The sequence below is a fragment of the Silene latifolia genome, chromosome X, assembly GCF_048544455.1.
Source record: "Silene latifolia isolate original U9 population chromosome X, ASM4854445v1, whole genome shotgun sequence".
Classification (NCBI taxonomy): Eukaryota; Viridiplantae; Streptophyta; class Magnoliopsida; order Caryophyllales; family Caryophyllaceae; genus Silene; species Silene latifolia.
The window spans coordinates 217,529,263-217,600,845 of NC_133537.1; the positions used below are offsets into that span (position 1 = coordinate 217,529,263).

At 36.8% G+C, this 71,583-nt stretch overlaps 2 protein-coding genes across 2 annotated transcripts; both read left to right on the forward strand.

Moving 5' to 3' along the window:
• The first annotated feature begins 15,490 nt into the window (after window positions 1-15,490).
• Window positions 15,491-29,743, forward strand: LOC141623802 (ubiquitin carboxyl-terminal hydrolase 6-like). Its single transcript, XM_074439953.1, has 18 exons — window positions 15,491-15,643; window positions 16,141-16,283; window positions 16,439-16,474; window positions 16,555-16,662; window positions 17,824-17,924; window positions 18,075-18,201; window positions 18,643-18,702; window positions 18,785-18,852; window positions 19,458-19,508; window positions 20,310-20,418; window positions 23,058-23,146; window positions 24,569-24,638; window positions 25,275-25,355; window positions 25,452-25,547; window positions 25,650-25,695; window positions 29,015-29,134; window positions 29,213-29,287; window positions 29,402-29,743. Exons 1-18 carry the CDS (start codon window positions 15,595-15,597, stop codon window positions 29,455-29,457), a joined length of 1,485 nt encoding a protein of 494 aa, XP_074296054.1. The 5' UTR covers window positions 15,491-15,594; the 3' UTR covers window positions 29,458-29,743.
• A 2,540-nt stretch (window positions 29,744-32,283) lies between these two features.
• LOC141619330 (uncharacterized) lies at window positions 32,284-33,976 on the forward strand. The gene is made up of 2 exons (XM_074436357.1): window positions 32,284-32,802; window positions 33,065-33,976. Exons 1-2 carry the CDS (start codon window positions 32,284-32,286, stop codon window positions 33,974-33,976), a joined length of 1,431 nt encoding a protein of 476 aa, XP_074292458.1.
• Window positions 33,977-71,583: the final 37,607 nt, after the last annotated feature.

Consider the following 71,583-nt stretch of genomic DNA (forward strand, 5'->3'; position numbering starts at 1 on the left):
AGGAGACTCTCTAGGAACTTCTCTAGACTCCGACTCTGACTCCGACTCTGACTCGAATTCATCGTCTTCTAGTTCTCCTTTGAACATCTCTCCTTCTCCAGTGGTGAGCTTGAAGAGTCTTCCTTGATTGTTTGTCCACTTGATCGATTTTCTCCATCCTTTCTGCTGATTGGTGTTGGTTTCTGTGTCAGTGTGGTAATGATCTCATCTATGATGCTTTCGGCGCTCTTGATTAAGGGAAGATCTTGGAGGTAGATATCTTCCTCGCTATCCGTCCATATCCCATTGATCACCTCTTCTTTTGGGGAGATAAGATGTGAGCAATCTAAGGTAGATTCATCACTTGTAATCATCAGAACTCCAAGAAGATTCTGAGTGTTGTTAGGCTTACCTCCAGGTGGTATTGGTAGGCGACCATCTTCAATCATATCTTGAAGTACATTTTTCAGTTTGTAGCATTTTTCTGTATCATGTCCCTTACCTCTATGGTATTCGCAATACAAATTCTCATCCCAGAACTTGGATTGCTTTTTTGGTTCGGGTGTAGGGCCTATGGGTTGAAGTTTACCCAGCTTCATCAACGTTTTCAGAGCGTTGGAATATGCGTCCCCTAGATTTGTGAATTTCCTTAGAGGGGTATTCTTCTTAGATGGCTCGAGAAGGTTAACTTCATCAGTTTTGCTAGTAGAGCCATAAGAACGACTTGTTGAGCCTTGATATCCACGACCTATCGTTTTGGACAAGAGCACTTTACGGATGTCATCTTCGATCCTCGTCCCTAGTACGGTTAAATCTTTGAAGGTCTTAATGTTTTGATACCTCAAATGATTTGCATAGATGAGTTTTAGGTTGTCCACGAATTTCTCCACGAGAGTAGTTTCATCCGGACGTTCAACAAGTTGAGTACTAGTCTTCCTCCACCGACTTAGGAAGTCGGTGAAAACTTCTTTGTCATTTTGGGTAAGAACCTCTAAAGTGCGCATGTTGACCTGGATTTCAGCATTATCCGCATATTGTTTAGCAAACTCGATTGCGGCATCATCCCAGGTAGCGATTTTCTTGTGCTCTAGTGAATAGAACCAATGTTTTGGGATGGTGTCAAGAGATTAAGGAAAGATCCTTAAGAACATCTCGGATTTAATGCCTTTGATAGACATGTAATCCTTGAAAGCACGGATATGGTTCAAAGGGTTTTCAGGCCCCTTGAATTTAGAGATATCCGTCATGTTGAAATTGGTTGGCAACTTGGAACTCACGGCCTCATATTTGCGATTGTTTTCCCTATAAATATCATCCCCTTTGAGATACATCAATTGCTCTTCCAAGTATTGGAGTCGTTTTTCAGCTGCAGTCATACCTATGGGAGGGTTTTCGTCCCCGAAGTTGTTCACAAATTCATCAAACACTTCACTTTCTCGAGGAGGCATCCTCGTTTCCACGGCATATATTCGGCCCTCAATGGTGTCAAGGCGATCATACATTTGGTCTTGAGTAACTTGGAGACGAGCTAGCGCGGCTAGGATTTGATCATTACAATTCTGGAGTTGGTTGAAGTTCACGTCGCTTGTTTCAAGCATCTTGGAAACTGAATAAGAGATCGACGACGAATCAAAACACGATCGACCATTCTAGCACACTTACTCGAAAAGAAATGTTTTGACTCGTGAAGTGGGAGTGTGCCACTTGAGTCAAGTGAGTTTTGAGGAAATGACAGAGTTTGAAAAATGTTGGTCCTAGTCAACTTTAGTGTAGTTGTAGGAGTGGACTCGAAGTGAGGTTTTGAAATGGGTTTTAAGGCCCGAATTTTGACTCGACAATTGGACAGAGTTTCGGCTGATTTTGCGCTAATATTAGGCCCAAGTTTCGAAATTTTTTACATTTTAAAGAAGGATTTTAAAAAAAATCGTCATGGTTTATTTTAGAAATGATGATCACATATGGTACAAACATTATACAAGCATTATAACGGGATGCTGAGTGCATTTAAAAGGGTTTTGGTTTAAAGGGTGGGCTGCCATACCGAACAATCAAACCCGAAGTCTGTGGAGAGGTTCGTACCAAACAAGAGTAAGGCCGATTCCTAGTCCATTTCCTCAAGTAGTGAAAGTCCTTGATACAAATAAGAGTAAGTACCATGGTATGGATGATGTCAATCGCTATCCATCCTTGGGCCCAAATAAGAATTAGGACCGTTTAGACGGGACGATTGGTCGAATGGGTTGGGTTGGGCCTAGGAAGGCTGAATAAACGATCTAGGAAGATCGAGTTATGAAAACCGACAATTGTCTTGTACAAACTATTCCTTAACCTTGTTCAAGTTTCACCCTTTTGGCTACACGTAAGTGTATTACTCCCCAGCGGAGTCGCCAAACTGTGGACGCGGGCCCACGGGGGCGCTTGGGAAACAAGCGTTTGCATTTGTGGAGTCGCCACCAATTTATTGTGGAAAATTGGAAATCGTTCGAATACCTCGTGCCATGTCAAGACACAAAGTAGTGACATGAACACTAAGAACTCGTTAAGCTTAGCATTCTATGTCTAGAATGACTCTCGTGGATGCCAATGAACACAGATGTTCACATAGATTGTAACACCCCCATACTCCGAGTGCCTTACCAGGACCACTCAGGTATGAAGACATCACCATCTCGGTCGCCCGAGGTATGATAATCAAATAGACAAAACAGAAACAACATTTATTGTAAATAGTTTAATGAATAAATACAATCCTCGAAACCAAACTGAAAGTGCAATACATTATTCCAAACTATCTGTTCTCAATTGAAATGTAAATAAATGCTAAACTACAAATGGAAGACTCTATCGTCATGTCGTGGCCATCCCGCTATCCCGGTACTCATCTCTATACCTGTTCAATATCCGCTCACCATCCCCGAATGGATCACCGCAGGTTTACAAAACAACACCGGGTCGATCTAATCACACAATCAATATAGATAACAACAATAAGACAAACAGACAATTGAATCACACACACACACCCACCAACTCCCATCATCTCAATCTTCGTCCACCGGACCACCCACCATGGGGGGACCGCACCGTTCCCACCTAAGCCCCGCTCATCGTACGAGCGATAACCCCGTCCATTAATGTGCACATCCCCTTTCGTGGCGGGTTCCACGAAGGGCGAAACTAGGGCGTGAGATCACTCCCGCAAGTGACCCCACTCAGTCGAGAACGCATCTCGAGAACCATCAACAAACACAACCACAATCACAATCACAATCACAATCATCATATCAAACAACTAACTACAAGACATCACCAATATCCCATTATGGGACTAATACATCGAGTAGAAATCCTACCGAAAGCACAACACGCAGACGGTATCTACATCAAAACGGCTCCTCTACGAATTCTCCTCCTATCATACAACACATAGATGCTACCATTCAAATACTACTCATAAAAACCCCCAATTCCTAAATTAGGGTTTCATCAATCTTATCAAAACATTATAGAAATTATATTAAAAGCTTACCCTCGACGCAAGGAATCCAACGACACGAACTACGATACGAACTGACCGTCTGAACTCCGGGAATTGTCAAGAACGTGATTAGGAAGAAGACTAGTTGCTTTCTCTCTTATACAGGTTTTAGGTTTTGTAAAAAGTGATTTAGAACAATTACGAATATGTTCAAATACCTTAATCGCGTAATTAACAAAACCCGAGAAAACTCCCCCGTAAAACCGGACACTCGATCGAGTACCCAAGGTACTCGATCGAGTACCCCCCTACTCGATCGAGTGCCCCAGCTACTCGATCGAGTGCCCAACAGGTCAGAAACTATTTTGCTTCGCCACTTACCCTTACTCGACAGAGTAAGGCCTACTCGATAGAGTACCCCCAAGACTATAAATACGGAGTATTACATAGATCTGGAGTAAGGAGTGAGGGTACGTATTAGGAAGCTCTTTTGATCGAACACCTAATCCCGCCCGCCTCGATAGCGGCCTCTCTAATGATTAGGAAAATTATCTATACTTGATATATTGTCAATTTATATGCATGCAATGCAACATCCATTAGATTAATCCTAACATGTAAGAATTAACTAAGTCGGTAAACACGTAAGTTTAACATGCATTTAATGTCGAGGTAGAGATTTAGGTTTATTACATGTGAAAACATACAAACAATATGATACAAGAAATACAATAAATATAATAATGAAAATTACAATAATTACATCGGATTAAATGATTTATGTCGAAAATACTTTTAAAACGGATAATTTGAGAAAGAATAAATAAATAATTTAACGAACAAGAATTAAGGTGATAATACGATTAATAGTTAGTTAATACGTAATTAATAAACTAGGCGCAACAGTTGCTGCGTCCGTTCCTTGGCTCAGTTCTGGCTGTGAAGCCGGATCCAAATTGTTAATGTTCGTTGGTGATTTTAATGATCGATTATGAATAATTGACTCGGATGAAAGTGATTAGCAGGTTATTTACATATGACTAAGGGTCATAAAAATAATAAACAGGGAATAAAACCGATTAGAACGAATATTTACAGGATTATAAGGTTAATTCATTACAAGCTAAACAAATTAATTAGACTAAACAGGTTATTAATGACGAATTAATGACGGCGACGATAAATTACAGATGAAAAATATATCAAGGACGAATTCCAGAGACTCAATATTGATGGATCGAATCTTTAAAACCCGAATTGACTTTAATGACGAAAACCCGCAAATATTGGATTATAAGGGATTTAAGTCGGGATTTAATGACGAATTAACAATGAATTATTTACATGTTAGAATTATTATGTTCAAATTATCGGATTGAAAGAAAGATGAACAATTGAAAACGAAACAAAACAATCGAATTATCAAAAGACGAAGGAAGAAGAAAGGAAGCAGGAACTGCGGCAGCCTCACGAAGAGGTGCGGCCCAGTCTTTGCGTCGCTTCAAGAGGCGCGCGATTCTTTGCGTCCTTTCTCGACGTCATCTTGATAAATCCGTAAAAGGGTTTTAATCACGGTTTTAGAAATCGGTTTTAAGAATACTTTCGACATAAACCTTACAATATGATTACAATAATAAAAAACAATAATTAAAAGATGGATTATACACCCTCAGACTTACATGTTTGACGAAACGAGATGAACTAAGTTAACGTTTAGTGATGCTCGACTCGAATGTAGACAAAAGTGCCCTCGTAAGAGGAAATTAAATAGATTGATTAAGTTGATTATGGTGGAGTTGGTCAAATTGGTAGGTCATGCAAAACGAGGCTGGTACTCAGAAAGATCCGAGCTTACGTGGTCGAATGTTCAAGCATGTAGACGCCAAAAAGTAAGAACGTGGTCTAGAATGCAAAGGGAGAAGAGAAGGGCGGACACTCGCGTGAGAAATATGTGAGACCGAAGGTCTCTATTTATACTAATCACACAGAGGAAATTAGGGTTTTCGGAGAAACTTTGAAAGTGAATCTCGAAAAGATATGAAAAGATACGAAAAATACGCAGAAAAGGACTTGGGAAGAGACGCAGCAGGCACTGCGTCTCTTGGAAGAGGCGCATCACCTGCTGCGTCCTTTTCCAAGTGGTTTCCTCCTGCGGAAGAAAGATTTTCGTGTTTTGGTTATGGAATAACGGGTTAATCTTATTTTCCTTAATATTTTGTATGAATATTACGGGAAATTATTTGCCAAAGATTAAAAGATTGCGAAAACATGGAATAGAAATATCCGGAACATTTCAGAACATTCTGACTGTCTCGGCACTATCGTCCCAACAGATCGGACTCCTACATCTCCTCCCATACAAAGCCTCAAACGGTGCCATACCAATACTGGTGTGATAGCTGTTGTTGTAAGAAAACTCTATCAAGTCCAACCTCTGCTCCCAGCTACCACCAAAATCCATCACACAAGCTCGCAACATATCCTCAAGAGTCTTGATTGTTCTCTCGATCTGCCCGTCAGTCGCGGGATGAAATCTCAGTACTCATCTTGATTTGTCCCCAACGATTCCTGCAACTCCTTCCAAAACCTCGATATAAACCTCGCATCTCTGTCAGACACTATGTCCTTAGGGACTCCATGTAACTTAAGCACGTTCTTTCGATAGGCCATAGCCAATTGTGCCTTAGTCCATGTATCTTTCATTGGAACAAAGTGAGTGACTTGGTCGACGATCCACTATCACCCAAATCATATTGTTACCTTGTTGACTCTTAGGTAAACCCACAATGAAATCCATGGAAATGGATTCCCACTTCCACTCGAGGCACCTCCAAAGACCAACCTTACCTTGTGGTCTTCTCTGTTCCCCTTTTTACTCTCGGCATGTCAAACAACGGGACACAAACTCAAATTGTCTCTTTCTTCATCCCAGGCCACCAAAACGTTTTCTTCAAATCTTTGTAAAGCTTATCTCCACCGGATGCACTCAATATGGTGTGCAATGTGCCTCTGTCATGATAATCTTTTTCAACTCCTCATCATTAGGAACACACCACCTACCATCAAACCTCAAACTACCATCTGTATGAATGGAAAACCGGGACACTGTCCCTTTCTCTACCCCAGCTCTCCACTCCACTATCTTAGGATCCAAAGCCTGCTTATCCCGAATATCATCATAAAACTCAAGTCAGTCTTGTCATATCACCCATGGCATCTCCTTTCTGCATCATATGTATCCCGAACCTCGCTACCTCATCTCTCACCTCATCAAAGATAGAGCACAAAAGAATGTACACTCTTCCTACTCAAAGCATCGCCTACAACATTGGCTTTCCTTCATGGTAGATGATTTCCATGTCATAATCGCCAATCAACTTCATCCACCTCCTCTGTCTCATGTTCAACTCCTTCTGCGTGAAGATGTACTTGAGACTCTTATGATCAGAAAATACCTTAAAGATTGCTCCATAAAGGTAATGTCTCCAAATCTTGAGAGCAAACACCACTGCACCCAACTCCAGATCATGAGTAGGGTAATTCTCCTCATAAGGCTTCAACTGCCTAGAAGCATAGGCAATCACTTTACCATTCTGCATCAACACACAACCTAGCCCATTCTTCGAAGCATCAGTATAAACCGCAAAATTCTCGCTCCCTTCAGGCAATGCGAGGACAGGAGCTGTGGTCAAACGCTCCTTTAAGGTTTGGAACGCCGTCTCACAACTCTCATCCCAACGAAACCTGTTCTCTTTCCTCATCAACGCTGTCATCGGTCTAGCTATCTTGGAGAAATCTTTCACGAACCGCCTGTAGTATCCAGCTAAACCCAAGAAACTCCTAACCTCAAGAACATTCTTCTGCTTCCCACTTTGTCACCGCCTCAATCTTCGCCGGATCCACAGCTACCCCATCTTTAGAGATTACATGCCCCAGAAAAGCAACTTTCTCCAACCAGAACTCACACTTGGACAGCTTAGCATACAACTTATGATCTCTCAAAGTCTGCAACACGATCCTCAGATGCTCCTCATGCTCCTCCTTAGTCTTAGAGTAGACTAAGATGTCATCGATAAACACCACCACGACTTGGTCCAAGAACTGTCTGAAGATCCTATTCATCAAATCCATAAACACTACCGGCGCATTAGACAACCCAAATGGCATCACCACATACTCATAATGGCCATACCTCGACGTGAAAGCTGTCTTCGGTATGTCCACATCTCTAATCTTCACCTGATGGTACCCCGACCTCAAATCAATCTTAGAAAAGACTGTTGCACCACTCAACTGATCAAACAGGTCATCTATCCTTGGCAAAGGATACTTGTTCTTTATCGTCACACGGTTCAGCTCCCGGTAATCTATGCACAACCTCAAACTCCCATCTTTCTTCTTCACGAAAAGAACTGGTGCTCCCCAAGGCGATACACTTGGTCTAATGTATCCCTTCTCTATCAAATCATCCAATCGCTTCCTAAGCTCCTCCATCTCCTTAGGACCCATACATACGCACGGTGCCTTAGAGATTGGCCCCGTCCCCGGCTTCAACTCAACGGTGAAATCTATCTCCCTCTTCTGGCAACCCGAATCTCCTCTGGAAAAACATCTGCAAACTCTCCCACCACCGGTATCTCGTCAATCGTCGGGCTCTCTATCCGGTCATCTCTCACATGGCACAAAATCGGAGGACATCCCTTCCTCGGATACGACTTCGGGGTGACAACAAATCAACTTAACTTTGGGTTTGACTAGAAACCCACGGTAAGACACACTAACACCCTTAGGACCTCTTAGGGACACTTTCTTTTGATGACAATCTATCTTAGCTTTATACTTTCCTAACCAATCCATCCCAACTATCATCTCAAAACCATTAAAAGGAAACTCTAGCAAGTCTACCGGGAAATTGACTTGCCCAACTATCAAAGATACATCTCTAAACAACCTCCCACACGATACAGACTCACCCGAAGGTATGAAAACTTGCTCCCTAACAGACTCATATACTCTCAAACCCAACTGTTTTACATGACTCGAAGACACAAACGATCGAGAAGCCCCGATCAAACAAAACAAACGTAGGAATACCATTAACAAGGAATGTCTGGTGATAACGTGCGCATCTTCCTCACCGCCTTCTTGTCCATCATGAACAACTTGCCATCGGTCTTCCGCCCACCTCCCTGGACGGTCTCGGGCGATGCGGTCGGCTTAGCACCCGACCCTTGATTGTTGTTGTTGTTGTTCGCCGTGTCTTCGATAAGAATTACCTCCGTTGCGGTTGCCTCCACTCTGGTAGCTCGACCTCCCGGTTTGGCCATGATCCAGTGGTCCATTGCTCGCAAAGCTCGTGCGGTCTCTGAAAGATCCCGGTGCACTCGTGCACTCATGTCTCTTGTGGCCTACGCCACCACAACCAAAGCAGTCACTCCCCGGCTATTGCTCACACTCCCACGGCCTCGCCCAAAGGAAGTTCCAAAGACTAAACCCGGACCCGAAGAAAATCCCTTAGATTGATTGTGGTTGCCTTTCTTGAAATTAGATTGACCACCACCCTCGCTCTCGACTTCCTCTTTTCTCCACCGACCTCTCCCGAGCCATCTCCACTAGTCTCTCAGCTCTCCCAGCCCTCTCATACGCTTCCTTTACATCGGTAAGGACTCCCACGGGTAACTTATCCATAATTTTCGTGGTTAGCCCTCTCTCAAACCTCAAAGCCGATTCTCCTCACTCAAACCCATATCCTCGGATATCTAGATTTCTCATTGAACTGCTGTAGTACTCAAACAGACATCTCACCGTCATCTTAAACTTATCGAACTCCTCTCTCAACTTACTCCTCACATGTTCTGCACGAACTCCTTCCTCACAGCCCTACAAAACTCCTCCCAAGGTATAGCAGGTAACCCTTGGTTGGTATATATCTCCTTGGCACTCACTTTCACGGAATCCCACCACTTGCCACCGCCTCCCTCGGATAGAATGCGGCTGATCCACTCTCATCTCATCGGACAAATGAACTAAATCTAGTATGTTCTCCATCTCCCTCAGCCAACTATCAAGATGGTTAGGCTCCTCAACTCCCTTGTACTCCTTCGGGTTAAACCTCGCAATATAGAGGCTGACTTTAGCATGGTCAACCTCCTTCTCCTTACTCTTATCCTTGTCCTCATTCACTCTCTTCAGGGGTCTCGATGAAGAGCGTCCTGGTGTTCCAACATCTTAACGATGTCATCCGTGGTCATAAGCTCTGCTCTCGCGTACAAAGCATTTCTCTTTGGCGGCATCTTGAAACTATACATATATATATAAGAAAAGGGTAGATATGAACAACGTACGAAACTTCAAAAACACGAAAACACGCTGCCCAGAACCTACTCGATCGAGTATCCAAACCCACTCGATCGAGTAACGGGCTACTCGATCGAGTGCCCCCATGTACTCGATCGAGTACCCAAACTCCAGAACCAAACAGACCTTCTGATCTCTAACCCACTCGATCGAGTATCTAGGCTACTCGATCGAGTGACCCCCTACTCGATCGAGTACCCCTTGTTACTCGATCGAGTGCCCCAAAACGCGATTCTGGACTCAAAATCGCCATAAACCTACCCGATCGAGTCAGCCTCACTCGATCAAGTACCACCAATACGTAAGAGCTACCCGCATATTACGTCACATACTAACATTGCTAACTTTATAAATCACATTATATCATAACATTCATGCTATTAATTGCCACGTTGTAAAACATTCCATCATGCTATCATTTCATCAACAATGTCTATATATATAACATCACTTTTCTTTCATCTCATCAACTTCCAATTCCAACATCCAACCATCAACACATTCCATCACATTGTTACGCAAGTTACTAAGCACACACATGACTCAACACACATTTCCCCCATGTGACCGGTTCAAAGTTGTAGGGCGATCCCCGCGACTTTAGGACGTCTCCCAAGCCTTTGCACTAGCTCCTACAACTTTTACCCCGGGTTCATTTTAATTGACTCCTATGTTCATTAAGTTCATTGGTTACGAGGTTTCGGGATCGTCGCTCGATACCATTTGTAACACACCCCATACTCCGAGTGCCTTACCAGACCACTCGGTATGAAGACATCACCATCTCGGTCGCCCGAGGTATGATAATCAAATAGACAAAACAGAAATAACATTTATTGTAAATAGTTTAATGAATAAATACAATCCTCAAAACCAAACCAAAGTGCAATACATTATTCCAAACTATCTGTTCTCAACTGAAATGTAAATAAATGCTAAACTACGGCGGAAGACTCTATCGTCATGTCGTGGCCATCCCGGCTATCCCGTACTCATCTCTATACCTGTTCAATATCCGCTCACCATCCCCGAATGGATCACCGCAGGTTTTACAAAACAACACCGGGTCAGTACTAATCACACAATCAATATAGATAACAACAATAAGACAAACAGACAACCAACCGTCACACACACACACCACCAACTCCCATCATCTCAATACTTGATATCCACCGGACCCGCCACTCGCCCGATGGGGACCGCAGCCTGCCGTTCCCACCTAAGCCCCGCTCATCGTACGAGCGATAACCCCGTCCATTAATGTGCACATCCCCTTTCGTGGCGGGTTCCACGAAGGGCGAAACTAGGGCGTGAGATCACTCCCACAAGTGACCCCACTCAACCGAGAACGCATCTCGAGAACCATCAACAAACACAACCACAATCACAATCACAATCACAATCATCATATCAAACAACTAACTACAAAGACATCACCAATATCCCATTATGGGACTAATACGAGTAGAAATCCTACCCGAAAGCACAACACGCAGACGGTATCTACAAACAGTATCAAAACGGCTCCTCTACGAATTCTCCTCCTATCATACAACACATAGATGCTACCATTCAAATACTACTCATAAAAACCCCCAATTCCTAAATTAGGGTTTCATCAATCTTATCAAAACATTATAGAAATTATATTAAAAGCTTACCCTCGACGCAAGGAATCCAACGACACGAACTACGATACGAACTGACCGTCTGAACTCCGGGAATTGTCAAGAACGCGATTAGGAAGAAGACTAGTTGCTTTCTCTCTTATACAGGTTTTAGGTTTTGTAAAAAGTGATTTAGAACAATTACGAATATGTTCAAATACCTTAATCGCGTAATTAACAAAACCCGAGAAAACTCCCCCGTAAAACCGGACACTCGATCGAGTACCCAAGGTACTCGATCGAGTACCCCCCTACTCGATCGAGTGCCCCAGCTACTCGATCGAGTGCCCAATAGGTCAGAAACTATTTTGCTTCGCCACTTACCCTTACTCGACGAGTAAGGCCTACTGATAGAGTACCCCAAGACTATAAATACGGAGTATTACATAGATCTGGAGTAAGGAGTGAGGGTACGTATTAGGAAGCTCTTTTGATCGAACACCTAATCCCGCCCGCCTCGATAGCGGCCTCTCTAATGATTAGGAAAATTATCTATACTTGATATATTGTCAATTTATATGCATGCAATGCAACATCCATTAGATTAATCCTAACATGTAAGAATTAACTAAGTCGGTAAACACGTAAGTTTAACATGCATTTAATGTCGAGGTAGAGATTTAGGTTTATTACATGTGAAAACATACAAACAATATGATACAAGAAATACAATAAATATAATAATGAAAATTACAATAATTACATCGGATTAAATGATTTATGTCGAAAATACTTTTAAAACGGATAATTTGAGAAAGAATAAATAAATAATTTAACGAACAAGAATTAAGGTGATAATACGATTAATAGTTAGTTAATACGTAATTAATAAACTAGGCGCAACAGTTGCTGCGTCCGTTCCTTGGCTCAGTTCTGGCTGTGAAGCCGGATCCAAATTGTTAATGTTCGTTGGTGATTTTAATGATCGATTATGAATAATTGACTCGGATGAAAGTGATTAGCAGGTTATTTACATATGACTAAGGGTCATAAAAATAATAAACAGGGAATAAAACCGATTAGAACGAATATTTACAGGATTATAAGGTTAATTCATTACAAGCTAAACAAATTAATTAGACTAAACAGGTTATTAATGACGAATTAATGACGGCGACGATAAATTACAGATGAAAAATATATCAAGGACGAATTCCAGAGACTCAATATTGATGGATCGAATCTTTAAAACCCGAATTGACTTTAATGACGAAAACCCGCAAATATTGGATTATAAGGGATTTAAGTCGGGATTTAATGACGAATTAACAATGAATTATTTACATGTTAGAATTATTATGTTCAAATTATCGGATTGAAAGAAAGATGAACAATTGAAAACGAAACAAAACAATCGAATTATCAAAAGACGAAGGAAGAAGAAAGGAAGCAGGAACTGCGGCAGCCTCACGAAGAGGTGCAGCAGGTGCTGCGTCGCTTCGAAGAGGCGCAGCAGTTGCTGCGTCCTTTCTCGACGTCTGTCTTCTGATAAATCCGTAAAAAGGGTTTTAATCACGGTTTTAGAAATCGGTTTTAAGAATACTTTCGACATAAACCTTACAATATGATTACAATAATAAAAAACAATAATTAAAAGATGGATTATACACCCTCAGACTTACATGTTTGACGAAACGAGATGAACTAAGTTAACGTTTAGTGATGCTCGACTCGAATGTAGACAAAAGTGCCCTCGTAAGAGGAAATTAAATAGATTGATTAAGTTGATTATGGTGGAGTTGGTCAAATTGGTAGGTCATGCAAAACGAGGCTGGTACTCAGAAAGATCCGAGCTTACGTGGTCGAATGTTCAAGCATGTAGACGCCAAAAAGTAAGAACGTGGTCTAGAATGCAAAGGGAGAAGAGAAGGGCGGACACTCGCGTGAGAAATATGTGAGACCGAAGGTCTCTATTTATACTAATCACACAGAAGAAATTAGGGTTTTCGGAGAAACTTTGAAAGTGAATCTCGAAAAGATATGAAAAGATACGAAAAATACGCAGAAAAGGACTTGGGAAGAGACGCAGCAGGCACTGCGTCTCTTGGAAGAGGCGCATCACCTGCTGCGTCCTTTTCCAAGTGGTTTCCTCCTGCGGAAGAAAGATTTTCGTGTTTTGGTTATGGAATAACGGATTAATCTTATTTTCCTTAATATTTTGTATGAATATTACGGGAAATTATTTGCCAAAGATTAAAAGATTGCGAAAACATGGAATAGAAATATCCGGAACATTTCAGAACATTCTGACTCGATTTAGAAAATGAAGACGGTTTTTTGACCCGGACTCCAAATGTACTCTAATTACTGTCAAAACGACCGTATCGGCACGTAAATGACAATTAAGAGGTAGACACAAGTGTTTAAGCGATCACTTGACGATAAACTTACGAACTGTCACAAATCGTTCCGCGTACCAAACATGCGGCCCAATCATCACCGGGTGGCTTGCGAGAGGTGCAGAAATGAGGTATCTACACGGTGGTGCGTACAACAATTAAAACAGGTAATTACATAATACAACTGTGTCTTCGGATGCTATACAACTGATATAAATAATACCAAAAAAAGTACCTTTTATGTTAAAGGGACTGATGATCCATCAACAATCAACTAAATCAACCAAAAAATTTATGTGTTTCGATTTTCAACATAGTTGGAGTTTTTTTTAGTTGATTTCTACTACCAAACCATGACAATGTAAACCAACGTTTAAATTCTTAGAACATTCAACATGCATACTGTTAAAGATGATCCTAATGGGAACCCCATGCATTTTATGTAATAAAATCACATATATTTTTTTATTGTACTGTTGTTTAGAGACTATTAATTTTATTGGAATTCAGTATTAATTTGATTTTACGAGAAGTATATAAAGAGCAAAACACTCTCTTATTAGCTGTAGATAGTCAGGTAAACTTATGCTATAAGAGATCTAACATTTTTTCCAAACACACTAAATATAGATAATTATGATACCTGTTGCTTTACATAACACCACTTAGTTTTACGTAGTTGTTATAGGTTAAAATTATTTTCAAAACTCATAAAGGTCTGTCTCAGTTATTAAGGGCGATTCATTTGGCGAGCTGCACTATTTTTATGGAGATAACTATTGTATTTAATTAAAACCAGTGATACTTATAACAATAATGGAAAAACTAATTACATACCCTTACTATGTTACTTGATGTTTCACAACGATAACTACTAAATGACAAAACTTCTATGCTAAAAGCACTAATAGTTCATTGATGATCAACATTCAACTACACCAACCACGAACTTTTGTTTATCTATGAATTAAACATAATTGAACTTCTTTTATCAATTATAGAATATATTTCTACAGATGATCATAATGGGAGCCCCGTGCATCGCACGAACTTTTCAACTAGTTATAGACTAATAAGGGAAGTGGAAAATCTTACTGAATTTGTCATTTTAGGAAATACTCCCTCCTATTCACCATTTTCTTCTCTATTTCCTTAAACGGATTATTTAGGTTTTATTCCCCTTTCCTTTTTTGAAAAACTTTTACTCTTATTTATTCATTCCTCTCTCCTATCACCAAACCCCACCCAACTCACAATTCCTTATTTAATTCTTATTTATTCATTCCTCTCTCCTATCACCAAATCCCACCAATTCCTCTCTCCTATCACTAAATGCCACCCAACTCACAATTCCTTATTTAATTCTTATTTATTTCATTCATCTCTCCTATCACCAAACCCACCTAACTCACAGAATTCATATTTTATTCCCCTCCTAAAATCTTGTGCCCACAGCAAAGGGGAACAAAATGGAGAATAGAAGGGAGTATGAAAGATGTTAGAGAATAGGAGGGAGTATATATGAACTGTTTTATCATCGTAAAAAAAAAAAAAAAAAAAAAAAAGGAGATAGATAGCTGGACCGGACGGACCGGGCACCCAAATGAAAATCCCTCTTCTGCAAGCAACTTCGTTGATATAAAGGGTGTATTGTCGTATTGAACCCCCTTCTTCTAGTTATTTCCAGTTACCACCAACTCCCTATTCCTCATCTTTCTTTCCTCTGCCTCGCTGTTAATCTTCTTCTTCTTCTTCTTCTTCGTATTCTTCAATGGAGGATCCTTCTAAAACCAACGATGTTGGCGCCCACACTCTACGAGGTTCTTTACTCGTTCCTATCTTTCTCTATTCTAATCAAATCAATTGTATTATCGATTTGCTTCACTATTTTTAATTTGCTAGGGTTCGTAAATGCTTGCTCTTTTTTACCCAATTATTTCCGTGCTTACTCGTATTAACAAATTTTGCTGGTTTAATTTGTTATGCAAGCTATTTTGTGTGGCAATAGTATTCAATTTTGTGATTAATTGTGCTTATCTCATATGATCTGTTGCCTTGTTACGACCTTTCAACACCGTAGACTTGAGTTATATGATTGAATGGAATAGTATTCCGGTATCATAGTATTCCGGTGTCATCTTATTTTGTGGAAATCAAACCCTGCCCAATGACATTTTTTTGGTCGTTCGAGTTTCAGTTCACCCCATATTGTCCAACGGGGTTTATGCTTTTACCGTGTTACTGCTCTGAGTTCTTGCTTGCCTGTATGCTTTGTATCTTAACTCGTAATTTGATTGTTATTCTCCCTTATTTGCAGTGAGTGTTAAGTGGCAAAAAAAGACGTTTCCCGTAGAAATTGACGCAACTCAGTCACCTTTTCTTTTCAAGTGCCAATTGTTTGATCTTACTGGCATTCCACCTGAAAGACAAAAAATTATGGTTAAAGGTGGTTTACTTAAGGTAATAAAATAATGGAAAACATATGATTTGTTTTTGTTCAGCATGAAATACGTTGGGATGACTACATCTGAAACTCTGTTGAAAGATTTTTTAGTTATATACATATATACAAGTTTTGAATTTGTTTGATAATTAAGTGTTCCGTTCACAATCAGGATGATGCAGACTGGGCAGTGGTTGGAGTCAAAGAGGTTTGCAATCTTTTTCCCCCCTCAACAATCAAAGTTTTATTGCTGTTTCCTATTGCTTATGATCCATTCTCGATTTCCAGGGTCAGAAATTGATGATGATGGGAACCGCTGATGAGATAATAAAGGCCCCTGAGAAAGGTCCTGTTTTTGTGGAGGATCTACCAGAGGAGGAACAAGCATTAAATTTGGTATGAGTCCTAGGATTAAGCTTCAATTGTTTATTTTTTTTGAGGAGAAGATAGTTATGTTGGCTGTTTACCTTCTACTGGAACGTCGTGGTAGAAAAACAAGTGTTATATGTGAGCTATAGGTATAAAGAATATAATTTGTCTTCTTGTGTGTCATCTAGCTTTTCTCTTGTTCTCTTGTAGTCTTACACCTTTGGTTAACAATATTAACTTACAAAGTTACAATATAAAAAAGTTAGATCACATGATTAGTATGTGCAACCTTTGCCCTTCGTTTGGACGAAGAGATTTGGAGGGAGACAAAATCCCTTGTTTGGCTGGAAATATAGGTTCTAGGGATTTGGAGGGGTAGGGAAAATGGGTCCCTCTCTTTTCTCCTACAAGGTAACACTCACTTGTTTTCCTCCATCTAGTGTGTTGTGGACAAGTTGCCTGTTCCAATATTTCTTCCCTGAAGGATGTTTGGTTGCTAGCGTGCCTTTGCTTAGTTATTGTGCAAGTTCAGGAGCCTAGTTATAGTCAGATTTTGGTCATTCAGATCGGTTTCGGGTCAATGCACGTCCGCTTATTTCCTGGTGAACACTTATTGGGTGTCACTATTAAAGTTTTTTTTTTTTTTTAAACTTTTTTTTGGTTTTGTTTTGAATTACTCATTTCAGATCTTTCCATGTCGGGTAATTTCTTATTAGGTCACCTTCGGTCGGTCAACTTAGATCAAAAAGCTGTTTTCCATGTACTTTTTTGACATTTTTGTACACTTACAAAGTACTTTCGGAGTTAGTAAATGGATATTAAAAGATGATTTGGCTGCAAAGAAATCAAGTGTGTGTCTGTTAGTTTCCGCAACCTTTATGTTGTGAGTCAGGAGTCTGCTGTAATTATCTGGAAATCAAAGGCTCCAACAACTCTTTATTTAGTTTTGGTCTGGCCAGCTAAAGAAGGGTTTGCAAGACTTGAAATGTTCTTTAGCGAAGAAATCAAGTAGTTTAGCGTGACTATTTGTTTCTGATTGTCTCACGAGAATGAAGAAACACAAGAACAACTATAAAGTGAGTCCACAATGATTGGTGTTGGTTAACATGAGTCATCATTCAAAACTGTCAACACTGTTTCCCATTGTTAGAATTTTGTTGCCATCTCTTTATTTTGATTCTTTTTCAGGGCTATTCTGCTGGTCTTTTTAATTTGGGAAATACATGCTACATGAACTCAACACTTCAATGCCTGCACTCGGTTCCTGAGCTAAAATCTGCTCTCTTGGAGTGAGTTTTTTTCTTCTTTCTTATAACAGTGGACTTACATTTGTCTGAATCTGAATAATGTTCTCTCATTGCTTTCCCAAGGGCCTCTTTTATTTATTATTTATTTTTCCTTTTTCAGAGTGGCAATCGACTAAATTTCATTTTCTACAGGTACTCACAATCTGGCAGGAGCAATGATTTAGATCAAACCTCTCATCTCTTGACTGTCGCAACCAAAGATTTGTTTAGTGACCTTGATAAAAACGCCAAACCAGTGGCACCTATGCAATTTTGGATGGTTCGTTCTTGTCACCTTTATTTGGGTGGGTGGGTGGGTGATTAAGAACTATGATTTCTTGTGTATTATGATCTCTCCATCTACATTTAAGTTGTATGACTTCTTTCGTGAATGTGATAGTCATGTAAAATGCTTAAATGCTGCGGGGCATGACTTTTCATGGTCCATTTTCACAACTCACAAGCCAGTAGATGTTGACATGAGCTGAAGTTTCATCATGGAAATTATAATTTTCGACCTTGTCTTATCAGATATCTCAAATTGTCTGATATTTTGTGATTATTATTCCTATGGCGATGTCTTTCGGTCTTAGGGTGAGGAAAATTGATTAGGAGAATGATGGATCACAGTGGCTACATATTGGAATGAATAGTTATGTTTTTTGTGTTGATTTTGCTTGTCCAGGGTTGGTTACTGAAAAAATTTCTTCTATTTTTGCAGGTTTTACGGAAGAAGTTTCCTCAATTTGGCCAGCTTCATAATGGTTCTTTTATGCAGCAGGTTCAACCGTAGTTGTAAGCTTAATTTATCAACTTACCTTATATGTTTAATTGACATGCTTTTTTGGGTAATGACATGACAGGATGCAGAAGAGTGTTGGACACAACTTCTGTACACCCTCTCTCAGTCTCTCAAATCATCAAGTGCTGGGTACCTCATACTTCTCCAAGCCCCTCTACATTCCTTTCTAATTTTTTTGGGTTGAACACCTTTGTACTTGTTCATTCTTGTTTATCTATAGCCTTTTTGGAGGCACTGTTATTCCTTGTTTACGTTGTGAAATTACAAATGGAGGGAAGATTAATATTTTTTCTATTTTTTATTTCCAAAATAGGTCCTACTATTTTCAAGTATTTGAGGTTTAATCTTTGTCAATATCAATTGATTATGTTGCATGGTTCAGGCAAAAAAAAAATTAAGCATTAGCCTTTTAGCATTAACATACCCGGCGCTTGTTTCTGGCTAATTTGGGTCGTCGTCGTATGGTTTAGGTGGTAGTGGACCATGGGGAGTAAAAGCTGTTTACATACTCCGTATATTCATAGAGTAACTTGTTGGGTCTAAGAAAGAAAGATTAAATACTCGATGTGTTGTTTTACTTTATTGGAAGCTACCATTCATCTCCAATTGAGTGAATTTCTTTCTTCTGGTTCATTTTCTCCCTCCATCCCATAAAATGTACGGTTTTGAGGCTTGGTTCACTAGATAATTGTAAAATTTTAATCGTGCTTCATCCTCTCAATATCCTTCTGCAGTGACAATCTCAGTGCTGTGAAGGCCCTTTTTGGAGTTGACCTTGCGAGCAGGTAAATTTGCAGTTATTTGCGTCTCTTTTCTTTTAGCCACACTCTTCTTTTTGTGGCATGTAATTTCCTCGATCTTGAGAGAGACAAACACATTACAGTGGTTTAGAAAGTTGATTACTTGCATGAGTTGAGCTTTCCTGTGGCTACTCTTCTTGCTTCGTCCCATTTCTTTCACCATTCATCACAATAGTTAATACTTTATTCTAAAGTACTCTCTTCTTTTCTTTATTTTCTTACACTTCTCCTTTTTGGTCTATTTATTTGATTTCTTCCACTTCCTCTTTTTGGTCTTCCACATCTCTCTCGTGCAAGTGGCTCATCTACTTTTTCTCTTACTTTTATACTCCCTCCATTCAACAATTATCATCCCATTTCTCCATTATATGTGAGAGGTATTATATTGAAATGGGGTGATAATTGTTGAATGGAGGGAGTATTGATTACCGAGTATTATTTTTTCTTTAAGTAATGTGCCATTTTGAAAGTAGAAGGTATCAAAGAAAAGGAGGGATTATAATTAAGCATTCATTCACTAACTAATCACCTCTATTGCACCAGTAAAGGGATTTGTGGGGGGGGGGGGGGGTGTATTAAGGCCAGGCCTGATTGAATAATCATAATATATTGCAGAAGCGAAAGTTACTTGGGAACATAATCATTCATAAATATTACTCCGTACTAGTATTGGTAAAAATAGCACAAAAGGAAGAAAACTAGTATTCTGTGATTATTGATTAGATTTTAGATGTACATAATTGTGGTATCTTTGATGCTTATGCAGTTTTTCCTTTGTTATGCTAGGGTGTATTGCCAAGAAAGTGGCGAAGAAACTACAGAAGTGGAATCAACATTTGCACTTAAATGTCACATATCCCATGAGGTCAACCATTTGCATGAAGGGCTGAAGCATGTAAGCTTATTTAGATTGAACTCATATTTTGCGTAAATAATAATAATTTTACTTTCCCTCTTACTGTTGCATGTAATTCGTTTATTTTTTGTGTAATTGTGTATTTCATGGGCTTTTTGCCTTTATCTATTACTCCTTCCGTTACATGTATATTGTCCCCATCTAGCAAGAGGTCTCATCTAAGATCTAGTGATAGTTATTACCACCTGACTTAATAAATTTAAATGTAGATTTATCCCATTACCTTTACCAATTGACTAAGGACAGTACAAGAGGTTCGGTTCAACTGAGCTCCATCAAAATTAAGTTAATTTATATTTCGTTTAATTGATTTATGTTAATTAAAGTTCGGTTACATTTAATTAAGTTAATTCAAGTTAATTTAAATTAATTGAAATGTTATTTTAAGTTAAGTTAATGAAGTAAAGTTTAATTATTTATAACTTAAATTTGCTAATGTAAGCTAACTTAAGTTTAATTAATGTAAGTTAATTTAAATTAAACCTAATTTTAGTTGATAATTTAATTATGTTAATTTAAGTTAAGTTTAATTAATGTAAGTTGATTTAAGTTAAATTAAGTAAAATTAGGGTTAGTTAAGTTAAATTTAAAGTTATTAACTTATTTTAATTTAATTTCATTCAAAATAATTTAAGTTTAATTAAGTTAAGCTATATTAAGTTAAATCAAATCAACTTAAGTTTAGCTAAGGTTAAGTAAAGGTAATTAAAGTTAAGTTTTATTAAGTTAACTTAAGTTTTACTCAAGTTAATTTAAATTTAAATTTTAATCGAAGCTATGTTCATTTAAATTTAATCTAAGCCAAGTTAATCTAAATTAATACGGAGTATAAGTTTAGTTAAGTCAAGTCAATTTAAGTTTAAGTAAGTTAATTTAAGCTAAGTTAATTAAATTAAGAGTAAAGTGAAATTCAAATTTAATTAAGATAACTTAATAAACTCTAGTATAAATTGATAACTTATACCTTGAATAACTCACTTTTTCAAATCTTATACCTAGGATAACTTTTTTTTTCAAAACTTATATCAAAAATCCTATTTTTTTCGGAACTTAATACCAAATCTCAAAAAAGAACATAAATTGACGGTTTTACCGTTACTAATTAAACATGACCACTCTTTCCCCACCCCCATTAAAACCATGAACCAAACTTTCACCATAACCACCCTCACAAACCATCAGCAGCACCATCGGTGCCAACGCCACCCGCCCACGACTTTCCTCCTACCGACGGACCATCCTAGTGCCACCCCGCACCTATAACGACCATGTCTCATCGCCTTTGAGCCAAATGGAAAAAGTCACCATTTTTAATTATATTACATTAAACTAAACTCGTACATTTGAATTAACTTCAACAAATGATTGGTCAATTTTGGTGTGTTGTTCTCTGGCACCAAAGCATTGTGGGAGGGCCGACTTGTAGAGTTATTGGTGTTTGAAGAACAATTTGTCTACGACTCTGCGTGTTTGGATGAGTTTTTCACCTCAGGACTTCAGGAGTTATATTTTTACTCCCTAAATCTTATGTGCTCCCTTGAATCTCATATGTTAGCAGCCTTCTCGACTAAATCAGACGTCTTTAATCTATCCTTAGAAAGCAGATGTGGTGAGTTCATCGTTTTATCTTTCATTTTCTTTGGATCTGTGTGTGTTGAATAGGTGTTACGGTCTTGGGTTGTGATGTTTGACAAGTTGGAGGTGGGGCTAGGATGGGGCGTCAGCGCTACGACAGATATGGGATGGTAGTGCCGGTGGGGGTATAGGTGATTTTTGGTGATGGTTATTGTGGATGTGTGGGTGTAGTGATTTAATGGGTAGGGAAAGGGTGGTTGCCTTTAATTAGCAAGGGTAAAACCGTCAATTTATGTCCTTTTTTGAGATTTGGTATTAAGTTTGGAAGAAAATAGGATTTTGGGTATAATTTTTGAAAAAATATTATGTTAGGTATAAGATTTGATAAAGTGAGTTATTCAAGGTATAAGTTATCAATTTACCCTAAAGTTTAATAAGTTAATTTAATTTAAGTTTAAGTAAGTTTGATTTATGTTCAGTTAATTTGAAGTTAAAATTCTAGTTTAATTAAGTTAAGTTAAATCCATTTAAATTCAGCTCACTTCAGATTAGTTCAGCTCCATTAAGTTTTTAGCTGTTCATGTGAGCTTAGCCGGAAATAACAGGGCCTAACTTATTATTTTACTCTTTTTAGAAAGGAGCCAAGTAATTGTGTGATGGACCGAAAAGGGAATCGAGACTCTGTTTGACCCATGGACATCCTGTTTTGATTTTAGAACCTTACATGGCTGCATAGTCTCCATAAGTCCCCTGTTAAATTGGAGGCTTGAAGTATGAGGAAATGATAAGCTTGTAAGGGGTAACCAAGAAAATATGGTGCAATGTGTCGAGTTACTTTTTTCTTACACTCAATTTTTCGCATTTAAATATGTGTTCCGATAAGGTGTAATATTTCTGTTGTGTCTTGACTATTTCCTTCTTGAACAACAAAAAACCCTTTTCCCCAAAATTTTGGTGGCTGATGGTCCAATTCTCCTTTGCAACTATGACAAGTGCATCAACTCGAACGGTATTGACTAACATTGCTGCTTATCACTCTGCAGGGCCTGAAATCCGAGCTTGAGAAAAACTCACCTACTTTAGGACGTAGTGCAATATACTTCAAAGAATCACGTATCAGTGGTTTGCCGAGGTATTTGATTTTCTTAGACAAAATTTGCTAGTTTTGATGCATGGCTTGTTATATTCTACCTTGACAAGATATCAACAAGATTATTATATTAATGTACATTAGCACACATACATTTGCTTGTACTTTTGTGACTCTTTTGATGATTCAAATTTTGTTAATGGTGAAATAACCTTAAAGAACAGGTGAGAAAGTGCTACCATTACGTGCTTGAAGAGAGGAAGATGAAAGAAATGAGAGAGGAAAGAAGGGGAGAAGGAATTGCAAATATAAGAACAACAACTTCATAGTCTTAATCCCAAAATGAGTTAGGATCAGCTACATGAATCATCTTTTGAAAGCTGTTAATGACTGGTTGCATAAACGAAATAAAAAAAATTGAAAACATGATAATTAGTTGGTTTAAAAAAATAAAGCTATGAAAATCCTAAAACCCTCTTTTTCAAGAGATGTAGATAAAGAATCGTTTTTTTTTTCAAAAAAAATAAAATAAAATGAAAAAAATTATGTGAAAATCCAAAGCGTAAAGAATCACCATTGAGGATTATAATGAGAGAAAATTCAAGTAAAAAAGGTCTACAATGTTTGAAAATAATAATATTAAAAAAAAAAATCAAATAGAAAGAGTCAAACCACATTTTCCACCGGTTTTATGTCCATCCACAACGTCCTCTCCCTCGTGATATTTTCTCCAATCCCAAGGAACCTTTTATCGTTTACAATCCCTATCTTCGAGACTCCAAACCGAACCAAGGTATGTCTTTGTCTCACAACGCCAACTATCTTAACGAATCCCGTATCATCGTATCTTTTAGGGCACAACTCGTACCTTTCCCTAACCACATCATTATTTAGTCGATCATTCCTTGCTTACCAACTTATCCATTGGAGCCACATAGGTCAATGACAAGGCACTATGGGTCTGTGGCGGTCTTCGTGTCATATGGGCATATAATACATTAGTTTATACTCCCTCCTTCACAGCCTATAGTTATCACTTTGTTTTGGCACAAAGACCAAGGAAATTGGCCAAATACCTTATTTTATACCTTATTTACCCTTCTCTCGTACTTGTCCCCACACCTTACTTACCCTTTCTTATGCTTGTCCCCACTCAAAAAACATACCCAAAAAGAAAACAGATGACCACTAAATAATACACCCCAAAACGGAAATAGATAACTAATTGATGGGATGGAGGGAGTATGTAAATGTGCAAGTGTTTATTTTTTTTAATTGTTAGTGGTTCAACACTGTCTACACAGCTTCTTTGAACTGTGCACAATACTGGATATATTTTAGCTGCATGTATTCTTCTTCTAAGGGATGTAAGGTAATATGAGCATCTAATCATGGCTAGGACTTGGCTTATTTTCTCTGGTTCATATCATGCTCTAGCATTACTAAATTTCCTTTTTGCTGGAGGTACTTGACCATTCAATTTGTCCGCTTTTTCTGGAAGAGAGAGTCGAATCAGAAGGCAAAAATCTTACGGGTAATCCCATTTCTACGTTATTTGGGTATTTAGGCTAGTTCACCTTTTTCTTTCTTTCTTTCTTTCTTTCTTTCTTTCTTTCTTTCTTTCTGAGGTTATGTTTCCTAAGCATTAAATTTAGAACTCAACATAGAACTTTTACTAGAGGTGCTACATGGGTAAATTCAGTCGGGTTTGGTTATGGTCATTTCGGGTTCCAGGTCAATTTCCGGTGTGAAGTTGTCCGGTCAGTTCGGGTTTGGGTCACTTCTGGTTGGTTCACTTCGAGTATGGTCATTTTTGGGTATGGGTCATTTTGGGTCGGGTCACTGGTTAAATCACTTTAGTTAGTACTAATTTGGCTAAGAAAGACTTAGAAGAGTATTTTACAAAATTAATTATTTATTAGAGAGTTTTGGAACCAAAAACTATTTAACTTAATATGACTTAATACTAGTAATATTGGATCGGGTCAATCCGGTCGTTTTGGGCTGGGCCGGGTCAACATCTGGTCAATTAAGGGTCAGGTCGGGTTTCAGCTTATATTTGGGTCAGGTAGTTTCAGGTGACATGGCTCAGTCTTATTGGGTCGCGTCATATAGGTCGGTTTAGTTTTGCTAGGTCTAACCTTTATACCCTATTCATCATTTTATGCAGAAAGTAGATTATCCATTGGAGCTAGATGTTTTTGATTTTTGTTCAGACGAACTCAAAAAAAAGCTTGAGAGTCCTCGTCAGGTTTGTAATTGTCTTCTACTTTTTTTTTTGTTTTATTTTCTGGTTGTCAACAGTTATAAATTTTGAAAGCCCTTCGTGGTCACGCCTGTATTTCAGATCTTGAGAGATGAAGAGGGTATAAAACTGGGCCTGAAACCTAGTGAACAGAGCTCTAGCTCAAAGGATAAAGATATCAAGATGGTTGATGTAGAGGTAGACGCTCTGCAAGTGCATTTTGATCATATATTCTTATATTTAATCCAGAAATCAGTGAGTTGAAATTTAACTCGTGTAGTTTATCTAATCTGCCTACAGGTTTCATCAAATGGCTGCGGGGAATCATCTTCGGGAACCTCCCAAGGTGCGTCCTTGTTTAATTCTAATACATTTGAGGTTTTCATGGCTCAAAGGGGATGTTAACTTAGTTTAAAAAAGCTTGCCTAAGGCGTGCTTAAGCCCAGGGCTCAGCAAGGCACTAGCCAAAACGCCTCGGTGCCTTGTAGCCTAGGCGCAACTAATGGGGCGCACTACTTTGCAATTTCAATATTTTTTTTCTTATTCTTTTTTTGTGCCCTTCTCTTTGGCACGTAATCCCTAACATTTACTCGTTTATATGTTAATCCTTTTTAAAATCAGAAAAGGAACTATTGCATAAAACTTTTTCCACAATAAAAATTTGTTTGTAAAAACGATGCGCCTTGTGTCGATAAGGCATGCGGCTTCACGGCTTCGCATCATGCCTCATTCTTTGTTGCCTTGGGCCCTCCTTGCCTCGGCGAGCCTTGTGCCTTGTAAAACTAAGAAAACAGGTGGAGAGAGTGAAAATTAATTAGCAGCGTATATCTTTTAACCATTAGACTTTTAATATTTAAATAATATTGTTTTTTTGTATTGAACTAGTTTTGAAACCCGTGAAAAATCACGGATCTTATATAAGTTCCCCTCTTTTGGTTAATACTACCTGTATAAACACGAATTATTTGGGAACATGGCAAATGATAAAATAGGATGTAAATTATGAAAATTAAACATAATAACACGGTACTCTGTACTATAGTATTGTCAACTCCCTTTATTTGTTTTCCTATTTAATCCTTGTTTGCTTTTCAAGGGTTAAAATTATCAAATTTTGAAAGATTTCGCGGTTTTTATTTTAAATGGTTTTTTTGTTATTCTAATTTTTTTAATTATGGTCTTTCTATAATCAAATAATAACTAAAATTAATTATAAGATTGTCAATGCTTTAGTTATCCTTATATTGTATTGTATAGATCTAACTATTATTCCATAGATAAAAATGATAGATTTTAATGAATGTACAAATCCCATGTGGAATAAAATTAAATGTGTTAAGACGATGTGAAATAAAATTAAATGGGTTAAGGTAGCCTTTTAATTATATAGTATAGATATCAACCTCATGATATAATACCCTTGTTTTAAAACTCATAAATTGAAGAAAAAATCAAAACCATCATCCCTCGAATGACCTAGGCCTGATTTGAAAAATACACTTACCTATACCATAAATCTGAAATAGACATAGAAATATGGCCTTCCTGAAAGATACCATGTCTATAGACGACAGATGGCTGCATGTCGGGAATTGAGTTCATTTCCTAAGTGCCATGAATATCTCAAAGGGAACGTCAACTTATGCGTTGTGATATGCACCTACCCTATGAAATATCGAAATGTTATGATTTTTGATCACTTGTCATTTGGGTAGGCATATATGGAAGCAAATGTTAATACTAGGTTATTCAAAAGTGATGTTAGACATACCTGTAAACCATAAATTTTACGAAGCTGCGATAAACAATAAAGAGGCAAAAAAACATTACGGGAAACAAGAGTTTTATTATTGAAAGATTGAGGGTTACAATTTTCGTAAATCTCTTGATTCCATTCTAAAGGCTGGGGTTTTGATAGTGACTACTGGGGTCTTATCGACTTAATCCCATAGGGAGAAGATGAGGTCTTTTTGCGACTTGTTCCATCCTACCTACAATTTGGTAGTAAGAAGACGGGGTCGTTTGACTTAATCCATCTCTGCTCCCCTCAAACCCTAAACACAACAGCTGTATTTATAGTTCTAGTTAACTTAGAGGGCAATATAGAAATATTCTCTATTATCCTAAGATATTATCACAATCTTTAATGATAATTATCTCTAAATAATAAATATACTATCTAATAAATATCTACCAAAATATAAAATTTCGGTGTCTACAATCCCCATTGTAAAAAAGATCATGCTTCTTGGAATATTGTTGGACAGAATTAAGCAATGAGAAAAGATCAAGTTGGAAAATTGGCTTCATGCCAGTGTTCGGGTTTCTCAACTAGAATTAGAAACTGGATGATTTTGAAAATTGTTTCGAACTGTCAGAACAGAAGTTCAACCAAAGCAATCGGCAGGGTGGCATTTACAGAACACCCTGCCTTCTCTTATAAAATTAAAATTATTCGGCTGGATTCCGGAAGCATCTTGTCTGAATGACATGTTTCTTAATTCTCGTTTAGAATTTTGGAGGGGGTTGATCAAGGAATGTTACGGAGTATATGTTTACTTGATGGCCATTTTCTCTAGCTAATTATGCTTTATTTATATTAGTTGACAATTAATTAATTGATAGAAGATACTACTGGAGGATAATTCGTGATACCTTTGCCATCATCTGGACCCTTTGCTCCTAAAATATTGTGACAAATGGAGATTAAAACATTGTAGTGGTATCAAACTGTGAGAATTTGTGCGAGTTTCTGTGGTCGTATCTTAATGAGCATTTTTGAGATGTGTTGTAAATGAATCTCGTGGAAGTTGTGGGTGGATATGAGAAGAAAAGGGATTTGATGATGTTGACATTGGTGACTGGTTTAGAAAGTGATGTGTCTTGACCTCTTTAAAGACTCATATGAAGGTGTTTTTCAGTAAATAACGTTTTTGTACCATCACATGCAAGGCCTCTTGACGTTAAAAGGTTTGTAACTCAAGGGTTTACTGACCGCACCTTATCTATTTAATCCATTTTAATTGCTTCCAGTTTCCTGTCCAAAATTTCATTTACAACATTCAAGTCAACGGGGAGAGTCAGGCCTAGTTTACTAATGCGTTGCGCTCTCAGCCTATCTAAATACTTCGATATGCCATCTGTCATGCTGAAATTGTAGCCTGATCTGTAGGTACATGTAATAGAGCATGCACACTAGAGAATATGGAGAGTACTCATTTACACTCCATTTACCCTTTCTCTCCTCAGAGAGCAAAACACAATTTTGAAACCACAATAGTAAAGCTCTCTTACATGCGCTCCACCTTATTTTTTTGGCCCCATCTCTTTTATATTAACATTTGCAAATAAATTTAAACGTTATCACTTTCCACTTGTCACTTTGGCAGTACATGTATGAGCTATAGCTCACTTTCAGTTGAGAGCTACCTCTCCTTCTTTTCGGTTGAGGCAAGGAGAGTTGCTCTTCATTTTTTTTCTCAAGTAAGCTATTGTGGGCAAAAAAATCACTTTCCGCTCTCCATCCGTGGGGTGCACCTTATAGTGCTCCTGTAGTACATGCTCTTACTTGCGTTGAACCTAGGTGCAGTTGTGCTAAAAAACCTCACCTTTGAGGAATTACAAATGGCAATATGTTTCATCCTTATATTATTACTCCATTGCAGATGGTTTACCTGAAAGGGAAGCACAATTGACTGGGGTTTACGACTTAGTTGCGGTGTTGACCCACAAGGGCAGAAGTGCTGATTCAGGGCACTATGTTGCTTGGGTGAAACAAGAAAATGGTTTGTGCTTGACTACCTACCTTTCACTTTTTAGTGTTCCCATTTCTTTGATCTCAACTTAAATCTTTTTGGGTTCAGGTAAGTGGGTCGAATATGATGATGACAACCCAATTCCTCAACGAGAGGAGGACATTGTGAAGCTCTCTGGTGGAGGTAAACCACTTAAACGATAATAAATAAAAAAACTATGTCATTTGGCCCGAGGATCTGTGAATACGGCGTCTGAACTAACTTTCTGGACTGAATGGTTTTTTTTGTCAAACTTAGGTGATTGGCATATGGCTTACATTTGCATGTACAAGGCTCGGACGATTTCCAAGTAACTTGATGCTACATGGTTGGTACCTATCCGTATACCTTCTCGCCTATATGGCGTGATGCCCAAGATTCTTCAATTTCAAACGTTTTTCCCTGATCTTTGGAAGTTTATTTCACTGCTTTCTTTTGAAAGATGATCATTAGCCTCATATGGGTTTTGCCTAGGTACTGTACTTATACCAATGTGTCTCATGTTTACTTCTGACATGGGATTATACAAATGCTCTGATTATCAGTGGTATTTGTTGTCCAGCCCTAATTTCGGGAATGGCTAATATTTGCTTTAAATTACCCTTCTTGTTGCGATAATTTCAATAGGTACACAACATTGATGGCTTACATAGAATCCCAAATTTCACGTTTATTTATGACCTTTGGCAGTCATTTTAACTGCTGTAGACTTATAACGCTGGCTTTTTGATACAATGCTCGTCCCAAAATACACCTCCATCTCTTCCCCCTTCACTTTTTACCCTCTAAATACATTTTCATCCCTCCATCTCTTCCCCCTTCACTTTTTACCCTCTAAATACATTTTCATGTTTATTATAACAATATATATAAAATTTAACAAAGAAGGATGATAATTAACAAACCCAACCAATCAAATGAGAAAAAGGTAACTAAGATCAAAATTCCGAATAAAAATTGTTAGATGTAACAATTTTGCTAGGAATACTGCCTGGTTTTGGAAACAAAGAGCTAAGGTGAATTGGGCTATAGATAGCGATTCGTGTACTAAATATTTCTTTGACTGAGCTAAATATAGATCAGACAATAATTTTATTATGGGGATTCGTGATCTGGGTGGTGTATGGGCCTTTAATGAGAATGAGATCAAAAATCTTTTTGTCAATTCTTTTGTCAAGCTTTGTAAGGCGGAGGAAGATATTGAATCTTTTGATGATGTTATGGAACGTGAATCTACTATTTTTGAGTCCATTTCTACCTCTCTGTCGCCGAAAGATTTTGATCATCTCAATAAGCGGTTTTGTGCTAAGGAAGTGCGAAAGGCTGTGTTTCAGCTTGTCCTCTGAAATCACCAGGACCCGATGGTATCTCTGCTATTTTCTTTCACAAAAGTTGGCATATCATTAAGCATGATGTTATTAATGCTGTTTTACCCGTTCTTAATAATCCTCACATTTTGAAAGAATTTAACCGCACCTTCATTTGTCTTATTCCTAAAGTGAGCAGCCCGGAAACGGTCGATCATTTTCGGCCAATTAGTTTGTGCAATGTTATTATGAAGATTGTTACTAAGTGTATCTGAAATAGACTTAGTAAGGTTATGCCTAAGCTTGTTGGTGGATTTCAAAATGCTTTTGTTCCGGGTCGTAATATTGGTGATATTCTTATTGCTAATGAGCTTTTTCGCAAGACGACTTCTTCTAAATCTGGTAAATATGGGAAGATGACGTTTAAAGCTGACATGAGTAACGCTTATGATGGGCTTAATTGGCACTTTATTCGCGCTACTCTGGTAAAGATGGGGTTTCCTGATTGGACCATTGAACTTATTATGAAGTGTATTTCTTCCGTTTCTTATGAGATTCTGATTAATGGTATTCCTTCTCAAAAGATTCTTCCTCGGTGTGGATTGAGACAAGGTGATCCACTTTCACCTTATATTTTTGTGATTTGCACCGAGGTCTTATCGCAATGCCTTAGGAAAGAAGAAAGACTTGGTACTATTAAGGGTATTCAAATTTGCAGAGGAAGCCAAGCTATTTCACACTTATTCTTTGCTGATGATTCCATATTTTTCCTGGAAGGGAAATCTTCTTCTTCGTGCTCGACTTTGGCTTCTACTATATCGAATTATTGTCGGGCCTCAGGACAACGAATTAATGAAGCAAAATCTGTCATTATCATTAGTCCAAGCTCGTCTCTGTCATTTGCACAAGATTGTTTCAAAATTTTCCGAGTCTCGCCTACGGCTGAAATGGGAAAATATTTGGGGCTTCCAACTGATATTGGTATTTCTGAGTATGGCAAGTCTAAAAGAGATATTTTCAACTTTCTTATTGATAACTAATTTAATTGCCCGTGAAATTTCACGGGTTCGTTTACGACATCTTGCGACTGTTAGCCTTTTGATGTTATTTATTTATTCGTGTTATAACATATAGTGTGTAAGTGTAACAGGGGAGACACATGATTAACGAAAATATCAACCATATCTCAAAAATTATGGTTTAACATGTTCAATTTTTTTTTTTTTTTGCATCATAGTTCTGGTATGACGTTTGTGTTAAAGTAGTATAATGGGTGGAAAATTAGCCAAAGTAGAAGAGGATTGTGTCAGAAGATTTGAAATTTGGTTCATATATATATTTGGCTTATTATTCAGTTTAAGAATTGCAAGAGCCAAATATTTAAACCATTTGCTTGTTCACCTACCTATTTAATTAGAACATTGTTGCTCTTAATTTACTTTTATGATGGATTAATTGATTTAAACATTTTTGCTTGTTCATCTACCTATTTAATTTTTTGTTAACTCACTTTTATGGATGCTTTTATATTTGATTATTTAAGGGACAATGATCGCTTTAAATTTTTATTTTTATTTAGTTTTTTTGTGAATTAATAAGAAGGTGATATATTATAGGTAGCTAATAAGTGGGTGCCATGTGTCATCATGAGGATATAGGACATTGCCACGTGTCGCTCAAATATATGCTCAACTTGTCTTTTTATGTTATTATATAGATATTAAGAAGAGAACGTCCTCCTGGAATGGTCTTTTACTCTCGTTGGCTGGTCGCCTTTCTTTGATTTCTTCTATCCTCTCTTCTCTTTCCACGTACTTTATATCGGTATTTAAAATGCCGGTAAGTGTGACTTCTAAGATTGATTCTTTATTGTCACAATTTTGGTGGAGAGGGTCTAGGACGTCTAAGGGTATCAGTTGGTGTAGTAAATTATTTTTAAGTCAACCGAAAGGTCTTGGGGGACTGGGAATTAGAAATACCCGATGTTTTAATCATGCTCTTTTTGCTAAAATTGGGTGGAATATGCTTCGTGATCTGTCATCTCTTATTAGTCGAACTATTGGAGTTCAACTTGGTCTTGATTGGACTAATTGTATTAATCGCGTTGAGACTGTCAAGAGTAAGAACTCATGGATCGGTAAAGGAATCCTTTGGGGCACTAAAACCTTTACTAATCACATTGCCTGGATGATGGTTGGTTCTGAGTCCAGTTTATATGTTTGGACTTCTCCTTGGGTGGATGGCTCGATCCCTATTCCGAAACATTATGACCTTCTGCTCGTTGAACCTTACCTTAGTAAGTTGAGAGTTAAGGACCTTATTTCTGCAAACACTACTTGGAATGTTAACATGGTAACGTGCTTCTTCGAGGATTCTTTTATTGCTAAAATTCTGGCCATTCCGTTAAGTAAAGAAAATAAAGAAGATTTTGCTTTTTAGAAGGTGTCAAAGAATGGTAATTAATATGTCAAGAAAGGTTACTTTGACGTTTGGCATGATTATTGGAATTTGAAGGCTAGTGTTAAAGACTTGTCTTGTGTCAGGGTGTAGGGCTTTTATTAAAAAATGGTTGTGGCATCTCCCTGGACCTAAAAGATGGATTATTTTGCTCTAGAAAATTCTTACACAAACTTTATCTGTTGGGCGTGAACTCGAAAAGAGAGGTATTGATGATGGCTTCTTTTGTCGTCTTTGTGACAGACAATGTGTTGAATCTTTGGAACATTTGTTCCGGGATTGCGAGTTTGTGTCGAGACTATGGAGTGCGAATCATCTTGGCATTAATGCTAATAGTGGCTCAAATATTTGCATTCAAGAATGGATTATAAATTGGCTTAGCTTATTATTAAGAAAGGAAAATAGTATTGACGGGGTTATTTATTTCATGTGCACTATTTGGACTATATGGGTCACTCGGAATATGCACGTTTACAGTAATGAACCCTTGTCTCCTTTCGGCTCGATTCGTTTATATGAGCATGAATTGAGTTTAATGATATTTGCGGAAAAGGAGAGAGCGGATTTAAGGAAAGACTTGAACAACAATTGTCTTTTGTATGATGATGATTTTAATTTGAAGGTTCTTCATAATGGTAATACCTTTCCTCTTATTGGCCCTGATTTGTGTGAAAATCATTATCTTATCTATACGGATGCTGCTTGGCGATCGAATTTTTCTTCGGGTTTGGGATGGGTTGTTAAGGATAGTAATGATTTTGGACATTTCGTTTCCGAGAACTTGAAATCGAATTGCTATGTGCAATCTGCCTCTCAAGCTGAAGCCTTAGCTATCATGGAAGCTCTTAATTGGAAAAGACGTCCACTTCTCCACGTGTGTGTCTATTCGGATTGTCTGCAGGTTGTTGCCCAATTACTGGGTTTTACTCCAGTTAACATTGACACTAAAGTCATTGTCAGTGACATTCTGAGGGTAGGCTGTTATTTTCATTGTCTTTCATTTTGCTATGCTCCTAGAAGTTGTAATAAAATGGCTCATAGATTAGCTCAGAGAGCCATTAATATGTAATTCTATTACTTGCCCATCTGTAAAAAAGAAAAAAGAAAAAAGAAAAAAAAAAACAGATCACAAATCGAAATATAAAACTTACGGATATAACTAACGACAACTTCAAATTTGGATGTTATTAACAACACTTGAAAACTATTCTTTATGAACAAATGGTGACTTAAGACTTTGGCTCATATCTAGTTTGGGTGATTTTTCCGTTTCAAATCGCGTCTCTCTAGGAGTACGTCTCTCCCTACCTATAGGGAATGTTATTTTTTTCCCGCCCAAATCCATGGTATGGGCGCGAACATCCATATCCATGCTTAGGTTGTGGCTGGACCAGTAAACCTGTTTCGACTCGGCCATTTCTACAGGGTTAAGATCCGAAAACCTTAACTTACGACCCGAATCGAAATGACCTGTTAATTTAAGGCCGAAAACCATCCCCCCCACTCATCCTGATAAGTGAAAGATAAACTTTTGTTAAATGTGAATGTGATACGCATAAGACATAAATTTTATTAAAAATATTAATATTAATATATTATATTTTAAAATATATAAAAATATTATTAATTTTAGTAATTTAAATTACACAAACAATTAAAAAAAATCAATTTTATATGACTTGAATATTTTTTTAAAAATAAAATAATTATTAAAATAACTTAATTGTTATAAATGTTTCATTATAACGTAAACAATGAACATGAGTATAATATTAATATTAAATATGGTTTACTTTTTTTTTTTCGGAAAAATAATTCCGATTTAAAAATGGTAAGACGAAAAGCAACGAACACTATTTGACCCGTATTCTGACCTAAAGACCCGTTTAACAGGTCTATGTCACGACCTTGTCATAGACGTAGATCTCGTTGAAATAAGCGATTTGAAAGTGAACTTTGTCCTAATCGGGCACTTCAGCGTAAAGTTGTGGTCATTCAATGTTTTTATTCTTGATTTTATATCGTTCATAAATAGATGTTAATATTATTAACGGAAAATTCATTTGACATTCTTGAGGTTTGCCACTTTGCAAGTAATACCACTCCTTTAAAAAAAAAATACTTTGAATGCCCATAACTCGTTACAAGTTCTTTTCAAAGCCATCGTCTTTACAAGAATTACCATTTGAGAAAAGATTTCGAGTTTGAAACTCGTGATAAGAGATATGATCACTCAAAGTTTGTTTTAAAAAACTTTGACATATAAAAAGCGTAATTACTTTTTCACATACGACTTTTACTCTTTTACATACACCTTTTTTAACTTTCCATATCATACACTTTTTCCTAAACCTAACCAAATGAACTTTTATACGTATCTTTTATCCTAAAATCGAAGTTAATTGCGCCAAAGACTTCAACAATGAAACATAATTCATCAAAACCGAGGAGAGACGGTCTCTCAATAACTTCTAACTTAAGGGGTTTGATCTCACGATTAGCCAAAGTAATGAGGCTAAATTACCACTTTCGCGGAGTAAAATGCGTATGTGAAAAAGCACCACTTATAAAAAGTTTAGTTACGAGTGCCAAAAAAAAGTCTAGTTACGTGTTTCAAATGAGACGATTTTCAGTTTTCTTTTTTCAAATTGTAGTTCTCATAAAGACGGAACAACGAGTTACTATCATTGAAAGTTTTCCGGTTGAAAAAGAGCAGTATTACGTGCAAAGTAGCAAAACTCAGGCGTATCACATGAATTTTCCGTATTATTAATTGGTGCAGTGGTTATAAATTTAGGTGTCATTTCACGAAATTAACTTTCTTTTATCGTTTGGTTCAAAGTTGTTATTGTTAAATTTGTCTTTGTTCTTAATTTACCTCTTTTTTTGGGTTATTTCATAGGAATAATCGCAACTATTGGTGGTCTTCTCGTAATAATCTCAACTTCATTTAATCTCAGAATAGACCGAACTATTCACATCCTCTTATACTGAACTTAAGTGTTTTGTGACCTGTTTCTCAGGACACATGTGAGGTGGAATGACTTTTAACTTTTAAAGTAATAAATAATAATAATAATAATAATAATAATAATAATAATAATAATAATAATAATAATCCGCAGTGCGAGCTGTTGCTTCGGGCTTGTACTCATATTTCGAAACTTTCTTTTGCTTTACGTACTTGTTCACCCGCTATTTTTGGGTCGGCTAAGCTTTCTTTTAACGCGGTGCTTTGATGCGTGTCTATTTGGTTAGCACTTCCTCCCATTTTACACGCGTTTTGACATGTTCCGGGATGGTTTCTACCCCTTCTTGTATGCATTTCGTACCGTTACTCCTACACTACTTGTATCCATCTCATTCTTGTAGGAAGCGAGTCGGGATTTGAGAACAGAAGCAAAGAAGAGCCCCGAAAGGTTTCCTTGAAGAAAAATGGAGGAAGTGCTGAAGAGTGCCCTCTGCCAGTAGGCCGGCATCCGGCAGGGAACCCTGCCCAATGCCATCAAAGTTGAAGTTGTAAAGTCAAGTTTGGAGGGTGCTCTCTGCCGGTAAGCCGACAGCCGGCTAACCGGCAGAGACCTCCCCCAATGCCTTAGAGAAAAAAATGCAAAACTTTTGGACCAAAAATGAAATGGTCGCGCTACCGGCAGCCGGCTAGCCGGCTAGCCGGCATGAAGTCTGTTGGACCATATAAGTATCTGTTATGTTTTGATAATGACAAGTATATCTTATTTTATATATACCTGTTGCTTGTAATCGTTTGTTTAGTCTTGGTTAGATTTAATGAGGATTACAATATAACATTGAAGATTTGTGAAGCATCGTGGAGGTAATTTTATAGCTATAACATTGAAGATTCTTAAAAGCATTGTTGACTACAATGATTACTCAAGCAAAAAGGCATGATCAAGCCTTTAAGAAGTTCAAGATGAACAGCTTATGATCAAGATGAAGAGATGATCCTTATACTGAAGATCTCCGGGAAGATTAGCTAGTATAGGACATCCTCCATTAACGGTATTTATGGAAGTAATATTAAGAAAGTAAAGTTATAGCTACTTCACCTATAACTTTACTTTCCAAGCTTAATGTTATAGTCTTTTGACGTAAAACTTTAGGTTGCAATATGAAGTCACGATTTTAGGGATTTAAAATCGATTTTCGAAATTCAAATCATTAAATATATTTTTCGAAAATATGTGTATGTACATTAGAAAGGAGATACGGGTTTGATAAATTCAAATAGATATATGAATATCCTATTGATTAGTAAAACAACTTATGAGTTGTCATGCTATCTAGGGTTCTCAAATATATCTAGATCTAAACCCTAATTCATGTATTAATATTTCTATAGGGTTTCGAATTAAGACGGTAGGCTTATGAGCCGTCGTCCACTTCGTATTATCCCTTGCACAAGTAATCTATTTAGGTCAAATCTAGAATAAGTGGGTATAAGATACTTTCCCATCTTAACAATTTATAGATTTACTTTATTTACTTGTGATATTAATCAATTAAAATTAAGAGAAGATAAGATTTGTTTCTTGTGAAACAATCCATAAGGGCCGCACGACACCTTTAGGGTTTCGTAAAAAAACCCTAGCTCTCTTCTCTACTATATATATATACACAAGTACTTCATTGTTTTAAATCAACTTTTTGCAAATAAAAAGATCCTTTGCAAATTCGAGTAAACGTTTTATTGAGTAATTAATTTGTTTTTGCAATTTGATAATCCTTTCGAAAAGTCGTGCTTCATATTGTTATTTGCTTTCATAGATTACGTTATTGGATAATAGTACTTTACATTGTTTCTTACTCGTTCAATTGTGTGAACAAATTAGAAGGACAATCTAGTGCTTTCTTATTAACCTAAGTTAGACAATATGGAGTATTTAACAATACTCAATTGAGTTACAACTAGAGTTAGTTGTACGAGTGGGTTAGTAATTTTGTAATCCGTAGAAAGGTACTAAAATTATTAATCGAGAATTGTGGGCTTAGGTTTCGACTTGTGAAACTGAACCACTTCAAAATCATGTGTGTCACTCGTTTTCCTTTGTTCGTTTCTTTACGTTTTAACTTTGCTTAACTAATTAGTTAAAGTTTATTCAATAAACTTTAAGTAATTAATTATTAATTCACGTTCATACGAACATTCGAAAAAGTGGGCTAGTTTTTATACTCAATTCACCCCCTCTTGAGTATTTCGGATCGATAGACTCTTCAATTGGTATCAGAGCCTCGTGCTCTTGGTTGCCTAACCGCAAAGAGGCTGATCCGTCTATCTCTTTTTGTTTTTATTTTTTATTATTCCACTGCCTTACACGTGTGAAATGGATTCCAAGTATCTTAGGTGTCCGGTCTTTGATGGGAAGAATTATGGACTTTGGAAGAACATGATGACACACTACATAAAAGGACATGATTGGGAGTGCTGGAAGATCGTACAAAATGGACCAAATAAAATTTTGGTTGGATCTACTGAAGGCACTACCTATGAGAAAAAGGAAGAAGATTATGTGGAGGCTGATTACAAGAAGGCTGAGAAAAACTCGAAAGCTATAAGGCTGTTGCAAAACGGCATGACATCAAATGAATTTGATCGTTTCTCTTCTAGTACCTCGGCCAAGGAAATATGGGATGATCTTGAATTAGTTTATGAGGGAACAACAATTGTAAAGATATCGTATTGACTTGCTGATTCAAAAATATGAGCTCTTTACAATGGAGCCAAACGAATCTCTTGATAGCATGTCTGCACGTTTTTCCAGTATTATAAATGAATTGAAAAATCTTGTTAGGAAGTTTGTGTTGGAGTATATGTCCTCAACAATAGTGCGATCATATATTTAAATCTCAAATTAAGAATACGTAAGGGATGATTCATTTATATAGTCAACTGATCAAAACTAATCAGTAATGATTGACTAACTAGAGTTTGACATTACTGTCGTTTGACGGTGGTGATCAGTTGATCCCTTAAGGTCACAGCTATAGGACAATTCCCTTAATAGACAAGTTGATTAATTGTATGACGATACAAGTTAATCAATTCCTTAAAATTGAACAATTCATTTGTGAGAGAGAATATTTATATCTTATTGTAATTTGATTAAATAAGATTTATTTTAGTAATTAAAATAGTTTATTACTAAAATTGTTTATTGTTTATGAAATAATTGAGATAAGAATGAATGATTAATTATAATTACAATATGGTGTGAATTATAATTATATGCCCCATTTTATTTATGTGATCAAGAATCACTAGTCAATTTGTTGTTTGTAATTTAATTAATTTATAAAATGATATTTATTTGATAAATATGCATTAAATTAATTAATAACATGTAACATACTACATGTGACATATTGTGTGACAAGTGACAAATTGACGAAATAAAATGGAGGTCCATTTTACACAAGTGACCGAAAAAATGGAGGGGTTATAGTGGATTGTGGGTGATATTATTTTATGTGATAAAATACATATAATTATGGCTATTCCTTACTATCCTTACACACCTACTCTAACTAGTCTTACACATCCTATTTTTTGTGAAGAACAAAAGTAAAAACGAGATGCCATCCTTTGGCGTTTTTCCCTCAACCCCACCGGTTTTCCTTCCTCTTATTTGAAGAGAATTTGTTCTCTTGTTCACTTAATATTCATTCACATGCATTCTTACCTCCTTCTCCCCCACTTCTCTCTAAACTAGTTTTAGAAAATCAAAAGATTATTCATCCTAAATTCTAATTACAATATTAGATTACTAGTGTAGTAATAAGAATATTATTAGAATCATTTTAAGGATACTAGTGTATTAATCTAGTTAATTAATATATTAGTTAAAGGGATTTGTTTTGGGTGCAATCAAGAGGAGGATGTCTACATTGAGATTTTGGAGGATCATCCATTACATTTTAGCTCAAGAACAAATAAGGAAGGTGACCTTATTTGTGCCCTTATTTCGAGCCACTTAACAATGTAAGGGACATTGTTTTTCTTATTAATCTCTTATTTAGTTATGCATGCACTAGATCTAAAGAACACATATTAAAAAGATAATTAGTTCACTATTAGACGAATCTAATAATAGGTATATGAACCTAACAATTGGTATCAGAGCATAGGATGTTGCATGCATAATCGATTTATAGTTTTTTCGAGTTATTGGTAACTTAATTAAAACTAAAAAATTTGTGATTTATTAGATAAAGTCACGAAATCATGATGCATGTTATATATTCTGGTCCTAAAATATTTTTAGGTCATTTTTATAATTTATGGTATTTTATTGCTCATTTTAATGATTTTTAGTGAAATAATTACATTTTTATGAGTAAATGAACTTTTATTTACTAAAAATAGTTAAACTTAATTATTGGCCGTGATTTTTTTAGTATGACCTCAAATGAATATTTATGTATTGTATGTAAAATTTTGTATTAATGTGATTAATATTTCATGATTTATGATTTTTATGAGATAAAAATGAATTAAATGGAGGTAAAATGGTTAAATATAGTTAAACTTCGAAATAGGCCATGAAATTTTAATATGTTGTCACATGCATGTTTTACTCATTGTGTGTAAAATTTGAGATGAACTCGATTCATTTTGCATGATTTATGAATTTTTAGTGTAAAAATGGCATAAATAGTGACTATTTTAGCATAAATAGCTAAAACGAATTGCATGGCATGAGAAAATTATTTTAGGTTGAATTTATATCCCACTTATCATATCTAAAGTTGTAAAATTGACTGGTTTAATTTTTGTATACTTTAGATGTTTTATTTGATAAAACCGATAAATTGCAACAATATTTTTCTCGAAATAAATTCGAAAATTTTAACCATGATTTTTGATATTATGAGTGTCATGGATATATTCCATAATGTTCAAAAATTTAAAATTCAAAATTTGAAATTATTGTAGTTTAATTTGAATTCATTTCATAAATGTTATGATTTTAAGGTCAAGAATGAGCATAAAATTAAATCAAGTTGAATTATTGTCAAAAATTGAGTGGTGACTAATTTTTGAGACCTAATAGTGTTAGGATAATTAAATTGAGCTTAAATTTGATTTAGGTATTGATTTGTGATTTTAATAAGTTATTATCACGCATTTCCATAAAACCGGGTTATATAATCGATATAAGTTAAATAGGGCGATTTGGCACATAATTTGGCATGATAGACACATATTATAATGCTGCATATTTCAATTGTTGAATGTCATTTTATTTATATAATTTTGAATTATGTAATTTTATCTTAGTATGGCCTTAGTTTTAATCGATATTACCCGTAATGAAAGGAAATATTGATTCGGTTGTAATTTAATGTGATCTCGAATCGCTTTTATTTTTACTAGTTTTTAATTTTACAAATTTATAATAGGAATAGCTATGTATTTTTATTATTTGTAATTCCGGAGTTCCTTCAAGACGGTGCCATTCGGAAAGGTGTTCCGACAAAGACGGTATTCTTGGGAGGCGTGCCACTTGAAGATTTAAGGGACCAAAGGAGTTGGTTTCCGAATATGTAATAGATTATTTGATTTTCTATTTTAGGAAGGCCATACTAGGGATTTATTTTTGTTTTGCATTTCTTTTAATATGTTGCATGCATTGCCAAATCGCCATAACAACACATGCATATCATATCGAGTCATCGACCGTGTCAATTATAATTATCGTGGTTCACCGCTTTAGTTCACTTAAAATGTGATAGATAATAAATTGACAAGACCTCTCACTAAATAATAATTGAGAATTAGCCTTACCAAATAGTAGAACCATGAATCCCAATTTCATAAGGAAGTAGGCTCGGCTCACCGAGGTGCTAAACTTGTTACGTTGGGTAAGTGGGTAGTAAATTGTTATTACATCGAAATTTGGATTGAGCTCAACGGAAGTATTCGTGACCGTAGTCGCATGTGTTCCGGGCTAAAGATAAATATTAAAGTAATTTTATCGACCGAGAGTGCTAGAAGTAGAATCGATTAAAGAGTTAATCCACCGAATTATATTGATAAGGGATGAATTGGCTCACCGTGCCCGAATTGATATGAATTTGGATCTCGGGACCATTTATAATAGTTGGGTAGAGGTCACTATATAAATGAAATACTTGTATTAAATTTTACGAGTACTATAAACGATAAATGTTAATTGTTTCCTTCATCTCCGTTTTTGTAGTTATTTATCCACAATGGATTCATCTAATAATCCTACACCAATTAACATTAATTCATGGCTCCAATCATTCAATGAAAAATGCTCCTTGTATGACAATGACCCGATTAGAGAACTACGCTTTGACATTGGTCAGGATGGAAATCTTTGCTATTTTACCACTTCTACACCTCCCACTCCCATACTCATGCCAACCTACTTGGTAAGAGAATCATATGAGGAGAATCTCACAAATTCCAAGGTATCCTTTTTTGATGAAGCAAGGAGAAATATCAAATTGAGTGGGAGTTCTAGCAAGAGTATCCTTGCAACTGAAAGGAGTAATGATATTAATAAAGGAAAGGCAAAGAAGGGTAAGAAACCCAAATCTGATACTGAGTTGGAAGTTGATAGTGTTGGAGCTTGTGTCCTCCACAAATTAGTGTGATAACATTTGTAAATCTCTTACATGTTCACAAGGGTATACTTCGTATATTTAAATCAGTTGATTAACGTTTACCTAATAACGGTTGGCTTGCTAGAAAGTTTGACGTTATTATCATACAGATGGCGGTGATCAACTGGTCCCTAAAGGTCACACCTATAGGATGTGTTTGAGAAATGTGGTTATAGAAATATAATCATATTGATGCCCAATATGACTAAATAGTTAGTCAATGTGTTGATGAGATAATTATTTAATGAAAATTAAATAATATTAGTTAAGACGAATTAATCATCAATTAATTCGTAAATTAAATATAATAAGTTATATTTAATTAAATATATGTAATGTTAGCTTGGACGAATTAATCTGTTAATTCGTAATTAAATATAATCAGTTGTATTTAATATCAACAAGCTGAATGTGTCATAGTGGTAATAGTGAGGGTACACATACCAAGAGGTCATGGGTTCGATCCTCACTAGATGACAATTTAACACATATTATATATTTTTGGAAAGACCAAAATAAGGAAAACACACTCCTTATTTTCGGTCTGGTTGGCCGAAAATTAGGATGTTTTTTTCTTTCCTAATTGGTTCCAGATTTCGGTCTGTATAAAAAGAAAGGGAGATAATTATTTCTACCCTAATGCTTTTTCTTGACCTTGCCTCCTCTCTCTCATCACAAGAACACAAAAACAACTAAATTTTACAGAAAATTTTAGATCGATTCTAGCATAATCGAAGGGCATATCTCAGATCGTCTTGGGTGCAACTAATAGGCGAATATCAATTTTGATATTGTTCTTAGGCCATATTTGCTAGGACCAAAGGTTATTTTTGAATCTTTTACTTTTGTTTATGTATTTTATTTTATGACCTTTGATCATCTTTGTTAAATCGTTATAATCCTTCTAAATTAAGGGAAGTATACAGATTATTTCCCACAAGTGGTATCAGAGCTTTAGGCTACGATTTTAATTTTGATGATTTTCATAAAATTTGTATGTGAACAATAGGATTTTCGAGAAAAAAAAACTTAGGGTTTCGAATTTTTTTTGTGGTTCGAAAATTTTTTTTTGTGCCGTTTTTTTGTGCCGTTTTTTTTCTTTCAGTTTGATGATTTTTTTCCATTCTATTTTTCATATTATAGTTTATAATCAGTTAAAATTATCATATGAAGAATTGGTAGTTTTTGATTTAATGCAGATTAAGTTAAAATTAAATGGAATCGTCATGTTTATGATAAAAAGATTGTTTTTGCTATATAGTTTTTTGGCATATAAATTGATCATGTTTATTATTTCATATGCTAATCATGTTCTAATAGCAAAGGTAAACAATTTAGTCATCAAATCTTGTTTTGGGCATATTGCCGCAAATAGAAAAAAAATAGGAGGCGTTTTTTTTAGGGTTTACCGAAAAAAAAAACTTTATTTTAATTTTGTTTTTTGGTAAACCGAGAAGAAAAAAAAAATAGGAAAGTTTTTTTTATATTTGCCTTTTTGCCGAAAAAGAAAGAGAAAAATTTTTTTTGGAAAGTTTTTTCTTGTTTTTCCAATTTACCGAATTAAAATAGGAAAGGGTTTTTTTAAAAAAAAAAAAGCAGCCGTGACAGCTGATAAATAAAAAAAAATGTTTTTTTTCTTCCCAGCCGAGACCAATTTAAAAAAAAAAATTGGATTTTTTTTTATTTTTTATTTTGGCCAATTAGTTATTGTGAATCGGTTCACAATTTAATGATACCGAGTTATTTTAAAGCAGTTTAAAATTTTGACGGATAGAATTCATATTACAAGTTTAATATGGATTAAGTATGAAATTAATGTGATTAAATTGCAGAATTGTCACTTAATTTAATTTAAATAGGTGGTTTGGATAAATTAATCAACATAATTAATGTATTGTATTATGTATGTTTAATTTATTTTAGTTGATGCTTTTAATTTTGTTGAATGAATCGAATGAATGAATTTTATTTACGTATTTAATTTTTGCAATCGGTTGTAATTTGTAATACTTAGTGTGGCCTTAGTCAAATTATGTTTTCGTAATGAAGGAAACATGATTTCTTATGTAATTATGAGATCTCGAATCTCCTTTATTTTAGTTTTGGGTTTTTGAAATTAGAATGTAATTAATAGGTCAATTATGTAATTTTATTTATTGTAATTTCAAAGAAGACTAAAGATGAAGATTCAAGCTCACTCCCGCTACATGGATCAAGATGGAACATCAAGACAAGCTTCTCGGGTCCAAGGATGGATTCCAAACTTGTATTTATTGTTCATTTTGATAGGATAGGCCACACTAGGACTTTTACTGTTTTTTTTCACGTTTTTCATTTTTATTGCTTTTCATTCACATGTTAGTAATTGCATCATATTCCGCCTAAAACCAAACCACCTACTACTAAAATGCATGAAAATTGACTCATATAGGTTGTATGTTAGTTTTCATGGACATGCGATGTCACGATCTTTAAGCCATCACCTTAGTTTAAATCATTCTCGCATGCTAGATTATAGTTCACTTAAAATGAATTAAAAAGTTGATGGGATCTTCCTCTAAAACGGAAATTGAGATTAGTCTTTATAAGGGCAAACATCTATGAATCCCTTCTTCGTCGGTAGGCCTAATATGACTCCTTCTACGTTGGGTAAGTAGTTGTGTTGACTTAGTTTACCTCAACATTGTAGTCCGAAGAGTTTCTCGTGATTATGATGGATTAAAGTTAGTATTTACAGAAATTTATCGACCAAGAATTCTAACGGTAGAATTAGCTAACAGGTTAGCTTATCAATTTACAGAGAATTGAGTCTTGGGGTCATTTATATAATTCTTGAGGGAGGTCAATTGTATAAATGTTTTTGAGTCTTCGCGTTATGACATTAGTTCATTAGACTTAAAATAAAAACGATGCATGCTTATTATTTTATTCTTCTTTCGCAGTGTAGAACACCCTTATTATCAATAATACTTTTTACAACAAATGGCTCGAAATAACGCAATCCCAATGCCTAGTGCCACACTAGATCGTTCGTCCCGGCTTAAAATGTTCATGGACCAAATGAATCAGTCCACTCGATCAAGAATGATGGGTCAAATTTTGCGATGGGAGGCGGCACTACGAAATGTCTGCTATCGATGACGGTAAGCTCGGGTATTTAATCGAGCCAATACCGGTCAACCCAGGCCCAAATGCAGGAGTCAACGAGTCACTCGATTATAGTGATTTCGTTATGGAAGCGGGTGCGATAAAGAACGTACTCATCTTTGCAATGGAAACCAATTTGCAGAGACGCTTCATTGCCCAAGGTGCAAACAAGATTTTCACTACGCTCACTAATGAGTTCTCAAAGGCACCGAGAATCATCACATATGAGCATACCTGTCGCTTCTTTGATGCGAAACTCCAGAAAGGGCCAACCGGTTAGCCCACACATTCTTCACATGATTGAGAATGTCGAGAAGTGGAGGCACCGAATTGTAAAATCGGTGAGAGCATTGTCATTGACCGAATGCTTCATTCTCTTCACGATGGTTTTGCCCTTTTCGGGGCGAACTACTACATGAATGACTTGAAAAAGAGTCCTCATGAGCTACACTCCCTTCTCGTACAGACCGAGAAGGATATGAAATTGAGTGGGAGCATGAAGCAGGATGTTCTCACAATTTACAACAAAGGTAAAGGTAAGGGCAAGGCTCATGGCGACCTAGCTGTAGGTAAGCCAAAGTTTAAGAAGCCGGAAAACGGTAAGAGTGCGCCTGGTGAGACTAGTGGCTCACGGGGCAAGACAAAGAGCAAGGGCGGTGACATAGAGTGCCACCATTGTCACAAGACTGGACATTGGAGGAGGAACTGTCTCGTCTACCGTGAGGACATCAAGGCGGGCCGCGTCGTTCTGTTGGTATGTCATCTTATATTCATATGATTGAGATTAACCATGCAAGTTTGAACTTGGGTACTAGATACTTGGTTGTGGTTCTCATCTCAGTAATCATTTGCGGGGCCTAAAGAACATCATACCTCTCGAAAAAGGTGATGTGGACTGCGAGTCGGGAATGGAGCACGAGTAGTCTGCCCTCGAAGGGAACATATGTAATCCAACTCCCTAGTGGTTTTGAGTTATCTTTAAATAATCACATACTATGTACCCAGTTTATCTAAGAACATTATTTCTTTTTCCGTACTTGCTAAAGACGGTTTTACATTTTCAATAAAGGATAATAGTTGTATTTTCTCTTTTAATGAAATGATTTATGGCAAAGCAGTTTCCATGAATGAAATTTATATCTTAGATCAAACCACGGAAGTATTACACATTAATAATAAGAAATTAAAGGTTGGTGACAAAGATCAAACCTATCTATGGCATTGTCGAATGGGACACATAAATGAGAAACGCGTAAAGAAACTCGTCGATAATGGGACTATTCCCTCATTCGGATTTTCTGCATATGGCACGTGTGAATCATGTCTCATTGGCAAGATGACTCGAATTTCATTCAAAGGTGTTGGAATGCGCGCTAGTGACCTATTAGGACTCATACATACGGACGTATGTGGACCTATGTCAATTACCGCTAGAGATGGCTATAGATATTTTATCACTTTCACGGACGATTTGAGTAGATACGGATATGTCTACTTAATGAAGCATAAAAGTGAGTCCTTTCAGAAATTCAAGGAATACCAGAATAGGGTACAGAACCAACTGGGTAGAAAGATTAAAGCACTCCGTTCAGATCGGGGTGGCGAATATCTTTCAAATGAGTTTGATCAACACCGAAAGACGTGGAATCGCTCTACGATTAGCTCCACCGGAACACCTCAATTAAATGGTGTGTCCGAATGGAGAAATCGAACCTTACTTGATATGGTTCGATCCATGATGAGTCACACAAGAGTGCCCGAATCATTATGGGGTTATGCTCTTTTGTCACCCGCTCTTATACTTAACAAAGTCCGTCTAAAGTCACGACAAGACTCCATATGAAATGTGGAAGGAACGGTACCTAACTTGTCCTTTATTCGGGTTTGGGGCTGCGAGGCTTATGTCAAGTGGCGACACGAGGATAAGCTCGGCCCGCGATCGGTCAAGACATACTTTATAGGTTATCCAAAAGGAACATTTGGTCATTACTTCTATTCGCCTACCGAACATCGAGTTTTTGTTGCGGCTAGTGCGACGTTCTTAGAGAAAGAATTTCTCGAGAACAAGACGAGTAATAGAACCTTCGAGCTGTCGGAGATTCCAAAGCCAACAACCGAGGAACAGATGGAGGAAGCTGTACCTCCAACTGATGATACGGTTAATATTCCCGAGGAACCTAGGAGGTCGAGGAGAAGTATGTTTTACTTCTAGAAAGTAATGAACCCGCAACCTATAAAGGTGCTATGGCCTGTTCCGACTCAAAGCTATGGCTCGAAGCCATGCAATCCGAGATGGACTCCATGTATGAGAATAAAGTATGGGATCTAGTTGATATACCTAATAAGGTAAAACCTCTACAGTGCAAATGGCTTTACAAAATAAAGCGTTCCGTAGACGCGCAACCAGATATCAATAAGGCACGACTTGTGGCAAAAGGTTTCACTCAAGTGCAAGGATTGCATTATATTTTGTTTTGGTCCGTAATCGTCAATGTGAACTGATAACTCCGGCTATTATATTGTGCAGTCGATTGATGGTGGGTTCAACGAGCCATAAGTCAAACAGTTGACTGATCGATCACAGATACGAGATTATGACGATACCTCGTAGGACAACTTTATGTGACAACGTAATGGAGTCCTAAATGTTTAACAACATTCGGTGCCAGGTCGTGGATAGGACATCCATTGTGTTCCTAGAGTCGATTCTTTTGACTATCGACTGTCTCTTGAGATTAAGGCAGTTTTTGGGTGACTTTGGTTTCTTTCTCACGGTCTGCCGTAAATGGAGGCTAAGTAGATTTTTTCTGGGTCATTTCATATTGTGCTTACATCTGCAGGATTCGAGTTGAGGAAAATATCCAACCCTTATCAGGTATAGTTATTTCTCAGGGCCACTCGAGGAGTTGTAACTGAAATGCATGGCCATGCTCGAATGTTGATTCGTTTATCAGTTAAGTTACTCTCTAGTCGGGGAAACCACTCTTGATATTGATCGCTTGTAAAATACGACCGTTGTGAATTCGGATTTGCAAATTGTTTTACATTGAGTGGGAGAAATTTTATAGGATATGAGAATCGGTTATTGCACATACACTTGTGAGGACAAGTGGGAGTTTGTTGGAGCTTGTGTCCTCCACAAATTAGTGTGATAACATTTGTAAATCTCTTACAGGTTCACAAGGGTATACTTCGTATATTTAAATCAGTTGATTAACGTTTACCTAATAACGGTTGGCTTGCTAGAAAGTTTGACGTTATTATCATACAGATGGCGGTGATCAACTGGTCCCTAAAGGTCACACCTATAGGATGTGTTTGAGAATTGTGGTTATAGAAATATAATCATATTGATGGCCAATATGACTAAATAGTTAGTCAATGTGTTGATGAGATAATTATTTAATGAAAATTAAATAATATTAGTTAAGACGAATTAACTGTCAATTCGTAAATTAAATATAATAAGTTATATTTAATTAAAAATATGTAATGTTAGCTTGGACGAATTAATCTGTTAATTCGTAATTAAATATAATCAGTTGTATTTAATATCAACAAGCTGAATGTGTCATAGTGGTAATAGTGAGGGTACACATACCAAGAGGTCATGAGTTCGATCCTCACTAGATGACAATTTAACACATATTATATATTTTTGGAAAGACCAAAATAAGGAAAATACACTCCTTATTTTCGGTCTGGTTGTCCGAAAATTAGGATGTTTTTTTCTTTCCTATTTGGTTCCAGATTTCGATAATTATTTCTACCCTAATGCTTTTTCTTGACCTTGCCTCCTCTCTCTCATCACAAGAACACAAAAACAACTAAATTTTACAGAAAATTTTAGATCGATTCTAGCATAATCGAAGGGCATATCTCAGATCGTCTTGGGTGCAACTAATAGGCGAATATCAATTTTGATATTGTTCTTAGGCCATATTTGCTAGGACCAAAGGTTATTTCTGAATCTTTTACTTTTGTTTATGTATTTTATTTTATGACCTTTGATCATCTTTGTTAAATCGTTATAATCCTTCTAAATTAAGGGAAGTATACAGATTATTTCCCACAGATAGTGAGACTACCACAACCAAAACCAAGAAGGAGGCCCAATCCTACAACAAATGTCATTATTGTAATGTCATGGGCCATTGGAAGCGTAATTGCCCCAAGTATTTGGAAGATATCAATGTTGGACTTGTCATTCCACTTGGTACTATTTCTTCCGAAATCGTTGTTATTTATATAAATTATACCTCTACCTCAACGTGGGTATTGGATAATGGTTGTGGTTTTCACTTTTGTAATCGTATACAGAGGTTTGGAAATGTGGAAAAGCTAAACAAGGGTGATATAGATCTCCGACAAGGAAATGGAGCTAGGGTAGCCGCCACTTCAAGAGGGACTTATGTACTTGTTTTAGCTAATAGCCTTGAGTTGTTATCTATATAATTGTTATTATGTACCCACTTTGTCTAAAAACATTATTACCATTTCTATGTTAGACATAGAAGGATTTTTCTTTTGTCATAAAAAACAATCGTTGTATATAACTTGGCCATGAGCCAAGTCACTTTTATTAATGGTATTCATGTTTTAGACACTTCCAACTCAACTAAAGATATCTATAACATACAATCCAAAAGACTCATAACAAGTGATCCAAATGATTTATACATTTGGCTTTTTCGATTAGGTCACATAAATGAGAAACGCATAAAAAGGGTAGTGTCGACTAGATTTATTGGACCATTTGATTTTCAATCATATGAAATATGCGAATCTTATCTCCTTTGCAAAATGATTCGTACTCCTTTAGTGGTAAAGGGACACAAGCAAGTGATTTGTTAGGACTAATACATGTCGATGTATGTGTTCCTATGAGCATCACTGCAAGGGGATATTATGACTACTTCGTCACTTTTACCGATGATTCAAGTAGATATGGGTATGTTTACTTAATCAAATATAAAGTGAAGCATTTGAGAAATTTAAAGAATTTCTAAATGCTGTAGAGAACCAATTGAACAAAGTACTAAAGCATTACGATCCGATCGTAGTGGCAAAGATCTTAGTAATGAATTTAATTTATTAAATATGGATTATGACCTTGTGTCACTACCCATAAGATCAAACTAATATGAGTCGGTTTGAGTGATCGAACTCAATTTTGGGAATTTGCAATCCAAAACGGACACGTTATTAAAAACGAAGGGTCAACCAGGAGATACCTGTAATAGCAAGTCTATTTAACATATGACATGAATCAGACACGCATATTACATGAATCAAGCTGCCATAATAGAGTTGGTCTTTGTATGTGCTAACACGTCAGTCTAGACAAACTTTATTACTTCACCATATATGCATGTGACTCACACAGCTATCTCTTAAGAAGATAGATGTATTTCTAAGAGATAGAGTGGGAGTAGATCGTCACAAACATATCTTATAGTTAATGTGTTACTTTTTGAAAGTAATGGAACTATAATCTATTGAGATAGAGTGGGAGTAAAGTACACATGTCTTATTGTTAATATGTTACTTTTCGAAAGTAAAGGTATAATGACCTTGTCCCAAATCGAATTTGTTGCATACATGTCTTATAGTTAATGTGTTACTTTTTGAAAGTAATGGAACTATAATCTATTGAGATAGAGTGGGAGTAAAGCACACGTTTCTTATTGTTAATATGTTACTTTTCGAAAGTAAAGGTATAATGACCTTGTCCCAAATCGAATTTGTTGCATACAAGTCATAGCATTACAATCCAAAAAATTGTCACTCAAGAGTAAATTTACCTTAAGGTGATGGTCTCCTTAAAGTGAATAGAGCTTTAGAGTACCTAAGTGCATATATTGACATGAAGATGTTAATCAAGATAAATCATGTTAGGAATTGTCACATTTCACTTTGTTGCAGAATGGCAAATGATATTGAAAATTCGCTTTTCTAAAATGGGAATTTAGAGAAGGATGTGTATGGAACACAAAATTTTAGATAAAGATCTAAGAATACTAACATATTATGCAAAGCTTTCTTAAGTGATCCTAGAATGGTCTTAAACAAGCATCAAAGGATTATATTTTTCGTTCATGTGATAATTGAGAATGTTTTCATTCACATTGTTGATGAATCATATTTATACATGAAGTTAAGTGGGAGCCAGAATTATTTTCCATGTCTTATATGTTGATAACATATTACTTATTGAGAATAATGTACCAATGCTCTCTTCTGTGAAAGAGTGATTGGGAGACTAGGAAAAGGTGCGATGTATTTTAGATTTCTGAATCTATGTGAGAGAATATTGGCATAGAGTTGAGAGTCTTATGATGATAAGATCTTTTATATCTGTTTAACATCAACAAGGTTGAGTAGGGTATTCATGTTGATGAAAGTGGAATTGCTATGATAGAGTCATAGTCATTCACTGAACCTAATAATTTGTTGATCACATGAAATCGTTTGCTAATGTTTCCGCCATTAGAACGATCATGTATGCCATTACATCCACATGCTGGGATGAATCGTATGCTTAGAGCATAATAAGTCAATAACGAGTTAATTCGAATGATGGTCTTGTGAAAGCCTTAAAGAACATCCTTGAGATTCCTGAGAGGAATTGAGGATTCATTTTTTATGTTTGGATGATATACTAAGTTGTGTGTTGAAGGGTTACACAAACTCTAGTTTCCAAACCTATAAGGATTTATCGAAATTCTAGGCTGTTTTTATTGACTTAGGAGTAAGAGACTAGAGACGTGTTTTAGTTTCGTACATTGCAAATTCTAAAAAAGGAATCTAAGTAAATTGTGATAAAATGGTCAACATAGGGAATGAGAGTGAATCTCTCTACCAAAGACTTTATCACAAGTTATATGATAACAGTGGGAGCATCTTTCAAGCTAAGAACCCAAGTCTAGTAAGAAGATTAGACATATACTTAGATAAATTCATGTTATTAGAAATAACATTGAATAGAAGGAAATAGCAATTAATAAAGTTGGAATATATGGATATATGGTATATCCACTTGCCAAGCTTTTATTGCATTTCAACTAGTGTAAATGGTACACTATAGATTATAAGATATGAAGTAGTAATAGTGTATTGACTATTCATATATAATAATCGCATTTATCGTTTGAGTTTCTTTAAACTCATCCATTACTTTGTTAAATCCAAATGGGTTGTTGAGACAAATTGAACCCCATTGAAGTGAACTGGATTGACATAGTATTCGCCCCTAGTTACTTAAAGGTGGTGACGTCTCAAAGTAACTAGAGTGTGATGCGATTGATGGCAAGTTCAAGTGCCATAGAGTCATATGAGATGACTAGTCGATCACATAGACAGACTGTATGGGACACTCTGTCGGTCAGTGACCGCTTATAGAGTTCTGGTAATTCATAAAGCCTGGTCGTGGCAAGAGCTACTATAGTATTCTTATGAGTCAATTCTTTTGACTAGAGACTATTCGCCCAAGTTGGCACAAATTTCGGATTGGCTTTGATTTATGCTCTACGACTGTCGTAACTGAAGTCAAATGAGTACATTTTGGGTTATGATGAACTGTGGCTAAATGAAGGGAATAGTGCGATAGGAATTGTCCACCCCCTTGTCAGGGTTATTTGAAATCTCAAAGCCACTCGAGGAGCAGTGAACTGAAAATGTGTGGCCACGCTCGGAAGGTATCTACGGTAGATAATTCCGGTCAGACAGTTACTCTCCAGATCGAGGAAACCACTCAAGATTTGATCAAATGCAAGTATGACCTGCGAGACACCTTGCATTGAGTGGGAGATTGTAATAGGACAAGAGAATTGGTGACGCACACTTGTCTCGGAAAAGTGGGAGATTGTTGGAGTATGTGTCCTCAACAATAGTGCGATCACATGTTTAAATATCAAATTAAGAATACGTAAGGGATGATTCATTTATATAGTCAACTGATCAATTAATCAGTAATGATTGGCTAACTAGAGTTTGACATTACTGTCGTTTAACGGTGGTGATCAGTTGATCCCTTAAGGTCACAACTATAGGACAATTCCCTTAATAGACAAGTTGATTAATTGTATGACGATACAAGTTAACCAATTCCTTAAAATTGAACAATTCATTTGCGAGAGAGAATATTTATATCTTATTGTAATTTGATTAAATAAGATTTATTTTAGTAACTAAAATATTTTATTACTAAAATTGTTTATTGTTTATGAAACAATTGAGATAAGAATGAATGATTAATTATAATTACAATATGTTGTGAATTATAATTATATGACCCATTTTATTTATGTGATCAAGAATCACTAGTCAATTTGTTGTTTGTTATTTAATTAATTTATAAAATGATATTTATTTGATAAATATGCATTAAATTAATTAATAACATGTAACATACTACATGTGACATATTGTGTGACAAGTGACAAATTGACAAAATAAAATGGAGGTCCATTTTACACAAGTGACCGAAAAAATGGAGGGGTTATAGTGGATTGTGGGTTATATTATTTTATGTGATAAAATACATATAATCATGGCTATTCCTTACTAGCCTTACACACCTACTCTAACTAGTCTTACACATCCTATTTCTTGTGAAGAACAAAAGTAAAAAGGAGATGCCATCCTTTGGTATTTTGCCCTCAACCCCACCGGTTTTCCTTCCTCTTATTTGAAGAGAATTTGTTCTCTTGTTCATTTAATATTCATTCACATGCATTCTTACCTCCTTCTCTCCCACTTCTCTCTAAACTAGTTTTACAAAATCAAAAGATTGTTCATCCTAAATTCTAATCACAATATTATATTACTAGTGTAGTAATAAGAATATTATTAGAATCATTTTAAGGATACTAGTGTATTAATCTAGTTAATTAATATATTAGTTAAAGGGATTTTATTTTGGGTGCAATCAAGAGGAAGATCTCTACATTGGGATTTTGGAGGATCATCCATTACATTTTAGCTCAAGAACAAATAAGGAAGGTGACCTTATTTGTGCCCTTATTTCGAGCCACTTAACAATGTAATGGACATGGTTTTTCTTATTAATCTCTTATTTAGTTATGCATGCACAAGATCTAAAGAACACGTATTAAAAAGATAATTAGTTCACTATTAGATGAGTCTAATAATAGGTATGTGAACCTAACAGTTTGAATCTGAGGACATTGCAAGAAAAGTCTTTAGGAGTCTGACCAAAAAGTGGCGTCCTATGGTAACATCAATGGAAGAATCAAAGGATCTAACTTCCTTGTCTTATCAGGAACTCATAGGAGCTCTCATGGCTCACAAGATTGTCCTAGATAACAATGATGCTGAACTAAGTAAAAATAAGAGCATGGCTCTTCTAGCATCAGAAAGTGAAAATGTTGAATCTGACATTGAGGATGAGACAGTCTTGTTTGCGGACGTTTCAGGAAGAAAATATTTAGAAACAAGCAAACAAAGCTATCCTATAATAATAATAATAAATCCTTCAATAAGAAAGCAACTGAGTCAAAAACGTCTTTCATTAATAGAGGATGCTTCAAGTGTGGAGAGTCTGGTCATATGATCAAAGACCGTCCCACATGGGAGAAAATCAAGGACAAGACTAAGCGTGAAAAGACCAAAAATGAATTCAAACAAGTCATGTTAGCATCGTGTTGGGGAGACCTCGACACAGAAGATGATGAAGGGTCTGAAGATGAAGAAGTTTCCAATTTATGCCTAAGCAACGCCAGTCTTGACTTGATTTCTGATAATGACGATGACAGCACCAACTCAAGTTCAAAGTACTGTCTTCTAAGTGAATCTGACTCAGAAGATGAAGAAGAGGAATTAAGTTATCTTGAACTTAAAAAACAAGTCAAAAAGTTATCTAAGAGTGCGTTAATAGAATACTTCGAGTAATCTCTTGATAAATGTCACGAACAGGATCTGAAACTGAAAGATTTGAAAGAATAAATTCTAGATATTGATGAAGAGAAATACCTTCAAAAAGCTAAAACCAATAAGCTCAAATCTAAAGTTACAGCTAGTAAAGCTACAACTTCAGATTCGACAAATGCTGAGAAGTTAGCTCTTAAGTCTAAAGTTATAGCTAATGAAGCTATAACCTCAAAAATAAAACTCAACATTAAACATCTCCAAGCCAAGGTTATAACTAATGAAGCTATAACCTTAGAACTGAGAAAAGTCAAAGAGCTTCTAACGACTAACGCTACAGCTAGAGAAGCTATAGTCTCAGATCAAAAGAAGGAAATAGATTCTCTGAATCAGCAATTGAAAGAATCTAAAACTCTACTATCCGACACTAAGAAGCTACACTTCTGAGATAGTACGAGTTCTTAACAAAAGGTTCCAAGACTTTCGTGACAACTATAAAGAGAATAATCCCTCTAGAGACGTAGAACTAGATCATTCCAAATGTTTAAAAGAAATTCAATCTTTAAAGGATTTGCTCTTAATTACATGCTAGGAAGGTTCATGACAAATGGGAAGGAAGCATGAAAATCCTAAATTTTCTAACTGAGCAATCAGATAATAATATGAAAATGGGTTTAGGACATGAGTGCTATGGTGGTAGAGATCACTCTATATGCAAATCAACTCCTTCCGAACGAGATTTTAGAAAGAGAAAATATGTTAATTTACCGGAATACTTGATTTGTAATTACTGTGGTCATACGGGACATATTCAAGACAACTGTGTTAAACACTTGCAAGATATACGCAAAGGCATTCAATTTGTTAAAGCGTCTAACACAGTAGTTGAAGAAAATGATATTCCCACGGATGAACCTAACTTGAATGAAGAAAGAAATAATAACTTCCGTTGGTTCTATGATATAAGTTTTGATTACCATAAAAAGGGCAATGAACCTAAACAACCACAAAAGCCTAAAGAGTCTTATAAGAATAAGGCTCCCCTGAAACAACCTGAAAAACAACCACGTGAAATACCTAGAGCTTACCCTAAGGCTAGGACACCTCCAGTACAAACCCATTCATGTATCAAACGAAAAACCATTAGACAAGTCTGGTTTAGAAAAGATCTAATCTTTAGGGTGACTAACATTAAAGGACCCAACCTTGCTTGGGTACCTAAAAACTGTATCTAATCTCCTTGCAGTTTGTGGTGAAAGAAAATAATCTATGGTACCTTGATAGCGGTTGTTCAAGGCATATGACTGGAGATATAAACCCGTCTCTTTCACTCGAACCATTTGATGGAGGTAAGGTTACGTTTGGAGATAAAAATAAAGGTAAGGTTGTTGGTGTTGCTAAGGTCGGTATTTCTACTTCTCATGTAATTAGTGATGTTTATCTTGTTAGAGGACTCAAGCATAATCTACTCAGTATCTCTCAATTATGAGACAAGGGAAATAAAGTCATTTTTCATTTAGATACTTGTCGAATAATAATTGAAGGAACAAATAGTGTTATTCTTGAAGGACATAATAAAAGGAATGTTTATATGATTTGTTTAAATGCAATTCCTACTAACTCGTTTACATGCATTGATACACGAGGGACATGGGTATAAGTTCAAAATACAAGTTCAAGTCACTTTTATCTTTCAGATTCGTTCACTTGAATTAAAAGTTCAATATCTCCAAAAATATGGCTATTTTTGTTGTGATTTTGGTTGGAGATGAAAGTAAACGGGTTAGCTTTCCAACGAGTGGTCACACACTTTATTTGGTTAAGTAACGAAGGAGATATAGTCGTTTTAAGTTGAGTTGTTCAATTCTTACGCGGGTGACAAAAATGACGTGACTACCAGATGCAAGCTCAATTAGAATCGATCTTAAGTTACTTTCCTAAATCGAGTCTAAATTATTAGTTTCCTAATTCGAATCAAGTTGTTTTAATTTCCTAAAAAGTTTAGGAAAGTCAGTTACTTTCTTAATCCTAGTTAAGGTAGTTGTTTTATTTCCAAATTATTATCTTGTTAGTTTATGGTAATAGTGAGTACTATAAATAAGGGTCTTTGTATTCAGTTAAAATCAATGAGAGACTTTAATTCAAGTTTTATACTTGTGTGTTATTTATAGCTTGCGAGTTATAAGATTATTATTTCATTCTTGCGAGGGTGAGATACTTACCATTCTTCCTTGCGAGGTTGAGTGTTAGTTGTGTGTTGTTTCGAATTTCTTGCGAGGAAGGAGAGCAATTCACTTCATATCCTAGCTTTAGTTGAGATGTCTTGCGAGAGTTTCACAACTAATTCATATCCTTTTACTATTTTCGTTCTAATATACCTAGAAAAACACAAAAAATTATAATACTTTATTTCCGCTGCGACATTATCTCTAAAAAGTAAAATTGTGAGAATATTTTACATCATGCATGAAATCCACTTTTAGATGATCCGTGTTTGTGGCATAAAAGGTTTGCTCACATTAGCTCTACCATAATGAATAAACTCAAGAAATGGGATTTGGTTGAAGGGTTACCGTCAATCAAATTTGATCAAGAAATGCTATGTGACTTGTGCGCTCGTTGCAAACATGTGAAATCGTCATTTAAACCTAAGAGAGTAGTAAGTACCAAAGAACCACTAGAACTAGTACATATGGATCTGTGTGGCCTAATGAAGGTAAGGAGTAGAGACGGATCTAGGTATATTTTTGTTCTAGTTCATGACTATTCAAGGTACGTTTGGCCTCTCTTTTTAAGTTCAAAAGATGAAACTTTCGATGAATTTGTAGTTCTAATGAAGCATGCCCAAAATAAGTATAAATCAAAATTAGTTTCTATACGTACTGATCACGGCACCGAATTTGATAATCATGATTTTATAGAATTATGTAGCGAAAATGGTGTAGGACATAATTTTTCTGCACCACGAACCCCACAACAAAACGGTGTTGTTGAACGTATGAATAGAACACTAGAGGATATGGCACGCACTATGCTATTGTGTAGTGGTCTACCTCGTAATTTTTAGGCTGAAGCTATTAGTACTGCATGCTATGTTCATAATCAAGCTTTGATTACACCTATCATTAAGAAGACTCCATATGAGCTTCTTAGAGGACGAAAACCAAACATATCTCATCTTCGTTGCTTCGGGAGTAAATGTTATGTCCATAATAATGGCAAAAACCGTTTAGGCAAATTTGATCCCAGAAGCGACGAAGCAGTTTTCGTTGGATATTCTAATCATAGTAAAGCATATAAGGTTTTTAATAAAAGAACTTTATGTATCGAGGAAAGTGTTCACGTTATTTTTGATGAGAATAATACGTTTGATAAAGCTGAACAGGACAAGGAAGAAGATATGAACGAACCCGATTTCCGTCTATCTAGAGGTGATCCATTAGAGCTAGATGAGGAAGACAAAGAAATTGAAGGAACGAATGACGAACGTGGAAATCCTTCAAATAAAAAGGGAAAGAGAGTTGAGGATATAGTTGATGATACTATAACTTCCTCTCAAAACAAGAACTTGGAAACTGAAGTTATACCTGATGAAGCTATAACTTCAAATCAAAACCAAGGTATAGAATCAAGAGTTATACTTGATTCCACTATAACCCCAGAGTTAAACTCAGGGGGAACAATTCTTGGATCCCAATCATTTGAAGAAGGTGAGCCCAGTTCAATAACGAGTCTTCAGTTTCTAAGAAATGGAAATATAAAGATTCTCATCCCATGGAAAAAATTCTTGGAAATTTAAGGAGAGGTGTTCAAACTCGTAGAGGATTGAACAAGTTTTGCTCCTTTTATTGTTTTATCTCCACTATTGAACCTACCAATATCAAAGAAGCTCTTGCTGAATCAGACTGGATCATTGCCATGCAAGAAAAGTTGCAATAATTCGAAAGAAATAAAGTGTGGCACTTGGTTCCTAGACCTAAAGATAGATCTGTTATTGGCACAAGATGGGTATTTAGAAACAAGCTGGATGATACGGGAGTTATTGTACGAAACAAAGCTACATTGGTTGTACAAGGGTACAATCAACAAGAAGGGATTGATTATGACGAGACCTTCGCTCCCGTTGCTCTTCTAGAGGCTATCAGATTATTAATAGTCTTTGCAGCTCACAAAGGAATGAAACTATTTCAAATGGACGTTAAGACTACATTTCTTAACGGTTATTTGAATGAAGAAGTCTTTGTAGAGCAACTCCCTGGATTTATTTATAGCAAGTTTCAAAACCACGTTTATAAATTAGATAAAGCGTTATATGGTTTGAAACAAGCTCCCAGAGCTTGGTACGACATATTATCTAAATTTCTACTTTATAACTATTTTAAAAGAGGATCTATTGACAAGACCTTGTTCCTAAAATCTGAGGATTCTGACTTATTAGTTGTACAAATTTATGTTGATGATATCATCTTTGATTCAACTAATGATAAATTGTGTAAGTATTTTTCAGAATTGATGACCTCAGAGTTTGAAATGAGCATGATGGGAGAACTCAAGCTCTTCCTCGGACTTCAAATTCAACAAACTAGTGAAGGTATTATGATCTACCAGCAAAAATACATCAAGGAAATAATCATAAAATTTGGAATGGAAAATTCTCATTCTATGTCCATTTCTATGGTCATAGATAAGAAATTGACATTAGATGAAGGCGGTAAGCCTGTTGATGAAACAACTTATCGAGGTATGATTGGTTCACTCTTATATTTAACTGCTAGTCATCCTGATATTATGTTTAGTGTATGCGTGTGTGCTCGATTTCAATCGTGCCCTAAAGAATCGCATATGATAGCAGTTAAGCGAATCTTGAGGTATTTAATTGGTACGTCTAAATTATATCCGTAGTATCCTCTTGGGTGTAACTTTGATCTCATAGGGTATTTAGATGTAGATTGTGCAGGTTGCTCGCTTGACAGAAAAAGTACTTCAAGCATCGCTACGCTTGTTGGACGATGCATTATAACTTGGGGGGGAGGGGGGGGGGGGGGGGGTCAAAGAAGCAAAATTTAGTTGCCTTATCTACTGCTGAAACCGAATATATTGCTGCGCTTTGGTATGTTCTCAACTTTTATGGCTTAAGAACCACCTATGTGATTATGGTATAGATGTAGGACGCATTCCTATTTTATGTCATAATACGAGTGCTATAATTATTTCCAAAAACCCATCACAACACTCTCGTACTAAGCATATTGATATTCGACACCATTTTCTACGCGACCATGTCGATAAGGGGAATACAAAACTTGAATTTTGTAGTACAAAAAAACAATGGGCAAATATTTTGACAAATGCTTTGGCCAGAGAACGTTTTGAGATTTTACGGTTGGAAATTGGTTTAATTGGTGGCAACTAAACTTGTCACAAATATTTACGATCATTATGACTGACTAGAAATAGACGAGATTGTATGACTGTGTCCGTATTTTCCGCTGCAAGTATAATCCTGTCAAATATTATATTATTTTACGAGAATATTCTGTTTGCTAGTCATATATATATTTTATGTTTATTTACGAACCAAATTCCTCCATTAGAACATTTTTTGGCCGAAATCTCAACATATATCTCTGCCTTACTTTACCAAATCTTATCCCATATGACTTACCATATAATCATAACTAGGGATGGCAGTGGGTCGGGGACCCGACCCAGACCCTTCGGGTCGGACCCTAATGGGTGGGTATGGGTATGAGTTTTTGAGACCCTAATGGGTATGGGTCCTTTAATATTAATTCGGGTCCGGGTCCGGGTCTGAGTTACGGGACCCAGACCCGACCCTTAGATCCTTCATTAAAAAAAAAAATTGTATAAAACCAAATCAAAGCTAGCTTTTATACTGACACGTTTGTTTTGTATGAAAAATAACCCTCTAACTCCCTTTATTCATGAATTGTATTTTGCAAACAAAGGGATCTCCCATCCCTAAAGTACAGGATTTGAAGGCTAGGGGTAATAATCTTTACAAACAGAATTGTTTTGAAGCTGCTGCGTCTTGCTATGATGAAGCTTGTAAGCTCCTAAGTCTTGTTGTTGGTATGGAGGGTAACTATGATACTAACTCTTTGTCTGATCTTGCGGTTTCTTTGAATTTAAATTTAGCCTCTTGTGCTTTAAAGCTTTTTGAATATGAGGCATCAAGGGACCATTGTTCTATAGTCAAGAGCCATCCATGGAATCCCAATTTGGTGAATTGATGAAGGTGGTGAAGAATATTAAAATATCTCAACACCAAGACATGATGAACTTCAAGAAAGATATGGAAGCTCGGTTGTCATCTCATGCTCTTGCTAACCCTCAAAGGCCGCCGGGTGGTTTCTTAGCCCAAGGCCAAAGCTAAAAAGACGCCTCCGCAAATCATCAAGCACATGCGGTAGTCTTAAGGAGTGGGGTTGAGCTTGAAGACCCATATAAGGACCTTGAAATGGAAGTAGATGCGGATCCCACAAGGAAGCGGTTGAAAATGAATGGTGGTGGGGAAAGCCCACCAATGACTCCATTGGCTAGGGTAAGTGAAGCCGAAAAGGGGAAGACTACAAGTGAAAGATCAAAGGTAAAGGCTCCACAAGAAAATAATGAGGATATATTGGTTGAAGACCTCCCTTACGAAAGGGAAGTTGGTGAAGAAGCTAGAGAGGAAGCCCTTGTACAACCTTCTACTAAGGTAACAAGCCAAGCCATTTCTTCCAAGGTATCCCCTAATTCTCAACTTGTCACTAACATTCCTTATCCCACTAGAGCTTTGAGGTATAGGTTAAAATGTTAGAAAAACTGGAAGTAACTCTACCCTTCACCGAATTAATATTAAACATGCCAACATACACCAAATTTTTAAAGAACATCTTGACAAAGAAAAGAACCTTGGGTGACCAATAAATCGTGGCAATGGAATACGAGTGTAGTGCTCTTCCTCTCAACAAAATGCCACACAAACGTGGTGATCCGGGGAGCTTTGCAATTCCTTGTGTGGTTGGTAGTGTCCCGATATCAAGGGCTCTATGTGATTTGGGAGTAAGTGTGAGTGTTCTTCCTCTAAAAGTTGCAAAGAAAACTGGCATTCGTAATCTTGTCCCTACTACTATGACTCTCCAATTGGCGGATAGGTCCGTCAAGCGCCCTTTGGGGGTACTTGAGGACATACCCGTCAAAGTTGGAAAGTATTTAATCCCGACCGACTATGTAGTCCTTGACATCTTGGAGGATAGTCATACCCTCATCATCCTAGATAGACCGTTCTTGGCTACCGGAGGAGTGCTAATCAATGTGAGAGATGGGCGGCTAACCTTCCGGATAGAGGGAGACAAAGTCGAATTTAATCTTCCAAATATTGTGAAAGGACCCAAAGTTGAAAAAGCATGTACAATTGAGGTGATTGATGAAGTGGTTGAAGAAGTGACTCGGGAAGAGTCGGATATGGAAGAAGCCTTCCAAATCTCCCTTCATGATGAAGAAATGGAGGAAGACCATAAGGTTGATAATGAGCTTTTGAAGAAGATTGAGGGATTGCTCCCTCCTAAGATAAAACTCAAACTCCTTCCTCCCTCACTTAAGTATGCTTTTCTAGGTGAGGGAGAGACTTATCCGGTGATAATCAATGCTAATCTTAGTGAGGACCAAGAACAAATTTTTTTAAAGGTTCTTAAGACTCACAAAGCCTCCTTAGGACATAGCATTGAGGATATCAAAGGATTAAGTCCCAATTTGTGTATGCACTACATAAACTTTGAAGGGGGAAGCCATCCATCGGTTGAGGGTCAACGAAGGTTGAACCCCAAAATGGCCGAGGTGGTCAAGAATGAGGTCTTGAAACTACTTGAGGCGGGAATCATCTATGAAATAACCGATAGTAAATGGGTGAGCCCCGTCCATGTGGTTCCCAAAAAGGGTGGAGTGACCATGGTGGAGAAACCGGACGAAACTTGTGTGCCTACAGGCCTGGTTATCGGGTGGTGTATGTGTATAGATTACCAGAAATTGAACTCTGCCACCCTTAAAGACCATTTCCCCATCCCTTTTATTGATCAAATGCTTGAAAGGTTGTCGGGACACGCGTATTATTGATTTTTGGATGGATATTCCAGGTTCTTTCAAGTACCAATACACCCGGAAGACCCAGAGAAAACAACTTTCACGTGTCCCAATGGTGTTTATGCTTACCGTAGGATGCCATTTGGATTGTGTAATGCACCCGACACCTTCCAAAGGTGCATGATGGATATTTTTGCGGATTTTCTTGAAAAGAGCATGGAAGTTTTCATGGATGACATTAGTGTCCATGGAGACTCATTTGAACATGGATTGATTAACCTCTCTAATGTCTTGAGACGGTGTGAGGAGCACAACTTGGTCCTCAATTGGAAAAAATGCCATTTTATGGTAGAAGAGGGAGTTGTACTTGATCACATTGTCTCAAGGAGAGGGATTGAAGTTGATGGTGCTAAGGTATCGGTCATAGAAAACTTGTCACCCCCCCCCCCCCCACAAATGTGAAAGAGGTGAGGAGTTTTCTAGGACATGCCGGCTTTTATAGACGGTTCATAAAGGATTTTTCAAAGATAGCAAAACCCTTGACTTCACTCCTTCTCAAAGACGCCCCCATTATATTTGATGATGTTTGCCTTGAGTCTTTTGGTAGGTTGAAGCTTGCTTTCACCACGGCTCCAATTATTCGGGCTCCGGATCGGAGTCTTCCTTTTGAAGTGATGTGTGATGCTTCAGATTTTGCCATGGGAGCGGTTCTTGGACAAGTAGTTGACAAGAAACACCATGTAATCTACTATTCGAGTAAGACCTTAAACCAAATTTAGACTCGAACAAACCTTATGTAAGCCCACACCATCCTTGTGGATTCCGACCCCTTTTATACTAGTTAATTGGGTTTGTTTTTGATCCGGAAACGACGATAATTTCGCGTATCACGCATCGTTCTCATTTGGTACGTATTGGTACTGCGCTTGGTACTATTTTTGATGACTGGCAGTGGAGGCTTGCCACCATCCCATTTACCTTCGGAGTACTTAGTGTGTATGCTGCTGGAGATGTTGTACATTATGCTTTTTTGGCATCTCGATTGCAGTCTGCTGAGTTGCAGTCTAAGCTCCTTCAGACCTCTGGTGTCATGGCTCCTGGACCTACTTTTGTTGCGGCTTTGAGTGTGTTTAATGAGGTTACGGGTTCTGACCTTATGCGTAACCCTAGTGAGATCGCTGTCCCCAAACTTATGAAGAAATTGGCAGACATATATTTCGCGAGGGTTGTTGCTACTGCAGAATCGGTTTTCTCTTTGACTCTTCGACATGTTGCATTGTGGAGGTCCCATTAGGGTGGACACGCATCTGATTGGCTGCGTGAGGTCCCTATTTCTAGTTTGGGGCAGACTATGAATGGTAGGTCCTACCATTGTGTGATTAGCTATCGATTTGGCATTCCTTTGTTTTCAGTGCCTGGGCCGTGCTCTGCTTGCTCTCGGGTCTTTGATGGGGATATCTATGGGGATCATGCTGTGTCGTGTGCTAGTGTTGTTGGTATCAAACATCGGCATAACCTTGTTTACGACACCCTTTTGGATATCTGCTTTCGCTTTGGGATCTTATGGACCAGGTCACCCGCACTCCCCGTTGTGAGATTTGAGGCGGCGGCACTTCTCCCACGGGACCTTGGTGAATCCAAAGCACGTCATGGGCTATTACCGATTTGAAAGACATTGAAACCGGTGAATGGTTTGAACAAGCCTGCATTTGTGGAGTCGCCATTGTAGATACGTCATTTCTGCACCTCCCGCAAACCACCCGGTGATGATTGGGCCGCATGTTTGGTACGCGGAACGATTTGTGATAGTTCGTAAGTTTATCGTCTAGTGATCGCTCAAACACTTGTGTCTACCTCTTAATTGTCATCTACGAGCCGATACGGTCGTTTAGGCAGTAACTAGAGTACATTTGGAGTCCGGGTCAAAAAACCGTCTTCATTTTCTAAAACCGAGTCAGAATGTTCTGGAATGTTCCGGATATTTCTATTCCATATTTTGCAATCTTTTAATCTTTGGCAAAGAATTTCCCATAATATTCACACAAAATATTAAGGAAAACAAGATTAATCCGTTTTTCCATAACCAAAACACGGAAATCTTTCTTCCGCAGGAGTAAACCACTTGGGAAAGGACGCAGCACGTGCTGCGCCTCTTCCAAGAGACGCAGTGCCTGCTGCGCCTCTTCCCAAGTCCTTTTTTGCGTATTTTTCGTATCTTTTCATATCTTTTCGAGATTCACTTCCAAAGTTTCTCCGAAAAACCCTACTTCCTCCGCGTGATTAGTATAAATAGAGACTTTCGGTCTCACATATTTCTCACGCGAGTGTCCGCCCTTCTCTTCTCCCTTTGCATTCTAAGACCACGTTCTTACTTTTTGACGCCTACGTGCTTGAACTTTCGACCACGTAAGCTCGGATCTTTCTGAGTACCAGCCTCGTTTTGCATGACCGATTAATTTGACCAACTCCACATCAATCAACTTAATCAATCTTATTCGTTTTCCTCCTAGTGGGCACTTTCGTCGTACATTCGAGTCGAGCATCACTAAACGTAAACTTAGTCAATCTCGCTTCGTCAAACATGTAAGTCTGAGGGTGTAAATCCTTCTTTTATTTATCGTTCTTTATTTTTGTAATCATATTATAAGATTTATGTCGAAAGTATTCTTAAAACCGATTTGTAAAACCATTGTTTTAAACCCTTTTTACGGATTAACAGAGGACAACCGTCGAGAAAGGACGCAACAACTGTTGCGCCTCTTCGAAGGGACGCAGCACCTGCTGCGCCTCTTCGTGAGGCTGCCGCAGTTCCTACTTCCTTTCTTCTTCCTTCATCTTTTGTTAATCCGTTTGTTTTTCTTTTGTTTTCAATCGTTCATTGTTCTTTGACATAATAATTTAAACACAATAATTTTTAACATGTAAATAGTTCGTCTTTGTTAATTAATTCATTATTAAATCCCGACTTAAATCCCAAGTAATTCATATTTGCGGGTTTTCGTCATTAAAATAAATCCGGATTTTTAGAGGTTCGATTCATCCATATTGGATCTCTGGAATTCATTCTTTGATAAATTTGTATCTTTTATTCACCGTCACCATCATTGATTCATCTTTAATAATCTGTTTGACATAGTTAATTTGTTTAGTTTGTTAATTCGTTAAATAACCTCGTATATTGTAAATAATTAGTTCTAATTAATTTCATCCATGTTTATTGCTTTTATGACCTTTAATCACATGTAAATAATATGTTAATCACTTCCATCCGAGTCAATTGTTCATAATCAATCATTAAATTAACCAACGAACATTAACGATTTGCAATTCCGGCTTCACAACCAGAACTGAGCTCAAGAACAGACGCAGCGTCTGCTGCGCCTCTTCAAAGGGACGCAGCGTCTACTGCGCCTGTTCCTGGTTGATTTCTGTCTCTGAATTCCCGTTTCTGCCTTGACCTAGTTTATTAATTACGCATTAATTAACTATTAATCGTATTATCACCCTAATTTCTGTTTGTTTATTCATTTATTCTTTCTTTCTCAAATTATCCGTTTTAAAAGTATTTTCGACATAAATCAATTAATCCGATATAATTATTGTAATTATTGTATTTCTTTTATTATTGGTTGTATGTTTTCACATGTAATCTATTTAAATCTCTACTTTGACCCACTTGTATGATTAAATTACGTGATAACCGACTTAGTTAATTCTCATATGCTAGGATTAAAACGTTGGATGTTGCATTGCATGCATATAATCGACAACATATCTAGTATAGACAATTTCCCTAATCATTAGTAGAGGCCGCTATCGAGGCGGGCGAGATTAGGTGTTCGATCAAAAGAGCTTCCTAATACGTACCCTCACCCCTTACTCCATATCTCTGTGAACATCCGTGTTCATTGGCATCCACGAGAGTCATTCTAGACATAGAATGCTAAGGGTAACGAGTTCTTGGTGTTCATGTCACTACTTTGTGTCTTGACATGGCACGAGGTATTCGAACGGTTTCCAATTTTCCACAATAAATTGGTGGTGACTCCACAAATGCAAACGCTTGTTCCCAAGCGCCCCCGTGGGCCCGCGTCCACAGTTTGGCGACTCTGCTGGGAATAATACACTTACGTGTAGCCAAAAGGGTGAAACTTGAACAAGGTTAGGGAATAGTTTGTACAAGACAATTGTCTGTTTTCATAACTCGGTCTTCCTAGATCGTTTCATTCGGCCTTCCTAGGCCCAACCTGATGTGAACATTATTTACGCACAATTAGTCCCCTAATTGAGCCTATTTTACATACTATTATAACATTCTTTGACCATTTTATCCGTCAAAACTTTCCTATTTGCTTTTCTATCGCATTTTATATGTTTTGTAGAAAAGGAGATAATAAGGCGGAAATTCCCGTCTTTCGTGCATATTTGGAAGCTACTTGACGATACTAGATGGACTAGTATGAAGAGGAAGCAAGGACTAAAGACCAATCCCACAAGAATAAAATGGAAGTGAACAAAAGGGAAGAAAAGACGAAGAATTATTGCTGAAGAACAATCCGAGCGGATTGTCTCCAATCCGCCCGTCTCCTCACAGCACAATCCGAGCGGTTTCCTCCAAAGACGCTCGGATTGCCCCACCAGAATCCGCCCGGATTCCCTCGAATCCGCTCGTCTTCCACCGACAGAATCCGCCCGTCCCGACTCCAATCCGCATGGATTTCTTCACAGCATAATTTCGTCTTCTCCAACCTACAAAGAAAGAAGCCCTTCCTTCGAGAAATACCGGCTCCTCCTTGCTCAATCTCAAAAGTGTAATTACTAGTTTAGCCCTTAGTTAACCCTAATGCATCCACCTAATTTCCACTATAAATACCCCATTTGTAATAATCCTTTAACACATCTTTTTAGCTAGAAAAATCCTTCTTTAGATTAGATTAGGAGTAGATTAGAATAGATTACTCTTCAATCTTTCCACAAATCACACATTAATCTCTCCTTAATTATTGTTCAAGTTTATTACTTTTGGGTAATTGAAGATTATTGGGTTATTATTGGAGGATTGACAACCTTCCATCAATCAATCAAGTTTCTTCTATTATTCTTTGCTTTATTATTTGGAATCATCTCAAGTTTGGTATAATTCCTTTACTCTTTAATCTTTATTGTTCATTTTTTTCATTCTATTATCATGTTTATACTTGTTGTGATGATCGACACCATTAATGACATATTTCTCATGATAATGAGTGAGTAGTCTCTTAGCTAGGATTAATGGGTAATTAGGGGAAACAAACATGGGTATTGATTCATGCTTAATCTAATATGTTCACATGATTAAATTGCTTGCTTGTTGTGATGTCAACTTTAGACACATGTTATGTTTGATGAAATGCTAAGCCTATGAATCCTTGCATTTTTACCATCTCTTATCTACTCAACTTGACTCGTAAGATATAAACCAACTCGAGTCTTGTTAGAGCATGCATAGAAGTTGATTAGGAGGAAAGTAAGTCGACTTGTAGGTGGTGTTCAATCTAATCGATTCGGCTCCGGGGCCCAACTCTTCCTAAGAACCGTAAGATATAACCCAACTCGGTTCCTCCACAACATTAATTGCTTGCAACCGTGTAAACATGTTTGTATGATCAACACCATGAATCCCCTATGACCCCATGATATCCTAGCACTTTTAATCATTTGTTTACATCTTTCCTTTTATTGCTTGTTTTACTTTATTGCTTTTATTAGTCTAGAACACAACTACAAACCCAAACAAATTGTGACACTAGCATAAATCGAGATAGATAGACTTAGAACCCAAAGCACACCGTCCCATGGATCGACCTCGACTTACCACTAACTAGTTGTTTGTTGAGTATTATAAATGTGTTTGATTGGATGAGTGACGACATCAGACCGGATCAAAATGGCGCCGTTGCCGGGGATGGTGCTATGTGATTAAGTTCTTACTTGTTTGTCTATTTTGATTTTGCTTTCACCTTGAGGAACTTGTTCCTCAAGGATTGTTCTTACCATTTTCGTGTAGTTTCCATGCTTGTAGTTATCTCCTTGTCTTAGTTATGATGACTCAAGACATGTGTTATGAAGTATGTGATAGATTCTTTGAGTATGACTATGGGTATGGGGAGTTTGAGGAGCAAGTCAACACAAACCTACCTTATTATTTGTACAACGAAAATCCTAACCACTACCCCAATTTTTCCCACCAAAATCACCACATTCAATATCCACAACAACCACCCACCCAATACCCATTTCACAATGAACTTCAATTGCCACAAAACAACCACTTTCACACCTACCCACAACAAAAAGATGAACCCATTCAAAACATGATTCTCCAAATGATGGGAGATCAAGAAAACTTCTTCAAACAAATGCTAGAAGAGAGCCGAAAAGAAGATAATGTTCTTAAAGGCATTATTATCCAAAGAGAGGAATTGGGGATTCAAATTGCCCAATTAAAAGATTCCCAAGCAATCACTCCCCACCGTTCTTTGGACATTGAGCACAAATGCGAATTTGAAGTAGTAACCTTTGATATGGAAGATAAGAAATGGGAAGAGCCAACCTCCTTGTGCTCTTGTGACTATGAAAGTGTTGTGTTCGATGAGGAAGACATGAAGTTGAGCAAACCAAATACTCTTAACCTTTGTGAGTATGAGGGTGTGTCCTTTGAAGTGAACATTGAGATTTTGAAAAAGGAGCTAAATGAAGCCCCCATTTATGATTCATGTGAAGATAGCAACAATGATGATGAGCCTAGAGGAGGGACTCACAATATCATCTTGCTTGAGGAGCCTATCCTTGAGGCATTTGAGATACCCTATCATGAAGAAGAACGTCCTTCCTTTATTCTTCATGAAGACCACTTGGCACCTATCATGGAGCCAATGATCATTGAAGAGGATATGATAGACCTTCTTCAAAAGGCCAAAGTTTCGTACAAGGGCTACTTGATGAAAAAACTCAAAGAGAAAATTGCTCGTGAGGCTACTTGTGAAGACTTGGCACCCGCAATCTCAACTCCTATGGTATCCAATCATCAAAGTCATGAAAATTCTCCTTCTACCTTGGAAGGATTGAAAAATCGAAATGCTATCATCATCACCAAAATTGAAGAAGAAGTTGGTAAGTGGAAGTCCACGGATGAAAATGAACCACACTTCATGCTTAGTGTTGACAAGAATCATGGGTTTACCTATTTTAAGCGCCGGGAAAGCTCTAATGCTAAGGACAAAGCAAGGAAAAGAACTTTCTACAAGCTTCCTTGGCCAAATTTCATATTCAAATTGAGCAACCCATACTTGTGCTTATTTGGAGCTTGTTCACAAGCTTTTGATCTTTTATTAAGAGCTTTGAGCTCTATGGATAAGAATTTTTACAAATTAAACTAGTTTGGTGGAGTCCTACCTTAAACCACCATTTGTAAGATACTTCTTGGACCCTTTACTTTGTATAATATTGTACATTATTACTTTTGCATTTAATTTCTTGCATGAGAGAGAAGATAGAGAGAGTCATCTTACATGTTTCATGAGCAAATTTCAGAAAAAAATAAGGAAAAAAGAGAAAATCGGTGAAAAGGGGTGTGTTATTTCACGAAAAAGAAACAAGAAGAAGGAAAGAGGCAGAAGACGCCCGGATCGAGAAGAAGACGCCCGACCAGGGCCCACGTTAGAAAAATAATTAACGCTGCAGAGGAAGACGTGCGGATTCGGCAGAATCCGCCCGTCCTGGACAATACGTCCGTCTTCTTCACGGGACGCCCGTCCCGTGTGTCGCCCAGAAACGAGATTTTGTGCTGCCCCTGAATACGGGCGTATTTTGAGCAAAACGCCCGTCCCAGTCAAGCCGCACGTCCCAGAGACAAGACGCCCGTCT

What these genes read in the sequence shown, in the direction of transcription:
- LOC141619330 (XM_074436357.1), top strand. Translation starts at nt 32,284, where the DNA reads ATGCCGGTAAGTGTGACTTCTAAGATTGATTCTTTATTGTCACAATTT. An exon ending in CTACTTGGAATGTTAACATG is followed by an intron (nt 32,803 to 33,064) that starts GTAACGTGCTTC and finishes ATTTTGCTCTAG; the next exon opens with AAAATTCTTACACAAACTTT.
- LOC141623802 (XM_074439953.1), top strand. Translation starts at nt 15,595, where the DNA reads ATGGAGGATCCTTCTAAAACCAACGATGTTGGCGCCCACACTCTACGA. An exon ending in CAGTGGTTGGAGTCAAAGAG is followed by an intron (nt 16,475 to 16,554) that starts GTTTGCAATCTT and finishes CTCGATTTCCAG; the next exon opens with GGTCAGAAATTGATGATGAT. An exon ending in TCAAGATGGTTGATGTAGAG is followed by an intron (nt 25,548 to 25,649) that starts GTAGACGCTCTG and finishes ATCTGCCTACAG; the next exon opens with GTTTCATCAAATGGCTGCGG.